The following is a 72089-nucleotide window of genomic DNA, read 5'->3' as shown; positions in this document are numbered from 1 at the left end:
CATACAAATGCAACTACATCTCCCACATCTCCGCCTACATTTCTGAGCTTACGATGACGTCTAAAGTAATAATTCATTGCTTCAACGCTTTAGATAACAGAAATCATGGGAAAAACATGCCATGTCCACTTTCAGGAAAGCTGAGGCTCTAGATCTATAATCTGCTAAGATACCGCAAGGTGTTTGGACTCGTCAATTTAAGCAATTCAAAGTAGAACCAGCCAGACGAGAGGGAAAGTAAAAAAAAAAGAAGCTTCATCTTATAGTTACCTGGGGCAGCAGCCTGTCTTGTGCCCACACAGGTAATTACAATTATGTAAATGCACCTCATAGCCAGGCATTGGAACAAAAGCAGGGCCTAGTATGCAAACTGAAAGCCTCATGATGCTTTATCTGTCCATTTAGATACATGCAGGAGCAGACTTTATCGCGGTAATGCTTCCCTGTGAGGTAGGCAAATCATCCTTTCAATGATATAAATAACATGGACAGCCCCAGTGAACGCATGTTCTCAATGAATCTTTGAATCTTTTCACCCTTGTTCCAGCGTCAAGAATATGAGAATGTTTTAGCAGGAAGTTGAAAGGTTGGGTGGGAGATTAGGAAGAAAAACTAAACACTAGCAAGAGCAGATGAGTTTTAGGCAAAAACCTTATGAGGCCAAGATAATGATGATGAGAGCTTGGTGCGGTTCATATTTATTAGTGGGAAAAACAAGCTGCAATCAGGTGCAATGCTAATGGTAATTGTTAAAAAATTACATTAAAAGTGTTTTTTTTTTTAAGTGCAGTCATTACAGCAGAGTGTAAGATAATCAAAAGCTATAATAATCCTATTCTAGTGCAGGAAATAAAACTGTAGTTTCACGCAGACATTTTGAGCGTTATGTTCTGGACAACGTGCTCATTTCTACATACCGTATTTTCGCGACCATAAGGCGCAACTTTTTTTTTTTTTTTAATGTGCCGGGCGCCTTAAGAAACGGTGCGCCGTGTCTATTACCTGAATTACGGTAATGTAAGGCCGGCCACCATGTGAATGGCAAAAAGAGAAGGGGGCGGGTGAAGCCCCCGTGAGTTGCGACGTGAATGAGACTCCACTGAGCTGATTAATGCGAAACAGATGATGAAAACGTTTAAGGATTTGCTTGATGTGTAAAGTGAAATAAAATACAATCAAACTAAGTTTTGCTTCCGCTCTATTTAAATAAGCACACTTGTTCTGCAGCGCGCGTGTGTTTTGCATGTCGGGAACCGAGGAAGCACCTGCCGTGGGTTTGCGGGTCCGATCGCCGCATCCCCGGGGCAGATCCGGCTGAAATTCCGGTGCTCTTTCCCCGGGAGCCCCTACAACAGTGCAGGCGGGCTCCTCCGGTCCCGGCTGGTCGGAACCGTCCACGTTCCCCGGTTAAAGCAGCGGCTGGAGCAGCGCGGTGATGGGCGCTGCTGCAGCCGACTTCCTGGTTCCCCAAGCGGGGTCCGATGACCTGGTTCCCGGCCGCTTTGCGAGCAGAGATTTCAGGGGTCTGTCCCAGGTCGGATCAACTTCACCCTGCGAGATTTTCAGGCAAATCTGTCGGTTTGATCTCCGGTAACCAAGATGCAGAGGATGCGCTCAGGAGCCGCCAGGCTCCCGCCGCGGGTTTGCCGGGCCAGGGCGCACCATCCCCGGGGCAGATCCGGCCGAAATGCCGCTGGTCTTTCCCCGGGAGCCCCTGCTCCCATACAGGTGGGTGGCTTCGGTGTCGGCCGGTCCGAACAGGTCACATTCCCGGTTAAAGCCGCTGTGACGCGCGCTGCTCCACCCCGCTGGGGAGAGACGGGCTCTGCGCGGTGGAGGATCCGCACAACGGGGTATGAAAAGTTTATTTACTGTTGTGCAGAAAGTGACTGACACCGAGGAAATTCGGACTGGCGCAGCTGAATTAGCGGAGCTCTTTAATGCAGAAACAGAGGTTTTGCTCCCGCTCTATTTTTTAAATAAGCGCTTGTGTGCTTGTGTGTGCGTTCTGCATGTGTGTGCGTTCTGCAGCGGGTGTGTGTGTTTTCCGGCCGGCGTGTTTTGCGGCACGCGTGTGTGCAGCTCTGCTCTGTAGACTGCGCCTTTTGGGTCGGTGCGCCATATGTATGTTTTAAATCTAAAAATGACACACAAAAAGGAGGGTGCGCCTTTCCACACGGTGCGCCGAATGGTCGCGAAAATACGGTATTCTGTTGGTGGAGAGGGTATTGATAGGCAGTTTTATTGTGTGATGTGAAATTAAGCCAGACATAAACACTTTCGGAACGGTCCTGCTGAAGCACAAGACGGACTGTAATCGTGATTACACAACACATCGAGCGTGAATGTTCTTCTAACTCTATATAAGTGTGTATCGTGCATATACTGAAGAGGTTCAGCTGCGGAGCTGTGGCTGTTAACCCAAAGCTGTATCTCATGAGCGGTTGATTGACACTTCTTTGGAATCGTCAAAGCCAATGGAAACAAGTCATTCCACAAATCAATGTCAGTTCAGGCATTATTGAGTCCGAACAAAGAAAAATATCGCTTTTGTACTTCCCTACTGAGCCAAAGAGCAAAAATGATTTTGATTGTGTCACAAAGTTTTGGGGTTGCACGAGTCAAGTGGAATTTCTTTACAAGAATATGATTTATGATGGAAAAAATAAGGTTGTACATTTAAAAAATACTGTTTGACTTAAAATTACTTTTGTTTGTAATCACTTTTTGTTGTAGTCTCAAAAGTTTGGGATTTGTCAGGTTCACTTTACAACGTTACGGCACACATTCCCATCTAGATGACATATCATGGAGCTGGAGATATAGCCTCCTGACTGCCTTGTCTTAATCACTTATAGCTTCTAAGGTATGCCTGCAGACTCCCTGAGTAACCAGCCTGGTGCTAATGAGCCCATCTCCGGCTAATTCAATTTAGAGAGTGGGCTTCGCCTTGGAGCCAAAGCTCCGTCTGCTCGGATTTGCTGCCGCTCTCAGCAGCAGAGTGGTTAATCTATGGATGAGTTCCCAGTTTGTATTCCACCTTTTTGCTACATGCATACAAATGTATGAACTGAATGCACATAAACCCCATCTCCAAATACTTACACCCCTGTGTTTCCATGTACATGAAGGATTTATGTGCTCAGATACTCATCTACAAATCCTCCCCTCAACAGACAGCACACAAATGTCTATGCCTATGCTACATGATGGGAATCCATGCTACATATTATTAATAACCTACTGCGTAATCTAATTATCGCAGCTAAGATGCAAGAAGGGGCAGATCCAAAGAAAGATATGTCTAATAAGATGGTCTTACTAATGTATTCAATATGTCTTCAGTAATATAAAAAGAGTGCTTATCTTTTTCACTGTGAACTCCTGTATAGTTTCTGTATTTTAATTATATTTCTGGTTATTTCTTGGGGAAAAAAAGAAACATAACTGTAACCTCTAAGGTCCATTGAGGTGCCAGTAATTGCATTGAGTTACTCCAGATGATTAATAACTTTATTGTGTAACTAGCTTGAATACGCTTTGTGTAACATCAACCAGAGAATTTCCTAAGAGTGCTTTGAAGCCCGTTCTTCTGGAGTTCTGAACAACGCCATTGTGATGGGAGGTGACTCCACTCAACTCTGGTTCATCCAAAAATTAATGTAAAACTCACAAGCCCAGCAACTGGTTTGAATATACTTGCCTAACCTTAGCTAGCTGTTTTAGCTTACCTTATGTCATGTAGTATTATCAAAACTGAGTCCTTGCTAGCAGACCATTGCTTACTGGCCGATTCAGTCAAGTGTCAGATTAAGTGCCCTGGCCAACCTGGAGGTTTGTTCAACCAGAGTCAACTATACCATCTTATGCCGTAGCAAGCAGATGCCAGTCAGCCAGGGATCCCTGTTAGCCACAGCAGTCTTCAACTGGGGGTGGACATTGTTGTGGAAAAAGCATTAAACACTCTTTAATATGTTATTTCTAACTAGGTGAATATCTGGACTGAAACTGAGTGTGTATCAGTTACCAAGAATAAGACTTGAGAGATGAGCCAGATTGCAGTATATTTAATGAAGCAGATGCAAGTAAAATGGTCAAAACATACATCAGGCATCTCGTTGCAGAATGACAATGAAACAAAGGAACCATTTTGATTTTAAAGTGATGATTCATCCATACGATTCTGGTCGACAGATCATTGTTAGGGTCAATGCAAATCTTTTTGGGTCAGAGTATCTCTGCACTCTTTTCAGGCCAAGGCTAAATTTTCCATCACAGACGTACTGGTAGCTAGGCTTTGTCCACAGATCCTTCCAGGGCAATTCAGAGCTACTCACAGTAGTTTGTCTGTACAATTAACAGCAGAGCAAGAAATGTTCTTCTTTAACAAGAATAATTATGCTATGTAATGAATGTCACAGTGCCTAAATCTCACAGCTTTGCTGACCGCTAGCCATCAGCAAAGACTACAAGCCTGCCGCACAAATGTTTGCATAAATATATGGCTTAATTAAAATGGACCTGTAATACAGCTGTCGTGGATGTGAAGCTACCTATGTAGACCAAAATATTTTGGTTTTAGGCTGTAACTTTGTTTATTTTTGCTCTAAACATTTGAACATGTGGGTTGGAAGAGATTTTGCAGCCAGCCCCTAGTGGTCAGTCACTGAACTGCAGTATCCCCTACTTCGGCAGTAGTGTCAGCTCTCAAAACCTGATGTTGCCCCTTGAATATGTTGTGATCGAACTGATCACCCCGCGTTTGTTGATTGAGCTGGAAAAGTTAAAGAAAGACACAAGACTGGGATATAAAAGGTCCTCTGCAGAGGGAGACCCAGCAGAACAACAGACTCCGCAGCCGTCCTGCTAGATCTGCCTGCTCTGTGTCTGAGAGCAAGTTTTATTGTTTTTCACAAAGGGGGAGGACGACCCAAGTTTATTGCTGGGTGGCCCCCCTTATCTGTGCCTGGTACAGCATTCCTCCTTACACTCACATCAGTTTCAACACACAGACACATTTAGTTAATCAGCACATGCAGTTTACATATTCAGTGTTGTTTTGAATTATTTTATCCAACAAATAACTCACAGATTTGTTATTGCTGACTGCAAGATATTATTCATTGGGAAAATATAAAGATACTTTGGGAATGATTTCCCCCTCTCTTTCTTTTAAGACACAACTCACATAAGAAAAAGGAATTATCACTTTTTTAAGCCGATACACTTTCACTTGAATGACTTATGAAAATGGTCCTTGTCTTCTGTCTTTCTTTGCTGAGCTCCCTCGTGGGTGTAAACAGTGAACAAAGCCAAAGTGAACGCTGCTGAAGTGCAGAGAAAACGTTTATGCACCAAATCCTTTTCAGCTTTCTTGTCTGCCCACAATGCTGTTACATGTGCCTCAACTTTTATGAGGGACATTGGATGACTTTCATTTTCCTCTCGAATGGGAAGCTTTGAGAATATGCCTTTGCTAATCTCTTTAGGATTCTAACTGTTTAACCCAGCAGTCTGTCACGGTGACGAGGGGGTGTCTTCTCTCTCTGTAAAACCCTACGTGACATTAAAGGAATGCATGAGATGCCGAAAAGTCATTATTTATCCATGTGCTCATTTATTATCTCTGAAATTTTCAATTTTTGTGCAGTTGACCTAAAAATCACAAATCATAACCTGTTGATTTGTGATTAAGAGCACAATTGTAGTATTATATGTACATAAACACACACAAACAACATTACTTTGGAGTTAAAAATCTGTGTAAAAGTGTAAAAAGAGGGCCAACACCCAGGAGATCAAGAACTTCAGAATTTCAGTTCCCATGCTCTATATGAGATAATATTTTGTTGGACCACCTTTAACTTCAATTATTGCACATTGCTTTAGGTGGACCTTAAGATATTTATTTCTACCCAGAGCTGCAATACATTTTAGATTTTATATTAATGATGGATAAATTAGACTATTTCATTAAGTCTATCCAACACATCACACATATTTCCAGTTGGGTCTGTACTCTGAAGTGGCCAATTTATGTGTGAAAATGATATCTCTGAATCACACTTCCATAATTTGAACCTGATGAATCCTGGCGTTGTCATCTTAGAGTAGTATCATGCCATCGAATAAAGATAAAATCTCCACTGTCTTGTCAAAAAAGCTAAATAAACTCTTTAAAAGTCATTTGTTGGATTTATCAATGAATAAATTAAAAAGATTAAAGGAAAAAAAAGATGAAATTGTGTCCATATGGAAGTAGGCTACCACACAGTATGGTGATTTATAAAAGCGGTTCAGCAATCAGATCCCAGCCGGCAGGGCAGTTTCTTGCTTTTTAGGGGCCTTGGTGTAGGATTCCAGTTGGGGGTCCTATTTTGTGAAACTACAGTGATGGTGGAGTACGAACCCCTAAAGATGTTCTGTGCTGATGCATTAATATGTTATATTTTAAGGAAATGTGATACATTTGAAATTAAAAAATTCAAATTCAAGTTGAGCTAGCCAAATGACCCTAGCAAGCTAACATGGATTTTGATGAGCCAACAGATTGTCATAAATTTGCCATTTGAAAGAAAAAAATTGAAAAAATATTGACATTTTGACAGAAAATTGATAAACTTTGCAAGAGGAAAAAATTCAATTGTAATTCTATAGACTTATCAATTTGAAAAATGATCTTTGTGACTTTGTGAGTTAAAACTGTGAGTACACACAAACAGTTTTACAAAAGAAAAACGGGAAAGAAATTCCCTTTATAAACGGGAAAGTTCCAATTGTAGCTTTGTAGATGTGCAATTTTGCATATATTCCGCACAATTTCTGTTTTTATAATCTCACAAAATTTGCAACAAAACACTTTTAGATCACGTACAGTGAATTTCTGAGGCATAATTTACGGTAAGCTCTTCACAATAAAGCAGTTAAATGTGTTTCCTTTCACTTCTCCTCAAATACTGTGTATTTGAGCTAATCCTGCAGTTTAAGGGCCCCCTACTGTCCACAGAGAGGCTTGAGCCAGCTCTGGTGGCTGTGGTGTTCCTGTGTGGCGTGTGCATGTTCTCTCCGTGTCTGATTTTCTCCAGCCAAGTACCCCAGCTTTCTCCCACGGTCCAAAAACATCCACGTTTGGCGGATTTAGTAGTTCTAAATTGACGATTTATCTCAATCTGTTCCTACGATGGACAAGTGACCTGGCCCAGGACAGCTGGAACAGATCCCACCCCACAACATCCACTTATATTTATTGACTTCCCCACCATGAGTGTAGGTCCAGTCCAGAGGTTTATGAGGGATGTCATGTGACTTGATGTGAGATAACGTTAACAATGGTCACAAGTGACGATGGAGGTTGTTGTCGTGATGGATTTGATGCTACAACATATGACAGGAGCACAACCACCCCCCGCCCCCTCCCACCCAGCTACCATATGTCCCCCAAATGCTCCTGTAGTAGACGGCCGAGGGAAGGGCGTGCTAATGTCTAAGAGCTGCAGGCTTTGAATTAAAAGAGAGACATAAAAGAGAGAGAGTTCCACTTGTGATGAAAACCGCAGCCCAGGGCACACATCGCTCACAAGTCTAGCAGAGAATGAAAATGCGGCGCTCTGATTTGGGCCTAATAAAGTTGTCACATCCCATCAGGACTTGCATCAACCACATAAAGCACAGGGCTCCAGTCCAGGCTAGTGAGGGGTGATCAAGGGCAGCCACTGGTGGACAACACCTTAGAGTGATGGATGATGGGACAGAGCGCTGGAACAATGAACAGCCAGGGCTCTTTCTACTCAATTTATTAGGGGTTGTAAGCATCTGAGAATTATAGTGATGATCCCGGTCTCCTGGTAGCAGTCATGAAAGTGAATTTCTAGAGCAGAGCAGTGACTGCAGTGCCTTCACACTTCAGTGCCTCCAAACCCACCCTCACAGTGGCTGTTAGGGAGCTATGAATGGGATTCATGTCAGCGTGCCTCTATTTAGAGACAGGTCCCGTCCTCTGCTCTGCTTATTTCCTCAAGCCCACGCTCCCATTAAGGAAGGTAGCGTCCGTGGCCTGACCTCCAGAGGGCGGCAGCGCGTGGAGCTGAAGGAAGCAGCACATGGGTGCCCATGAAGGCCAAGCACCATGTTCCCCTTTGATTCACTTGAAATTGACTTGAATATAGTAGACAGAAAACGAAATATATATTGTGATGGTAGGGCTGTTCGATTTTGCCCAAAAATAAAATCTCGATTTTTTTTCTCTCAAAATCCGATTTTCGATTATGATTACGATTATTTTGTGAATTGACAAAAGGCAAAGAAATGATTTCAAATATGCTGTTTTTTTATTGAACATTTGCCCCATTGGGCTTTAAGTGCAAACTTTGCTCTTATTAGACCAAAAATGAATGAATAAAGTGCAAAACTCTGTAAAATAAGTTGAAAAAAGTTTTAAAAAATATAATAAAATATAAAGTTTTATCTCTGAAAAATAAAATCAGCAAATCAGCACTTGCAAACATACAGTAAGTTATATTTCCAATTAAATAAAACAAGACATTTTCTAATTAAACTAAACTGGGTCTTTGCATGCTAAATAATAATGCAACCCATGAAGGAGGTAGAGGTGTGTAATGTCAGTCATTACATTTGCTATTCACATTTGCAAGTTTTTTGCAAGGAACACGAGCCGATCTACCGCATCTGGCTTGAGGGATGCCCGGTGGCATGTTACAACGCCTCCTCCTACACTAAAGAGCCTCTCCGATGGGGCACTTGTCGCAGGTATTGAGAGGTATTTCCATCAATCATTAATATGGTATCAATCATTAATATGTGTGCAGAGAAGGTAAAAAAAAATTAAATAAATAAATAAATAAATAAATAAATAAATAAATAAATAAATAAAAGAAAGGGAAAAATCGATTTTACGATTTTCACGTTTTAACATCGTTCTAATTACATAATCGCGATTACGATTTAAAATCGATTAATCGAACAGCCCTATGTGATGGACAAAAAAATATAACCCAGTTAAGTGCCTTAGGTCTTCTTTAACAGTATTCAGTCACTTCTTTTCTACTTTCAAGGAGTTGTCTTTCATTTTGCATAGATGAAATCAGCCATCCGGCGTGGCAGTCCACCGCCTCTTGCAGTAATATTCTTTCTTCTCTCATTACAAAGATGGAATTTCTCTTGAGATTGCAAGTTAATTGGACTGTTTGACAAAGAAATATTTACTATAGCTGTTGGCAACTGCCTGCAATTAGTAGTTTGTTTGTTTTTTTTCTCCAAACCAATCCAAAGGAGTTGAGCTTCAAGTCCTCACATCAGAAGTTTTCACATTGTGAAGTTGAAAAACCAGATGAGGTTCCTCCTTTCCATCACAACGCACAGCCAGTTCAGAAACCTAATTTTCCCCCCTGTGTAATATCTGATAACAACAGGCCGGGTGTGATGGAGAGGTTGGCGGTATAAATCTATCATCAGTGGCATGTTGCTCGGAGTTGGGGAAATGACTTTCATCCCTAACTCGGTGATGGTGCTTTTGCATTAAATCTATGATGCAACACAGATGTTAGTGTAATAAGATCACAGCAGGAATAAACTATGTTGAAGCAGTGCTAAAAGAACGTTTGTACTAGAATAGAGCTGAATAATTGTTGGGATATATTTACATCATACTTTTCATGTGTGACCCAAATTTCAAAACAACTGGAACACTTTAGAAGTATGGAAACATGTGCAAAATTATATTTGCAATAGAGCATAGAAGTAATATAAACTGCTGAAAGTGGCCTTTTCTACCATTTCATGAACTATATTAACTCAGCAATAGGTGATTGAAATGCATCTGAGCATCTGAGAGAGGCAGAGAGTCACCAATCTCTGTCGACAAAAAAATATGAAAAGATTTAAGAATATTTGTAAAAAATGAAACTAAAAAAGATTTTCTGAGAATCTGAAGAAATCTCTGTGTACACAGGACGAGGTCTTAAAATTAATATGAGATGCCCATATAATGTTCAGGCCCTCAGCTGACACAAACAGACATGACGGGAACACTTGGAGGAATCTCTATGCAGGGTTAAATCTCTGTCCTGCACAAGAAGAAGCCATAAGTGAACGTGATCCAGAAACACGGCTGTCCTTTCTGGGTCAAAGCTCATTTGAAATGGATTGATGTAATGTGTTAACTCTCGTGTGGAGAACAGCAATTTGAAATATTTTTTTCCGGACATTGCCACTGAAGAGGAAAGGGACCACCTGACTTGGGCCCTGTCCCAATACTATCACTACCCCTAGTTTTCATCCCTACCCCTAAATTTTGCGCGTTCCCGTGAGGGTAGTGGTGTCTGAGTGGTGAATCTATCCCTACGGATCGAGTGTTTTCGGATGCTCACTAGTTTGATCTAGGGACAAAAAAATTTCCCAGAATGCTTTTCGTCGTCATTTGCGGACTGAATCACAAAAAACAACATGGCGGATATTTCTTATTTTTTAGTGAATAAAATCAATATTTTTAGTTAGTTTCTGCATAAAAATGCGTTTTGATTATATTTCTAGCAAGAAATATATATTTTACTTTCATAATATTCACTCAGTGAATGTATATAATCACTCGCTTGCCCATTGTTGCAAAGTCTTTTTCAAACCTCGCCAGAATAAAGGCTGATTTATGGTTCCGCATTACACCAACGCAGAGCCTATGGCGTAGGTTACGTAACCTACGCCGTAGGCTCTGCGTCGATTTAACGTGGACCCATAAATCAGCTCCGGAGTCGGCAGGCAGAAATCTCGAAATTTTCTGAGCAAATTTCTTAACAGGCGTAGCTACAACTGTTAGATTTAATCTATTAAACCAACATTTATCTTCCTAAATGATTTATTTCAGCCAGCGGTAATTCTCCACAGAGCTGCAGGTTTCTCCCCTGGGACGACGGCGCAGGTTGACCCGGCGATCACGTCTGTACGTGAGCTGCTGCTGCTGCTCCGAGCCGGCGGCTCTTATCATCTCCGAAAACTTCGGGTCAAATTTCTTAACAGGCGTTATTTGGATAAACTGAGCCCAGGTTGGGGATCTTAACGGTTACTTTTATGCTTGAAAAAATATTAAAACTTAATAAAGTGGCATTTTAACAGCTTTTGGCTCAGCTTCCTGATGGTGGTGCTGAAAGTAGGGGTAGTGGGAGTATTGGGACAGGCCCCTGGGAAGATTTCCAGTGCCCTAAAATCTGTCCCTTCTTTTTTAGGGGTAGTGATAGAAAGTAGGGCTAGTGAAAGAAAGTAGGGGGAGTATTGGGATTGGACCTTGTTATCAGCAACCAGTTCCAAAGCCGACATCTGTGATGAGAGCGAATAATCTTTCAGCAAGACAGTGCTGAACTACATCCTCATCCTCTATCCAATTCAAAAACATGGCTCTGTGATTGAAGAGTCCACCGGGCCTCCTGCAGTCCAGACCTTTCACAAACCGAAAACATTCACTCCATCATGAAACAAAAGGTAAATAAATAAATGAAACAAAAATTGAGCCAGGACTGCAGAGTCGCTCAAATCCTGTCCTGGCAAGAACGGTCCAGCGTGATGAGTTAGGTGCATCCAGCTGGCATCCAAGCTAGAAGCTTTCTACTAGTGGTGGAGAGCTCCGTCTGACTCAAACCTGATCACAGCTTTGTAAAGTTAGTGCAGCAAGGAATTTTATCTTTGAAATGAGAATTATTATGTTCTCTTCAGGCTTTAATCACAGCTCAGAATTAAGTTCAGCAAAGGGGCTGAGCAGCTAACGTCCCCGACTGTGAATCAAAGAGCATTCCCTTTATCATGGTTTAATCACTACCACTGTTAAACTTAGTACCACCAGCTGAGAGCTTTACTCCAAAATGTGCCACCATTTTTTCATGTGAGTCATCGACAGCCCAAAACAACCTGATCTCACAAAAATCAGTGAAATTATAATTCCGTGTGAGTGCCACATATATTGTACTATGCGAAGTCAATGGGATCCGTTGTCGTGATATATACACGGATTATTACATTATTATTATGTATATATTATTCTTTATTAAGTTATGAGTTTTTGACGCGCAAGTTACTGTTTGTTACTGTCACTTTGTAAAAGCATGTTTTTAACGCTGTTTTAACAGTGTTTTAATGGTGTTTTGATGATTTTGACGGCAAGTATTTAACCGTGTTTTCTAGTATTTAACATAAATTTGAGTATTTAACCATGTTGTTTGCTGTCGCCATGACGATGGAGATGACGTAAGTGATGTGAAATTATTATTTTCAGCAAAAACCACAAGCGCTTCCTACTTCTAACCAATCATAAGTGATGCATTAACCTAACCACACCTTAACCAGAGCGTCGTCCAGCCACAAAATATAATTTTGAATTGCTTTTGAACCAGGAAGTGGAGTCAGGCAATATTTAAATTAATTGTTTTAACCATTCTCCCAATCCGTCAAACACAGGGAATTCCCTGGGCATCCCCTCTATGTCATAGAGTGACATAAAATCTTTGCTACGTTTTACCATCGTCACGACTGAGTTGTGTAAAGGGGCTGCATTTGTACCACTGAATGAGGACAATCTTTGTGAAATCTTAAGTCTGTGCCTTTTAAACTTGGTGTTGTAGTCTTCTCCCACCAATCTGGACCTGAGGTGTGCCTGGTCTTAGTGATGAGCTGGACTCACTCCCCTCGCACGTTCCACAATGTCCCATTTACTTGAGCTTCTTCATTCTGCCAATACTGAGCTAATATAATTCTGTTCAGGACTCTAAATGCCTCATTAACATTCCTCGCCGGTGTCTGCTAGTGCCTGATGTCTTCTCTCGCAGTGACTTTCTTGTAACGTTCTGTTCTGAATACTCCAGCTCACACAAATACAGGCCCTTCTTATGTTTTGTATCAAAGGAACCTGCCAGCTACTTTAAATGTTTAGGTCCCCGGTGGCATATAGGTTTGTCAATAAAACAAAAACTTCTACCCATGTCGTTTCTCAAATCCTGACAATCTCCGCGAGGCAGAAAGTGTGTGTGCTCCTGATGTGTCTGCAGGATTGGGTTGAGATTGAAGCCACAGCAGGCCCCACTAACCGCATTATATGTGCCTGTGACATAAACAAGGCCGAGAGAGATGGATCCAACCTATTTAGCAAGTATGTACTACCCCACACTAATTGACTTCTTCAGAATTACTGTAATGGTGTCAAATGAGCGAAGATACAATTTTGCCTTACAAGCAGAGCTTCTTTTTTTAACTCTTCATCAACCATTGTAACTAAAACTGTTTAAATCATCTAAGTGTTTAGGAAGGACTCATTAATTATTAAATGAGAAACTCGATTAGTAAATGGTAGCTTTGGCATTTCACCATAAACGCTATAACAGACGCCAGAGATTAAGGAGGTTCCCACTAGGGTTGCCACCCGTCCTGTAAAATACGGAATTGTCCTTTATTTGAGAAAAAAATGTTGCGTCCCGTATTGAACTAATACGGGACGCGATTTGTACCGTATTTTCATTAACTTTTACACCATATTCTAGTTGAATTATTGAAATAAATTAACCTTTACACCATATTCTAGTTGAATTATTGAAATAAATTAACCTTTACACCATATTCTAGTTGAATTATTGAAATAAATTAACTTTTACACCATATTCTAGTTGAATTATTGAAATAAATTAACCTTTACACCATATTCTAGTTGAATTATTGAAATAAATTAACTTTTACACCATAGTCTAGTTGAATTATTGAAATAAGTTAACTTTTACACCATATTCTAGTTGGATTATTGAAATAAATTAACTTTTACACCATATTCTTCACCTGTAGGCTATATTATACATTTGGGCTGATGTGGACGTATGTAGCATAGGAGGCTATTTCAGCTGCTAGTATGGTTGGCTGTCTGTACAGTCATGCAAGTTCAATGCTATTAAAGCACTTTAAACTTGAAATCAAAGCATTTTGTTTTTTTATATAAATATTTTATATAAAAATAAACACATTTTTATTCAGTTTAGAAGTTTGGGGGCTTTTTTCTTTTGGCTCCTGCGCTGCTGAAATCAGGGCGTCCCTTATTTCTATTTCTGAAAGGTGGCAACCCTAGTTCCCACAGAAATGGATTTAGGTATCACAAGTGCACAGAAGCACACGGAAACCAAGTTTCAACCTGTTCTGGACAAAATACAAGAGAAAATGTGAAAATAATGATATATTTAATCAAATAGTTATCCAAAAGCTTTAAAATGCTGAAGTTTTCATGTTAAGGGTTCAATTCTAGATGTTGTTTTGAGTCTATTAATAGCAGGGTTTGTTAAATCATGCATACATAATAAAGAAATTACCATTTTGGCTTTAAAGCAGCCATTATATCTTGCTGAAAGGAAAAAGGCTGCTTGTAATCTCATGAAACGGTTAAATGTGAATGATGCAGTATTTCATTGACTCGGTGCAGAGGTGACGTGCATTTATTATGTCATTTCTGTTATTTTCAGAAAATTGTCAGCGAGGGCTGATTGTTCTAGCCGTTATTTTGAAGCCCATCTGCGCCGTCAGTTGACTTTTATCCTCAAGGCTGTTTTGAAGAGCTCGAGAGGAGAAAGAGGCCTTTCAGGACTTTTTAACAGAAACAGTTGGTTAGCGTTGTTTCTGCTGCCTGGGTTCTGCTAATAGCCTGAAAAATGGAGGTGCCATGCTGCCATATTAGATCGATTCGCTTTAAAAACTTCTGTCAGGTGGTAAAATTCTCTCAGGCCTGGGTTTATTTAAAAAGCTGTTTTTCTGTTCGGGTTTGTCACAATGAGGATACGTACTTTTTATTACTGCAAAATAATTCCTTTGTGTTTGAGTTGCAACTGATTGGAAATGATTTAAGCTCCATTTGAATTTAGGGATACTTATGTTGCTGAACAAGCCGCATAACAAAGAGAAAACATCTCAGCAGTAATCAACCTTGCTGTTACATCTCTTTGGGTGTAAAATCAACAAGATTCACTAGCCACATTTTATTACTGCCACAAGAAAGAGTTTTAAAACCTGCTGGTTTTCAGCTGCTCGGTCTGTATGTTGGAGAGAGATGAAAGTTGTCTTGGGTAAAAAGATGCTGTAAAGGAGCATTATACGAGGAGCAGGACGACATGAGAGAGCTGCTGAAACATTAGTTGCATCTTTATTCTCCTCATAAGGACTTTTCTACGATCTATGTCCTTTATTGTCCTAGTTGTGCTCAGGACCAATTGGCTTTTCAAAGGAGCTGGTGAATAAAAACAAGGCTTTGGCCGCCGCCTGTGTTTCACAAGGAGAGGATGGAGAGAAGATATATGGTTGGTGTCACTGACAGACAGCGTGAGATGTACTGCAGGAGGCGTTGGTAACGATGGCTATGCCCTTGATCTTTATATGTCAAGGTTAAGTGATAGTTGTGGCTTTTTCACGACTTGCTGAGCAATGACTGTTTTTTGTTTGTTTGTTTTAGTGGTATGTGATCATAAATATGGATGTAAGCTGTACTGAAGGCTCTAGTCCACAAGTAGGGCTGGGCGATATGGACCAAAAGTCATATCTCGATATTTTCTAGCTGAATGGCGATACTCGATATATATCGATATTTTTTCTGTGCCATAATTGGGGTTTCCCCCAAAGCATTATAGCATAGCATCTCTGTTAGCTTGATTTTTTTCTGAGGCAAACCCTTAAAAAAACAGTCAGTTTTAATACAAAACCTCGTGCCAAATGTCACACAGGTACCTTTATTAACAGCGGTCTGCACAATATCAAAATGTATAAAACAAATGAAATAAAAATAAACTGCCTGCATATATAGAATAAAAATGCTTCTTGAATAAAATAAAACAAATATCCCTTTCCTGTGTATTTAAATTAAAATACACTGTGCAATTAATACAATGTAGACAGTAACAGGCAGACTTTTCCACTGAGGTTGACAATTGTGCAAATAACAAAACATTTGTGCAAATCTCAAATAAAACATTTAAGTCAATTTGTCACAAAATAAGCTATATCAAAATCATAACAAAAAAATATATATTTTTTTTTAATAATCAATATAAACGATATTGTCTCATACCATATCGTGTTTGAAAATATATCGATATATATTAAAATCTCGATATATCGCCCAGCCCTATCCACAAGCACCATGAAAATCATGATCCAGTACACATACCCGGCTGGACCGTCACGACTGATCAGCTGACCACCGATCTGCAACCACTTTCGTGGAACCCCTTCTTCATTCCACCTCCACTTCTCATAAGGTCCATGAAATCCTCTTCTTGTCCATTAGACATCCTGCCCACATCCATGTTAAAGGATACTTTTAATTCAGTAGGCCCATGTATATTATCAATCATTAACTCCTCACTGTCATCCGGCTGTGTTCCACCCAACTTTAAACAGGCAATAATTCAACCACTTCTTAAAAAAACAAACCTGGACCCATCAACACTGTCAAATTACAGACCAATTTCTAAACTGTCTTTCATCTCCAAACTCCTAGAAAAAACAGTGGCCAGTCAACTCACCAACATATTGGAACAACACAGCATCTGTGATGAATTTCAATCAGGTTTCCGCCAAAAACATTCCACAGAAACTGCCCTTCTAAGGGTCACCAATGACATCATGATGTCCTCTGATAGCGGTGACTCCTCCATCCTGGTGCTATTGGACCTTAGCGCGGCCTTTGATACCGTGGACCATCACATCTTGGTCGACAGGCTAAATAAATGGGTGGGAATCACTGGGAGTGCCCTAGATTGGTTTCATTCCTATTTAACTGATAGAAGCTTCTCGGTGGCTGTTGGCCCCTACTCCTCCGAATCCACAACCCTAACATGTGGCGTTCCTCAAGGATCCGTGCTAGGTCCACTCCTGTTTGCCTTATACATGCTTCCTCTCAAAACCATTATCAACACTTATGAGGGAATCTCCTATCACTGTTACGCCGATGACATTCAATTATACTGCTCTTTCAAACCGGATAACATGGACATTATGATCACCAAACTCCATGATTGCATCTCTGCCATTAAGAACTGGATGGCTGCCAACTTTCTGCAACTAAATCCAGATAAAACTGAGGTTTTAATTATTGCCCAAAGTAAGATTGCTGCAGACATTGCAGATCGTCTAGGATCATTAAAACAGAATATTTGTTCCAACCCCAGAAACCTTGGTGTTATTCTGGATCAGTCCTTGCTTTTAGATAAACATATTCATTCCCTATCTCGCACTTGCTTTTATCACCTCCGTAATATCACCAAACTAAGATCAGTTGTATCGCACCAGGAGTTAGAAACCATTATCCACGCATTTGTATCATCACGACTTGACTACTGTAATTCCCTTTTCACCTGTCTGTCCAAAACCTCATTGGATCGCCTCCAATTGGTTCAGAACACAGCTGCTAGAATACTCACCAGGTCTAGGAGATCATGTCATATTACACCCGTCCTCGCCTCTCTACACTGGCTCCCAGTTCAATACAGAATACGTTTTAAAATATTAGTTATTACTCATCGAGCCCTCCATGGCCAGGCCCCAAATTATCTATCTGACCTGCTAACGCCATATGTTCCCATAAGGTCACTGAGATCCTCTTCCCAGGCTCTGTTGGTTGTCCCTCGGACAAAGTTAATAACCAAAGGTGATCGAGCATTTGCATGTTTTGCCCCCAGGGTATGGAACGAGCTCCCCTTCCACTTAAGAACAGTTGATTCTGTGGACATTTTTAAACGACTGCTAAAAACTCATCTTTTTAGAAAGGCTTTTCCACAGCTGGAATGATTAATTGTTGTGTGTTGATTGTTAACTCCATATTGTCTATTCTATTTGTCGTCTTATTTTATTAGAAATATTGGTTCCTGAATTGTTTTATTGATCATAATTGACTTGTTTTATTTTGTTCTTGTTAAAGCACTTTGTGACTGTCAATGTCTGTGAAAGGTGCTCTATAAATAAACTTTACTTACTTACTTACTTACACTCCCCAACTGTGCATTCACAGTGACCCCCAGAAGGCACAGAACTCTCTCCCCAGTATGTACCATGAAACATTGTAGTGCACAACAATTCAAAGGAGGTCCTTTTCTTCTACTTCGAAGTTCACAGTCAGAAACAAGCCCCAAATGACTCGAGCCACTGGCTGCTTTATTGTGCTGCACTCATTTAAAACCAGCGCTGAATAATCCAAGCTTCTGATGTTGGAGGCTCTTCTAATTGGCTAAGCGTGGCAGCAGAGTTTGCAGACTAGCTAGTCTAGCCAGTCCATAGGATAACATTTTGAATACAGCCAGATCAGCTGGCCTCTGGCTGCCCCACCACTGAAATCAGAAACTATCTGATAGCTTTTACAGCCCCTTTTGACAGCGACCCCTGATGCCACTGCTTCACTTTTACACCTTTGCTACTTCCTCTGGCGGTAATAAAAGAAGAAGTAACAGGCGCAATGCAGCGAAACAGCATAAAATATTGTTCTGCAGCTGTTACACCTCTATTATGCCATAACAGCTTAAAAAATATGTAATGCCATTTCACCTCCATGCCATTCACAGCACACATCAGCGTGGGATAAGGTGCTACAGTGACACAAGTGGCTGTGTGATTGGGACTCTGTTAGATTTACACGTATTCATCTTATAATAATGTCACTATTTAAAGGGGACCTATTATGGCATCTAATACCTATTTTAAACAGGCCTTGAATGTCTTAAAAACAAGCTTTTGATTGTTTTTGCTAAATAAATTAGAAATTCAGCCTCTAATCCAATCCCATTCTCTAACCTCATTATCTATGCGCGATTATGAGTGGGCGGGGCTATGATAATGAGGCTCTGTCTGAATGACGTGTAGCAGGGGAGGGCACAAAGCATCGCTCTGGGCAGAGGAGCAGCCGGCTGCGTACACTATTAAACCGTGTCCTAACTGCATGCGATGCGAGCGAGCGAGCGTCAGCAACAAAATCAATTCCATTGCTTTATTTTCTATTGGACTGTCCTAACTGGCCGCGGGCCAGTTAGGACGCTGCGACGCAACGCGGCGGGCCATTTTGAGCTGAACATTTGTCGGACGCCCTGCTTCTATTTTCTTCCTGTCGCTCGCGTTGAAAGCCGGTTGAAAGCGCTGTAGGAAACAGTCATGGATGAGGAACGGCTGATCCAGTTAGTTGAAATGAGAAGTTATCTCTATGATAATGCCTCATTTCACTACAAAACCCTCAATAAAGTGGCAGCTGGTTGGAGGGAGATGGACAGAGAGCGTCTGATGTCACGCAGTGCAACGCGATAGTCGGACATGCAGTTAGGACACGGTGTTTAGTTGTGGGCGTGGTTTGCATTTTGGTTACGTAACGAAAGGGAGCAGAATCTGAACGGCTCGTAGAAGCACATCACACTGGACGGCTCATCCGGGCGGCTGTACAGACACTGCAGAATTTGGTTGCTTTCCTTCTTCTCTGAGTTGGCAGGCTGAGGGGAGACCACTTTATATATGTTAAAGCAAGAAAAAAAAACTGTTTTTCATAACAGGTCCCCTTTAAATTCAAAGTTTTTGTTTTGTGAACCTCAACAAAATGCAGTCATTATTTCAAACTGTCATTTTCTAAACAGTATACTGCATGCTGCACTTACAGTGTAGTGTAGTGTAGTGTGCAGCACTGGTATTAGTAGTGTTGTATGTGGTTTTGAAAACAGACTTCGATTTAAACAAAGATCATGCAAAAATAAGGTGTTTACCTAAAAGTAACACATCAGAACTTGTACTTTTTTTAAATCAACTAGAAAGCACTTTCTGAAAACAATCAAATATTCCTCCAAATAAAACAGTTCTTTTTTTACATGAAAAATTCATTTGTACTGCTTTGAATTATAGGTGGTTGATTTTTGAGAGAGCATCTAAATAAGTCTCAGTAAAACATAGTGGTGAGGTGACCACTGTGTTTGAGACTGGCTTGGCATATAGGCAGTTCAACAATTTTAAAGTGCAGTCCCACTTACATTATCAGTATCAATTGTGGTGCATACTGTACATCATCATATCATAACACTAGGACATAATTGAGCATCACTGAATGAATCAGTACAAAGGAGAAAAGCAAAGAAAGAAAAACTAGTTCTGGCCACATTTTTTAATTTCTGCATTATATAACTTTCAATGACAATAACTTTCTGTTCATTGTGCAACAGCTATTACACGTCGTCCACTTTTTGTGAACATGACCTCGTCCTTGTACATGTGCAGCTGTACTGCAACCAAATACACCACTTCCGTCCATAACAGACCAGGAACTGTACTATTGCAGACCAAATTAGCACATAGTTGAACAGCCATCATGTGAAGCATCATGAGAAACACTGGTGCACAGGAAAAAGGTCTCTTGCATGTCTGGGAAAGTACCATGAATACAGAATGACACATACAGGTGTTTGAGCAGCAAATGCTGTCATGCCTTTCTCTTTTATCTCTGTACTATCTTTTCATTTTCATTTTAATAACAATCAAAAACTACATAGTAGATGTCTAGGTTTGGACGCAAATGGATGTGCGGTAAACTGTAAACAAAAATTAAATAAAATGTAGCACTATGACAGAAGAAGTCTCCATGAAAGGAGAAGTGTGTAACAAGAACTGATGCATATTCATGCAGCTATCAGTATCAGACCACATAATCAGACCACAACTGTGGTTTGATTATAACTGTACTTAGTTACCGGTTTGTGTCTTCCTTCTGTTAGCGCTTTTGCACTGAAACTTCTTTTTTTATGTGTTGAACCTTATTTACTAAAGAACTATGTGATGTGCTTAAAAGTTTTGGTTTGATTCACACACAAATGGTGGCATACTTTGGACTTGATGGTCAATAATGGCACTTTTCCACTAGTCTCGGCTCAGCCCGGCTCGGCTCGGCGCGGCTCGACACGGCTCCACACGTGTGTTTTTCCACAGCCAGGGGAGAAGTGGGGGGGTTGTGGTGAAGCTGCTGTGACGTACTCGATTGCGTAGCACCTTTGTTTGTGTCGGCGCAGATGAGAAATCAGCTGGAGCCGGGAGCGGCTGAGAAAAAAACAGCCCGTCTACATCCCTTTTTTAATTTTTTCTCGACAGCCACCAGGTTTCTGAACATCTGCACCTCAGAGTTGGATCACCAAACAGACGTTTGTGCTGTATAATAAAATCGCTGCGAGTCGCCTCGCGCTGACTCCCGCTGACTCACGCTTCCTGATTCAAACGTTTGACGGCCCCGCCCCCCGACCAATCAGAGGCGTGGAGGGTGGTGACGTCAGAAATAGTCCCGGCTCAGCCCGCTATAGAACCTCGCTGAAATGGTTACAGAAAAAGGTATCGGCTTGGAGCGGCTCTACCCGTCTCAGCCCTAATGCAAAAGCGCAAAACGGGTAGAACTGAGCTAAGGTGATACTAGTGCAAAAGGGGCATAAGGGTCTCAGCATTTGCAAGGTATTTGTGACTGATGTTTCCCTGTCTGACCACTTTTCTGTTTAAGTGTAAAAAATGGAAAACTCAACTGAAACCTTTAACCAAGTCTACTCTTCCACCGCCAAGCTGTGCCGTAACTCAGTAAATTAACTACTACTAGATAACTTCCACTCTAAAGTTTCAGATATCATTGACTTCATTGACCACTGAGGTGAAGGTTGTTTCTGGTAAGAAGAAATCTTCGTGGAGAAATGCCCCGCAAGTAAGGAGTGAAAAAACCCGAACAGCTTTTTTTTTTTTGTTGCAAAGCCGAATGGAGGTGGCAAAAGACTGGACTCCAGGTTTGCTGTGATATCTATAAAGAGAGACTTCACAGATATAATCTCCAACTGAGGAATGCCACAGAATCCTTCTATTCTGAAATCATCAACAAAAACATCAATAACAGTCATGCCTTGTTTGCTTCTGTGGACCGGTTAACAAACCGTGTCAGTATCATCTGAATTCCACTCTACTAAGGCCTGCAAGGAATTTGCCAAATTCTTTACTGAGAAAATCTAGATGATTATAAAAGCAGTTCGTGCATCAATATCAAGTCCAGGAACAGTGCTGTGTCCAATCAAAACCAATTTGGATAAAATGACACAATTTTACCCAATCAACTACACAAGTCTGGAGGATATTATGAATCAGCTAAACTCATCCTCCTGTTGTCTCGATATTTTACCCACAGATTTCTTCAAGTGGGTTTTAACCGTCATGGCATCTGATCGGATTCAAATAGTAAACTCATTGCTTTTGTCCGGTGTTCTCCCCCAGACTTTGAAGACAGCAGTCATCAAACCATTGTTGAAAAAGAATAGTCTGCACATGTTGCTAAGGCAACATTACAGACCCATCTCAAATCTCCCGTTCATCATTAGGGTTAGGGTTAGTGGAAAAAACTGTTTTTCAACAGTTAATACCTTCTCAACTGTGACCAGACACTTTTACGTCTTCAGTCTGGTTTTTGTGCTCACCACAGCACTGAGACTGCCCTTGTCAAGGTGTTCAATGACATCCTGCCCTTGATCTGACACAAATACAGACTGTAGAGGAACCACAGTGCTTGTATTAATGGACCTCAGCGTAGCATTAGACACCACTGACTATGGTATATTACTAGAGCGACTGGAGATTTGAGTCGGATATCTTTTTCTGAAACAGTACGTTTTGAGTCTTACTTTAATGACAGAGACTACTTTGTTTCTATAGGTAACTTTACGTCAGAAGCTACAAAAATGACATGTGGAGTTCCCCAAAGTTCCATCCTAGTACCCATCCTATTTAACATCTACATACTTCCGCCAACTCAGATAATAATAAACAAGATAAGTTTCTATAACTACGCAGATGACACACAACTTTACATTATAAATTACCTCTGTAGCTATTTCAGCGACTGAAAGAGCTGGTAACCACGGCTAACCTTGATTGATTGGCTGTGTTCCTCTCAGCTTCCCAGGCAACATGGCTGCGAACTGGGCGAGGAAAAAGAGGCATCAAAACCATAGACTCTATAAAATAATGGATGAGGCATTGGATCACGTGGCCCACGGGTTTCTGAAGACTGGTTTTGAGGCCTATTTTTCTTATTTACAGGACCTAGCCATGTTACCCGAGAAGCCGAAGGGAACCCGCCCACCGTATGTCCATCAGAGTTAGCTTTGTTCCCAATTCCTTCAGCTGAATCCCCCCAAAATATCTGCACAGGGGCCGTCAGACATTTACAACAGAATAAATTGTTTAATATGTTGACTCAACAAGGAAATGAACAAAGACAGTTGTGTTTAGGTGATGCTGGGTTAATAACTGCTGGTTGTTTTGTTAAGTGCGGTACCATGACGCTTACGAATGAGGAAGTGGTACCAGCTAGCCATTGACTGAGCACACGGTCTATTAGTTAAGCTTCATACAAATTCTCCTGGTATGGAACAAAAAGATTAACGCACCCTCAGAGATGTCGTGGGTGTGAAATCAAACCAAATGGACCAAAATAGTTTTTCGGACTGGGCTGTAAATATTTTTATTCCTGCCCTAAAGTTGGACATTTTAACATGGGAGTATGAAAATTGACTCGCTTTTGTAGCCAGTATTTATCAGGCAGTCAAGGAACTGCAACGAATCTTAGTTCTGCATGAGCCTCAATCAGGAAGTTAGATGGTTGACAATTGATCAAAACCGCTCTTCAGGAACATACCATGTGATTAATGCTTGTCCATTCTTTTCTATAGGCTATGTTCAAAAATCACTTTTTGGAAAACTGGGAATTCCGGCAAGATTGCGGCATGAGCAGTCCTACCTGTGGTCTTCTCTTTAGTAATTAGTCTAAATTAGCTCTCTTAAGGACAATGTGAAATGAAAAGCTATATTTCTATTCTGTAAAGGACAAAATTCCAACTGGGTTTTTTTCTGCAAGAAACCCACTCCTGTGCCTCAGACACCAACTTTTGGACAAATCAATGGGGAGATAAAATAATATTAAGCTATGGATTTGTTGCCATATGCTTCAACAGATGTCCGAGTGATTTCATGAAAGACAGGCAAATGCGGTAATTGGTTGGCAGTTGTTTGGAATTCTGTCGTATGTTTCATTTGTGAGATTAATCCAAGTTTAACATTGTGAAACTGCCAGAATCAGAATTAGAAAACTGCCTGTTATTCTCATGACATGCATTGGTAGTTCAGTGGTAGAATTCTCGCCTGCCACGCAGGAGGTTAAAACTGCTGACTTCTCAGTCTGTCAATGAACCATTGTCAGATGGACACATCTGTCCCAGATTTCCTGGGTTCAGGAGGAGGCCCAAATTGACCTTTGCCCTGAAACCGATCACATGCTCTGAATAGATGGCCAGTTGGCCACTTCCTGAGAGATACTCAGGGGTTTTTGGACTGTCCTGGGACAACTGTTCTATTGTATTTTTAAAGTTAGCCTGCACACATCTGTTCAGAGTTCCTGTTTTAGCCCCAGAGGGCATATAACCTCAGCGACCTATGGTTTATAAAAACTTTAAGCTTCTGTTTACCTCTTTAACTGAAAATGTCACATGTGTGACATTTTGACCCCGATGTCTGTTCCTCTGTATGTTTCCCGTTTTCTTCCAGATGTCCATTTCATGTCTATTTACTGTTGTCTTCCAAATATGGTCAAGTTTCCTGTCAGCTTACTGAATAAAAGCGCCAGCTCTGCAGACAGCCAGTTGGGAGAAGTTTGACGAGCTCTAAGAGAAGGGCCGTGTTGCCCATAGCTCCTCAGATTCCTCTCCAACCTTCTGCAGAAGGCCATTGAAAATCATTCCATAAGTCTCCGGTGTCTTTTTCTAAGTTAATTAATGTATGTTGATGACTTTTTAACCTAACACATTACTCTGATGAAAGTTTACGGTTACTATAACATTAACCACAATAAGCATTTGTTTTAGGAGATTTCTGATGTTACAGTGTCAGTTAGTGTCATGTTCTGAAGTAGAAATGTATGAACTAGTTAGTTACCAGAGCTTTCCAGGAAAAGCTTTTAGACAGGATGGCTTAACTTAACATTAAGGAACTGTTATTCTGTGCCATTTGAACATGTTTTTTTGAATAAGACTGTAATGCCTACTATGAAACTAGGATTAATTACCGGTACCCTCATTCCCAAACCTGATGAGGACAATAATAGTTTAGAACATCTTAAACCCATGACATTACTAAATGTTGATTATAAACTTTTCGCCCAGATGATTGCTAATACACTAAAAAACTTTTACACAGATGGTTAGTGAAACTCAGCCTGCTTTTCTGAAAGGTCACTCCATCCACACAGATTAGTATTAGATTTATTGGATTATAGTGACAGATGTTTTTTTCCCTCAACAGTCTGCATATATTAATGCTTGGTACGATGATTTGGTAAACCCTTTATCGATGAGATATATGTGTGTGTGTGTGTGTGTGTGTGGTGTGGTGTGGTGTGTGTGTGTGTGTGTGTGTGTGTGTGTGTGTGTGTGTGTGTGTGTGTGTGTGTGGTGTGTGAGATGCCTGAAGGTCTATAAGTATTCTTTATGTCTTTGTTACATACAAACACACTTGTATAAACACCCATTCCAAATATAAACATACAAGCATGCACTCATATACTCATACAGGGCCGCTGCAAGGGGTGTGCGAACCGTGCGACCGCACGGGGCCTCGCGCCCAAAGGGCCTCGCGCTATGGCCGTTTTTTTTGTTTTTTTTCCCCTTATAAATATCAACAGTCACGCTCCATTACAGACCTAAATGTGTAATAGTCTGTGCATATCAATACATATATGTGCAATGATGTGCTTGCTGATTGATGTCTCTGCGCAGCTGCGCGTGTCTGTTCAATACAACTGCGTCAGACCAACGTCTCTGGTCAGACCAAGCGCATTGACAAAAGGGGCTCTGATCTAGACGGGTGGAGTTGGAACAAACTGTCACACAATGTCGAGAGAACGAGACAGATTGAGGAAATTTCCATCAGGGAATGAAAAAAGAAAAAAACTAAAGAAAATGGAAGAGTTTAATGCCTCTCTGAAAGACTCGTTTGATAAATTTGTTACAAAAATCACTGATCCGACCGGGTCTCAAGCAGCCGTGGGGCCCCGCGTCGAGGCAAGCTGAGATGATGATGAGGCAGGCTGTAGCGGAGCCAGAGGGGGGTGAGGGGGTGGTCGTCACGGGGCCCACAAGCTCATAGGGCCCGTTTTGTGTGATACGTTCATATATAATCGTAAATTGTAGGCTATAATAACGATAAAATGTGCATTGTGCGGCCAGTGTAGGCTAATTCTTACTTTACAACTGTCCTGAACGCATCAGGGCTGTGAGCCAACGCTGATTGGCTGTAAAGCCTGATTTATGGTTCTGCGTTAAATGGATGCAGAGCATACGGTGTAGTCTGCGGCGAAGTTACGCGGCGACGCGCACCGTACGTGCACATCGCCGCGTACACTACGCCGCAGGCGCTGCGTTGGTGTAACGCGGAACCATAAATCAGCCTTAACAGTTACAGCCAATTTGCCGACTTGGCAAGTTTGCTGCCATGAAGGAGATGAGCGTTAAACTTTAAAAAAGGACTAAGCATGTACAAAGTTTTGAATGTTACCCCCTTTTCCACGTTACCTGGTTATGGAAGAGTCAACTACCATTGGTGAGTCAGTGTAACCTTCTTAAATAATTTCTTTATCAGAATGTTGTGTTAGCCTTGACCACTTGCCTATTTGAATATGCTTTGTTGTTGTCAACTAGACCGCCGAGTCTATTCTCTGTTATAGAGCTCAGAAATGATGTTATAGACCGCTGTGTCTATATCTATCTAAATAGATTGTGTAATTTTAGACCAGTTATGTTATTTTTGTATTTAAGCTGTATCAAAGATGGAACTGAGTCAGTCCGTGACTATCTGAGTTTTCAGCGCCGTGTGATTGACAGCTGTCAGGCCTGTGTGGGTTCTTCTGAACAAGTTTGTGACTTTACTCTGCTTTCTGCAGCATAGACCTATAGGCTTGCTTGGCTCAATAAAAGTGAGAATAAATGTTGTTTGATGGGTAGGATGAGGTGTTGTTGAAAGTTAAAATGGCTATCATAAGGGCCCATCGAGAATGCTCCGCCCCCTCTGTACTGAGACCCGCGCTCCGCCACTGGAGGCAGGGGAAGGTATCCAGTATTTTGCTAATTGGAGAGTTAAAATTGCGCATATAGACACCCGTCTGACCCGAAAAACCCAAAAATGTTCGCCCCCCCAGCCATTTCGCACAGGGCCTTGCAAATCTCCCAGACACATTGAACGATCCAAAATGCAAAAACTTTAATTTTAAAACTTTTTCAAATCCGAACTATTTATAGCAGTGTTTCTCAATCCTGGTCCTCGTGGGCCCCAGTCCTGCATGTTTTAGATGCTACCCTGCTTCAGCACACCGTGATAAAAGTACCTGTGTCATCAACAGGGCTGTGCAGACCTTGGTGACAAGCTAATGAGGACCTTTAATTAGAATCAGGTGTGTTGGTGCAGGGAAACATCTAAAACATGCAGGACAGGGGCCCATGAGGACCAGGATTGAGAAGCACTGATTTATAGTATGTGTGTGGCCTCATCATAACTGACCATCCGCCGCAAACCTTTCAATCACCTTGCTCTTATCAATTGCCATCTTTCACACATCTTGCAGCGTGGGCCCCCGCAGCAGTGGGCCCCTCTACTATAGGACGAATCATGTATGATGTATGACGTTTGCAGAAAAAAACACGTGAAAATCAGTTTTGTATTCTGCGAGTTATGACTGATTAAATGCGCTGACACTTAACTGCGCCAGCCAGACAGATGACACTGAGTGGAGCGGGTGCCCGCACCAAGATGGCGGCTGCACGGCTCGTCAGCGCCAATAGGCAGCAGCGGTCGATGAAGCGTCTAAGTGTATATGTCTCTTCAGTGGCATGTTGCTCGGAGTTGGGGAAATGACTTTCATTCCTAACTCGGTGATGGTGCTTTTGCATTAAATCGTTGATGCAACACAGATGTCATTGTAATAAGATCACAGCAGGAATAAACTATGTTGAAGCAGTGCTAAAAGAATGTGTAAGAGAACTGAATATATTGGAATATATTTACATCATACTTTTCATGTGTGACCCCAATTTCAAAACAACTAGAACACTTAAGGAGTATGGAAACATGTGCAAACTCTATAAACCCATATTCTATTTGCAATAGAGCAAAGAAGCCTTTATATTCAGAGTCCTATGGAAGTGTCTAAATCGATACTACAAAAATTGGCAATTAACGAGCGTAACTTGAATGATAATAAGTGTAATAACAAAGTGATTAATACTGCCTGGAAATCAATAGTATTTTATGATTATAACCGAGGATTTAAACCTCAAGAGAATGAGAAAATAACTGTGTCTATGTGGATAAAAGCTCATTCTAAATATATCAGATGGCCCATTTCCCCAAAGATTAAGGAAACTCACTTTAAAATATTGTATAAAGTGTACCCGGTTGCAGAATTCCTTAAAAAAAGATTAAAGTTCGAAGTTGATCAATCTGCTTTCTGTAATGTAGCAGATGAAACTTTAGAACATATGTTTTTCCTGTGTCCTGTGTCCAGAAATGTCTGGTTAGAATTAAGAAACTGGTTACTACTTAGAATAGAGGACATACCAGTCTTTGATATCTCTCATATTTTTTTCTATATAGATAACTTGAAGTCGAATGTATCTGACATAATAAATATAGTTATTCTCATGGGTAAATATCATATTCATTGCAGTAAGTGGAGGAATAGCAAACCCTCCTTTGATTGGTTTTTAAATGATTTTAAATTATTCTTCTTATCCCTAAGAAAAATAGACTCCTACAAAATGGCTTAAAAGATTTGTGATGATATATCTTGTTTTCTGCTTTTTTGATGCATGCCTCAGTCCTTGCTCCTCTTTTTGACACTTTTGTTTGCCTGATTTTAAATACTGTGATACTTTTATAGTTTGCACTTTATAAAAACCCCTGTTTGTCTTTCATTTCAATATATAGTTAATTGTTTTTTTCTATATAGCTTTGACAGCATCTCATATTATGTCTACTAAGTATACTAAGTATCCTTACGAGAATATGTTTAATTACTGTTCTATATTGTTTTATTGTGTTCAAGAAAGAAGACAAAAAAAAAAAAAAGTCCTATGGAAGTGTCGCCACTCTGTTTTATCCACTGTCAATTTTGTGACAGATATTGAGTGGACAAAAGTTTGGTCGTTACCACAAAGATTCTTTCTAACAAATAAAGTCAAAGAGATCTATTTTAAATTGATACACAAATTCTACCCTGCAAAACAATATTTATCAAAATTTAAGAATGATATAGATATTAATTGTTCTTTTTGCCAAAGGCATCCTGAAACATATTCTCACTTATTCTGGTCATGTGAATTTGCTTATAAATTCTGGAGGGACTTCCACAAGGATATTGCTGATTCTGTCTTTTCTGACTTTCATCTTTATTATAAGAAAGTTATTTTTGGTTTTCAAAATTTTAATCACAGAGATAGGGACGCTTTCTTTTTTATAAATCTGTCTTTATTTTTACTGTTTCACATACAGTACATAAGTTCAAATTCATCCACAGAAAGCCTGAACTCTTTATACTCAAAAAAGAACTTTGTCAAAAAACACAAAGGCACAAAAGACCATCGGCATCTGTAAATCGCTGAATTTGTTAACATGAAACCTACTCTCGCACATTATGCTGTTTTTATTTTTATTTATCTTTTTAATTAACATTCAACTGTCTTGTCCTTTATATATATTCTTTTGTTTATATCTTTTCAATTTGGTATATGATTTGGTATTTATCCACTGCTCTGGAGTTTTTTTTTTGTTGTTTTTACCAACCTCTTTATTGATTTTATAAAAAAAAAACAAGGCACATTATACATTCCAGAAGAACATTTGCATCAAAGAACAATGAGCGACCAATGAGTAAAACAAAACAAAGAAGATACAGAGCGAAAAAGAAAGAAAAGGAATAAACAATGAAATAAAATAAAAAAATAAAAAACGCAAGTGATCAGTCAGGAATTAGGGTACAAAGATACTTATGAAGATGCTGGGCTTTTTGAATCATGCAAGATTTTAAATATTTTTTGTACTGAATTATTTTGTTTAGATATGCAATAAAGATTGGATTAATTTTCAAAAAGCGACATGTATGAATACAAAATTTTGCCAATATAACTAAATTATTGATTCCAGAGTCTATTTTTTTGTTCTCCACTTGTAAATCAAATGTAATGCTTTCAAATGTAAGAATAGTAATGGTTTGATCATTATAGGTTATCCAGTATTGGAAAGCATCCCAAAAGGTCCTAGTTAGGCTACAAGAGAAAAAAAGATGCTCTAAGGTTTCGATGCCTGCGTTACAAAAAGTACCGGTACAAATATTCAAATCTAAATTAAACCTTTTATGTAAAATTATTACATGGATAGACCTCATTCATTATTTTTAAATGAACTTCTTTAGGTGGAAGTGGAAAGGAGAGGTAACTGGTTCTCATCTTAAGTAAAAAACTAATAGTATAATGTTGAAACATATGTTTCCTCTTCAAAGGTGAAGAGAAACACACCAAAGTAAAATTAGTTCTCAAGAATTTATTATTGCATTTTGTATCTAAAAAGATACAACCATCCATAACTAGAGAAAGGCATTTGTGGACTAACCACAGAATAAGTCATCATGCCTTTAAGTTGGAGAATCATTGCTTGTGGAACTGCCTTAATTACTGTGTTATATTGTCTATTTGTACAAACAAGGTTGTATTTTGCAATGAAAGTATCATATGTTAAAAAATCACCTCCAGTATCCAACAGACAGTATTGGAGTTGTAAAAAAAAAACAAAAAAAACAGGGGGGGATGGTGGATTTTATCATAGGGGGACAGATAATTTGTGTTGAATACAAATAATATAATATATTACAAATAATAGCACTGACCAAAACACCTGCAGAAATACTGCAGGAATGACATAGCAGCAGTTAAATGCAGCCTTCTGTAAGCTTTAAATATCCTTACATCAAATACATCTGTACCTCACAGGATAAGTAAAATGGATCACTGCAAAAACTCAAAATCTTAACAAGAATATTTGTCTTATTTCTAGTTAAAATGTCTCATTTTAGTAAAAAAAGTCATCACTGGAAAAAACAACAATTTTCACCTGTTTCAAGTAGATTTTCACTTAAAATAAGTAGAAAAATATGCCAGTGGAACAAGATTTTTGTTGCTTGTAATGAGAATATAATGTCCCACTGGCAGATTTTTCTACTTATGTCAAGTGAAAATTTACTTGAAACAGGTGAAAATTGTCAAATAAGTAATTTTTCTGGTGTTATTTTTCTGGTGATGACTCTAAATGTTGAAATAGCAGTAATAGAAAGGGGGGATTGCAGTTTTACAGGGGGGATGATTTCATTTTATTTCAGGAAGGATGCTATCCCCCCTCATCCCCCCTCAACTCGAGTACTGCCAACAGATGCATAATGGACCATAATGCATAATTCTCCATCCATTCTTTGTAAAAGAAGGGTTTTCTCTTGATTAATATACACCTATTATTCCATACTGGGACTGTGTGTGGAGTAAAGTTATGTTTACAGGACTGTCTCAGAAAATTTGAATATTGTGATAAAGTTATTATTTTCTGTAATGCAATTAAAAAAAAAATGTCATACATTCTGGATTCATTACAAATCAACTGACATATTGCAAGCCTTTTATTATTTTAATATTGCTGATTATGGTTTACAGTTTAAGATTAAGATTCCCATAATATTCTAATTTTTTGAGATAGGATATTTGAGTTTTCTTAATCTGTAAACCATGATCAGCAATATTAAAATAATAAAAGACTTGCAATATTTCAGTTGATTTGTAATGAATCCAGAATTATGACATTTTTGCATTACAGAAAATAAAGGACTTTATCACAACATTCTAATTTTCTGAGACAGTCCTGTATAAACCAGTTTCCAATAACGTCCACTTGTCCGCTCCTCTGGTATGAGTACGTGAACGCAGCATGAGCTCCGTTCACTTCCGGGTTGCGGCGTCGGAAACAGTTCTCACAGAAAGGCGGATCCCCGTTTGTCTCTCACAACTTCAGCCGAATCTATTTTTATTTGTCACACCTTCGACGGGGTCGCCACATATACAGCTAAAATCGCCACTTACTTTGCGCACTGAAACCACCCCGGTTGCTTTGTTGTTTTCTTTTTTTTTAAACCTAGGACAGGATAAAAAAGCATAGAGAAGATCAGCAGCCCAGCGACGGCAGCTCGGTGTTAGCAGAGCCAAACACAGGAAGATAATGGGTGATAAAGAACTCATGTGGGCTCTGAAGACCGGGGACCTGGACGAGGTCAAAAGCAAGCTGGAGACGGTGAGAAGTGTGTTGTTATTCACCCTCCTGGTGCATGTGCTGGGAGAAATAAAACATGGTTTTATATGGGCTACCCTGCTAAAGCCTGATGTATGGTCTGCGTTAAATCGACGGCGTAGCATACGCCGTACGGTGCACGTCGCCGCGTACCCTACGGCGTAGGCTCTGCGTTGGTGTAACGCGGAACCAAAAATCAGCCTTACGTAGCTACGGCTAGCTGGGGTTGGGTAATTGAAAATTGGGAAATGCTGAAATTGGCAAATATATGAGGCTTTCCCTCCTGTAAGAACACTTAACTGGACTAAGATGGGTTTTTATGAATGTTTCAAATCAGAATCAGGTTTATTGTTTGAACATTCCAGACAGAGAATTTGATGGACAAATGGACAAATGACAGTTCTTATTGACATATATGCAATGAAAGGAAGTGAAAGGTGCAGCAGTATGAGGTAGACATGGTTATTGAAAGGTCAATTGTTACAGCATATGATTGTGGTTATTATTGTTGTTATTATTGCACAGTTATTGATTGATTACTCTGAGACTCTATGAGTGATGAGAGTTCATCAGAGCAACAGCTTGGGGGAAGAAACTGAAACTGTACGCCAAAACTGAGGTTTTGGTGTACAGTGCTCTGTAGCTATATATATATATATATATATATATATATATATTAATATTACACAAAACTACATTTTGGGAAGTATCGTCTAAAATTAAGCAGCAAGTAATTGTGACAAGTGTAGAAATGTGATGCTTTTGTTACAATTAATCTGACTTATATGTGAATTTCTCTAAGTTAACTTCACCTTGACAATCTTCCACAGAGGATAAAGCAGGTATAGAAAATGGATGGATCAGAATCAAGTTTATTGGCCAAGTCAGGTCAAACAAGACAGGGAATTTGACTCCAGTGTTTCGCTCACTGTACAGTAAATAGATGGATGACAGCTCTTATTAACATATATACAATTTAAAAGAAAAAAAAGTGAAAGGTGCAGCAGTATGAGGTAGACATGGTTATTGAAAGGTGCATTGTTACAGCATATGATTGTGGTTATTATTATTGATCAGTGATTGATTACTCTGACAATCTGAGTGATGACACTTCATCAGACCAACATGGGTTTTAAAGTGTGGGGATAAAAAATGTTGGTCATGGGAACCTAAATGACCATTCAAGACAATACTGAACCATTCATAAAAACTGTATTTGCTTAAACCGTGCATTTGTTGACAACTTTTCCAAGTTTAAGTCTATGCCTGGACGGTTTTGGTCAAAGATGCCCTCTGAAGTGAATGCACCTTTCATGTCTACCTCATACTGCTGCACCTTTCACTACAGAAAAAGTGAATGGTGCAGCAGTATGAGGTAGACATGGTTATTGAAACGTTCATTGTTGATTACTCTGAGACTCGATGAGTTCATATGAGAACTCATGTAAATTTTTTCCTACAGGCTCATTACTCACTCATTACTCGGCACTTTAGAACCAACTTGTTGTACATTTTTTCCTTTATTATTATTTGCTATTTTGTATTGCACCAATCACCACAACAAATTCCTTGTGTGTGTTAAACTACTTGACAATAAAATTCTTTCTGATTCTGATCAGAGCAACAGCTTGGGGGAAGAAACTGTTAACTGGACCAGAATGGGTTTTGATGCACGTTTCAAATCTATCTGTTAGGGGTTAGATCTTATTGCAATGGCATCTTTACAGGCCTTAAAAAGAAATAAATCAGGCAGCTGCAGCTGAACTGAAAACAACAACAAAAAAACAATTCTAGCAGAAGCATGGCAGCACCTGTGTCCAACTGGACTCTCAGCAGTCTGACCAGCACTGATCCAGCTGGACCCTCCTATGTGATTTTGTGCTTGTTCTCTCAGATGTAAGTCGCTTTGGATAAAAGCGTCTGGTAAATGACAGTAGTAGTAGTAGTAGTAGTAGTAGTAGTAGTAGTAGTAGTAGTAGTAGTACATTACACTGCTCTGATCTGGGTCTGTGACATCACAGTTCCCTCCAAATCTCTCTGAATGACAGATATTCAGATTAGGTGGCCCCAACAGAAGTATAAGGAAAGCAAATTTAAAAGTTTTTGAGTTGGTAGTCAATCCAGGCACCCGAACAGAACCCAGACCCCTGAGATTCATCTGGATCTGGTTTGCTGTGGTTCCCAAGAACCAGAACCAAGCAAGGTGAGGCAGCGTTCAGTTATTCTGCTCCTCACCGGTGGAACAAACTTCCTGTAGACCTGAGGTCTGCTCCAACTGTAGATCCTTTAAATCAGGATAAAAACATTACTGTTTACTGAAGCGTAATCTTAAATTAAATACTTACCTGCTGTACTCTACTGCCCTTATTTTTTAACAACTTGTGCTTTTTATTATTTTACCTATTTTCTTATCATTTTATTTCATTGTATTTGTTATTTACTGTTTAATTGTGTCTTGCTACCTTTAATGTTGATCTAAAGCACTTTGAATTACCTGGTGTTGAATTGTGCTATACAAATAAACTTGCCTTGCATAGTTTAGCATAGTATGTTCACAAAAACAAACAACAGAACAGATGTCAAACATAGATGTGTTTGAGTTTATGGGGTTAATCTGTGGAATGTTTTGGAAATGGAAATTAAAGAGTGCAGCACATACCAAATATTTAAAAAAAGATTGAAGAACAAGATGCTCATTAACTATGATCATGTTGTATGAGTGTTTATGTAAGTGTCTGAACTTAAATAGATAATAGGTCTATGCAGTATACTGAATGTTTTCAATATACTAAAAGTATATGAAATGTTTTTCTTTTAATTAATTTACTGCTCTGTATCGCTGTATGCAGGAGCTGACAGAAATTGATTATGAAAGGGTAGGCGTAATAAGCTAAGCTTCAGCCTACACCTTTTCGGTCTTGTTTTGTTTATATATTTTGGTCTAATGCAATATTAGCATTAACTTCATGTTCATTTGTTGTTTTCTTCTATTTCTTTTGTATTAGAATTCTTATTTTGGAAATTACTGAAATAAACAAACATAGTAAGCAACATGCCATACTACTGTTGCAGAGAGACCAGAGAGAGATATTTACTTTCCCTCAGTTACTACAGTCTAGTTTTAAATTGTACTGCAAATAAGGTGGATTTTACCTGTGGGTAGTGTTCAGCTGCCCCTGCTTAGGCGACCAGTACCACTCTGTGATTCATACAACCTGTTGGCATGCTAACCAACAATGGCACTGAACATTTTTGTTATCTTTTTAATTTTTTTAAAGATCAAACATTGTGATGATATCCAACAGCTATGAAACCCAGCTACTTATAAGCCAAATGAAAATTCAAAGGCCTCATGACTTCATTTTAAATAAATGTGAGCTTATGGCATTTCATGATCATCCTTTAACATCTATTCATGGTGTAACTCTGAAAAATTAGTTCAAATATCTAGGCATCACTCTTTCAACAATGGCCAAATTGGAAAATATATATATTTTTTAAACTAAAAAAGCAGAAAACTATTTTGAACACATGGTTAAAAAGGGACTCTTCTATATTTGGTATAATAATCTCAAAAAGGGAAAGTCTATCGAGACTTATTTATCCAACCTATTCCTTATATTTTTGTTTTAATTCCTCCAAAAACAATCATGGAATTGATTATTTAGGAATACTTGAAAGAAGAATTAAATGGGCTCACTGTTAACATGTTGAGACCGAAGACTTTAAAATAACTGGACAAACCCTCCGTAACGTCACCCACAGGTTTTTCTGAAGAGGTTTTGACGCCTCATGACCCAATGGGGGGTGAACAGGCCTGGAAGCCCTTGGGTTTCCTGAGATGCTTATGTCAATCAAAGTTGAAGCCTACCCGCTTCTTCAGCCAAGCCACAGCAGAGAAGGAACTGTGGAGCTTCTGGCAAACGTTTGCAGCAGAATATCCTGTGTCAAATGTCATTTCTGTGGTAAGATCAGAAATAACCGCTGTATTTAGTCAACGCTGGGCTAGTATGACTTTGCTAAGTTCCACATTGGCCTCAATACAAAAGTTAGATTGTTGGTAATCGGTGGAGATGTGCTTACCTAACAACTGGCAGGCCAATCTGAACCAAACACAGATTGAGGGGCCAACCTTGGTGGGCGGGATGTTACATGTAGCTTCCAACTTCTAAACTGTATAATTGATTTAGGTGCTAGTCACTAAAGTTAAATACTGTTCCCTTGTTTCTGCCAAAAAAGACATATTTTGCTGATAGCTAAAGAGTATCTGATTCTGATGAGGTTTTTTTTTTTCTAATTAGGTTTTAAAAATGGCAGATGTGTTGCTCGTGATAATGTCTTCATAGTTTTACATGCATATTTGATTCCCTTGCAGTTTTGCTCCTTAAAAACTAACTAAACCACCATTATATGTTATATTTCCATTTTATGTAAAATGACATGAGTTTTATGTGGGTGTATGGTGTCATCGTAAACGAGTTGGTGCGCTACTGATACCAGTATTGGAAATACTTGTGGATACTGTCAAAATAGGGGTATCGTATTGATGACTACCTATGTCTAGGCACCATCCAATACCATACCATTTTTTTTCAAAGCAGACTTAAATTTTTTCTTTATTGCTCTAAAAGCCAGAACAGGAAGTTATTTTGTACAGGCTTTGAAAGTCCTGGTTTCCCTGAAACAATAGCATGAGTTGTTAGACTGAGCTAGCATTACCAATATGTTGGCAATATCACTTTATTTTAGGTTGGAAAATCCTACCTATGACTAACAGGGGCTGATCATCTTGGATAAAGATTCCTACAGGTTTGTCCATCATTGTTCTGGTTTCAGTCTTGAAAGTGCAGCTCTGCATAAGGAGTGTCACAGTTTTCATGTAAATTTTGGATTTCCCTGCCGAGTTGAACATCTGGAGCTGTGGTACAGTTTCTGTGGTCACAAATGCAACTCTAAATGCCTTATAGTTTATAGATATTTAAAATGTTTATCTTTTATCTGATGTTAGTTTAAATTTTTTTTTTATTATTTAAAAAAAAAAAAAAGAAAAATATCACTGGTTTCGGAACAGTATTCGGTGTCTGCCGATACCCAAAGCCCAGGTATCAGAATTGGAAAGAAGGAATTGGTATCGGATATTCTCTATTATAAATTACCAAAAATTCAACTTAATTTACCTCCATCTCCAAAGTGCAATTTCAAGTAAAGCCTAAAATACCTGATAACTAGTAAGAGTGGATAGCTTGGTGGTGGTTAACTACAGCACCAGTTGTCAGTGAGAAAAAATAATTTAAGATGCCTATTTTATTTTTACCTGCCCAGTCGGACAACTGAGTGAGACTTCCTGCAGGCCCAAACACAAGCGAGCAGCTGTTTGTGGTGGTGGTGGTCAGTATTTTTACTGGGCCATGTGATATCCCTGTTCACCTGCTGCATCTGTTTTTACACTTTATTAGTAGTATTTAAAGCTGGCTTAACACAGAACTCTGGGTGGTATTTGTGTGTAAACTGCCCTGAGCATAGTTTGTGTTGTGAATTGGCCCTTTTGTAACTGAAGGGAAATGTCTGGAAAGAGGTCTGGATTCTGTTCACGCTTGTCCTTTTTAATGGTCATAGTAGACAATAAGACCTTGTACGTATTTTAAATACTTCAGAGTGGCAGCAGGGTGGAGCTACAGCAGGCAGGACATGATGATAAATATTGCCGTTTTGTTGACAGAAAGCTGCTGATTATGTTTAAGGTTGTATCCTACATTCTTCTCTGTGGTTTGACAGTGATACTGCTAATAATATCTGTATTGGGGATGTACATTTTAAAGAGTGCCTTTTAATTGATTATCAAGCAATAATGAATCTCCACCCAAAACCACTGAATGAACTTTGCTAGCTACCTTGTTCTTACATACGCAATACAAATACAGGTTATATTAGTCCATTTTGGAACATCCATATATCTACGTGGTCGGGGCGAGTTATGCATGCAGTCTGTATACGGTAACAGGCCGTCCTGAAGTCCATTTCTTCCTTTGGAAAAGTGCGTTAACATCTGATGTAGATGCAAAACTCATTCTCCAAGTATTATCTTGCTCATTATTATGCACTTTGTTTGGCATTAGAGCCTTGGGGCTACCTTAAAACTTGAGGCTTAAAATGTAAGGCTCTTCTTGAATAAGATATCTACAAATAAAAAAGGAAGAAAACTGCTGTAAACTGTAACAGTCTGTTAGTATGATGTGAATGACATATTTCACCGTTATAATGGTAATTGAAAATCAGGATTATTGAAAATGAAGATCCTCTAACTTTTGAACCATGTTGTCAACATTTTTAAGTTTAGTTTGATATTTCCGTGGTGAAATTACATTTTGGACTCAGCAAAAGTCCTGAGACAATTTGATAATTTTTATGAACAACATAGCAAATGCTGGTAGAGCTGCTGAAATAATCAGTTAAAAGTCTGTGGGCAGAAACACCACCGTGAGCTGAATATTACTCAAATGAAATCAATGTTAGTATATATTAAACACGGACAGGAGAAACTAACGACTAGAATGATCCAAAGTGCAGAAATCATTATAAACACAAGTATGAATGGCAAAATATTTTTTTCCTCAATTAGTTTTTGTAATTACTGAGTACCAAACTTGAAATCACAGCTAAAATTAGATGAATTGCACAGCCCTGTTGCAACTTAAATGATGTGAGGCTTTTCAGGTTCCTCCTGCTTTACATGAACACCATTACGTCTCACCATATAAGCACCCACAATCCTCATGTCTGTGCCAATATTTTAGTTTTTTTCCTAGTCAAATATCAATCCAAACTGTGATTGAGAGCCATCCGCTCAAAGCACAGATCATCCGTTTGTCCTAATACCAATGTCGGAAAACACAGCGCTGAACAAATATGGGGTTTGCAGGGTTACAAACTAACACAAGTGATGAAAATCGTGACTATAATTGCTGAATTTCAGCCTTCTCTATCATCATGGAAGATTTTCTCATCCAAAATTACTTTATTTCTGATCAACCAACCATTTCTCTTTTCATTACAAGTTTTAGTAATTAGTTGCAGTGATTTATCCACTGTTCTATCATCAAAATGAGGATGAATAACTTTACATTTTAGCAGCTCTTTGAGTTGTAGTCATTGAAGTTAACATTTCAACACTATTAGAAGATCAGGTTCAATAGGATTCACTGCTAATATACTCGGAGTAATTACTTGTAAAATGAGAGGTGGTTTTCATTTCATTGAACTTGAGCTTCAGTGGAGTTTATGAACGAGTTTATAAAGATGAGTGGGAGGACGTGTGGATTATGATGCTGCGTTTCCTTTTAAGCAGTAATCATTTATTTAAACCCACAAAAGTGAAAGGGGGAAAATACATTTTCTCCCATTGTTTCATGGAAATGTTTTTGCTTTGAAATAAGGTTTATTATCCCATTAATAACATGAATGCATCAAGGTAGTCAGAGCCCTGAGTCGGCACTCTCAATATCAAGGCCTCTAAACTGTCATGGAATGGAAGATTAATGAATGACATGAACTCCGTACAGCGTGTTTTCCTGCCGTTACAAATCAAATATCTGCCCTGAAAAAGTCCTTTGATAAAGTTGAGGAACTAAAGTTCGATTTCACTGTGTCAGAACAGATAAGACATTTGTATCACACATTTGTCAAAGAGACACCAGGAGCTGGAAAGGACACCATATCCTGCTATTATAATTAGAATTCCTGAGCTTATGTAATGTCAGTATTATTCCAACAATACACAGCATTCCTCCCTGCTATTATTAGCCCAATGCCTCCTTTTTATTATTGGCATCTGAACAAGTTAGCTCTTCATTTCCAGCGTGATGGTTTTTAATATGAAAATCTTGCATAACAAGATCTCCATCTACCTTCCTGCGCCTCCGAGTCTTGTCTCGGGGAGAGACCAAGCTTCTCAGGTTAATGCATTTAGCCTTACTTGCCATTATCTTTGTGTAGATGGTAAATTAATTATGGGCTGTTTTGAAAGAAGCCAGAGCTGACACCGGCAGCTGTGATTGATTTGCCTTACTCCAGGTACAGTCCCTGGGGGACTTCCTGCTACTCTGCTGTGTGTTGCACGTTGTCCGCCAGCCGCTCGGGCGACCACTGATGCGGAGCAGCACCACAGCAGGAAAATGAAGAAGAGGATTGCTGCATGCATATTTAATAAAACAGTTAGGATGTGTCAACAGGGAGAGTTCCTACTGAAGTACAATGTGGCCTTAGATCAAACCTGAATGCGTAGTTTGCTTATGTAGTTTTCATATTTCAACCTGATAACGTGCTTTGTTCCCTTTTCAGGCTGAGGACGTGAATCGCACCCTGGATGGTGGGAGGAAGCCTCTTCATTACGCTGCAGACTTTGGTCAGGCAGATGTGGTGGAGTACCTCATTTCTAAGGGAGCAGATATCAATGTAAGCGATGCACGTTATTCCACCGCCCACCTTTTTGCATTGATTTGCCTACTGTGATCACAGTAGCCTGGGCCTGCTTTGACCACGTAACTGTGTCTGCTTCTCTTTCTGCTGTCAGTCCGTTACACACTTATGGTATATAATTATTCATCTATTTTTCTTTTCCAACAATCATCTTTTTAACATTTGGCTTATCATTTAGCTTTTTTTTATGTTTTTGCTTCTTTGGATCATTTTTCCACCACTCTTTATTTACTGTACCTTGGAAGTTGATAGCTGAAAGCTCTATGATGGCTCTTAAAAGATGCACGCCCCTCTATCTAAGCATGTAAAAAATGTCTAATTTTTATTCAAAAAATCTCATTACACTTAAAACAAGAGTCATCCCCAGAAAAATAGCTTATTTGACAATTTTCACCTGTTTCAAGTAAACTTTCACTTGAAATAAGTAGAAAAATCTGCCAGTGCGACAAGATTTATCTTCTCATTACAAGCAAAAAAATCTTGTTCAACTGGCAGATTTTTCTACTTATTTTAAGTGAAAATCTACTTGAAACAGGTGAAAATTGTTGTTTTTTCCAGTGATGACTCTTGTTTTAAGTGTAATGAGATTTTTTTTTGACTAAAAATGAAACATTTTAACTAGAAATAAGTCAAATATTCTTGTTAAGATTTTGAGTTTTTGCCATCCTTTGAATTGATCACCATTACAACATCCATTAGAACCATTTTCATCATCACAGATTTAAGTTTGTACGGTGTTTGTTTTAGCCTCAAATTATTCCTGATAATGAACTCCCTTGCTGAAACATGGGACAATCACCCAACACCTAGGATGGTTCGCTCTAAACACAGCCGAAAAATGCACATTTACTCCAGAAATAAAATGAGAAAATCTGCCTGTTTACATTTCCAGCCTTTATCATTTATCACAGCAGTGGTTGTGTTGATAAATCTGGCATTAAAAGACAAACAAATCTTTCACACTGTTGGGTTTTTTTGTAACTGGAGGTGAAATTAGTGTTGGAATCAGATGCCGTGGGTCTCTCTCGTGTTTTAAAATCTGAATATGTTAGTTTTGGGCTGCTGTCTTGACCAGGATTCACTCGAAGAAGTGAAGGTGCATCTCAGTGGGGCATTTCTGGCACAATAGAGGACAAATATATATATATATATATATATATATATATATATATATATATATGTATATGTATATGAAAAATAGAATTATAGTGACACGATAAGGAAGAATTAAAACACTGCTGTTCTTTTTATTTCTTTACGTGACGTGTGTGAGCTACTGATGAAGAGAGAACTAAGCTGGCCTCATATGATTCTCTTACAGGCTCCAGACAAACATGGACTCACTCCACTGATTTCTGCCTGTTTCGAGGGTCACCTCTCATGTGTCAAGATCCTGCTAGAAAAGGTTGGTCCCCTAATTAGAGCTTTCATCTGCGCGCAGTCCCTCCCCCGGTGTCTTTCACCCATCAGTGCGTGTTGATGTGTCAGACGCTCCATGAGTGCTGATGAGGTAACCTGCCGGACAAAAGGCTCTTTAACGTGGTCCCGCGGAGGCCGTGCTGGAATGTTCACCCAGCATCACATACGACTGCTGCTGTTCACTTGTCTGTCTTTTGTTCAGAGGTACAAGGCCCTTTGTTCCATGTGTCCGACCTCTTCAGGTGTTCAGCTCCAAAACATTCTTAAATTATACCTCATTTTAGGGCTGGGCGATATATCGAGATTTTAATATATATCGATATATATTTTCAAACGCGATATGGTACGAGACAATATCGTTTATATCGATTTAAAAAAAAAAAAAAATTTGATTTTGATATAGCTTATTTTGTGACAAATTGACTTGAATGTTTTATTTGAGATTTGCACAAATGTTTTGTTATTTGCACAACTGTCAACCTCAGTGGAAAAGTCTGCCTGTTACTGTCTACATTGTATTAATTGTACAGTGTATTTTAATTGAATTGTTATGCGGGAAAGGGATATTTGTTTTATTTTATTCAAGAAGGATTTTTATTCTATATATGCAGGCAGTTTATTTTTATTTCATTGTTTTATACATTTTGATATTGTGCAGACCTCTGTTAATAAAGGTACCTGTGTGACATTTGGCACGAGGCTTTGTATTAAAACTGACTGTTTCTTTAAGGGTTTGCCTCAGAAAAAAATGCTAACAGAGATGCTATGCTATAATGCTTTGGGGGAAACCCCAATTATGGCACAGAAAAAATATCGAGATATATATCGAGTATCGCCATTCAGCTAGAAAATATAGAGATATGACTTTTGGTCCATATCGCCCAGCCCTACCTCATTTATATAGTTTCCATCCCGTGGTTGTTTAATTCCCCCCACCACTGGCATTGACTTTTTAACTGCTACATAACAAGAGTACTCCAATAAATATTCAATCCAACTTCAATTATTGTCAAGAAAAGCAGCTTCATGTATTTTCTAACATAATTGTTCAGTGGAGGGGCTTTTTTGGTAGAAAATCTGTAATTACAGAATGGCTGCTGCTGTTCAATTTTTGCCAATTTGAAACAAACCGGATTTTGGTGGAATCAGTGGCCCAAACTGATGCCACAAAAGCAGCTCGTCTTTCGTTACCTACCTTCATTTCTGGGTCAAGGATTGCTCTACCATGAAACACTCTATTTTGGTTGATTTGAAGCAGTCTGGTATAACTTTAAGTGTCCTATGACATGTCACACATTGCTTATTAGAGAGAAGTAGGAAACAAATTTACACTGATGTCAAAATTGGTTGTTTTTAACTCTGGCTTGAACCTCAGGTCTTTTCTGTGCAAGAATGAACTGACGTGGCCTCATTGCCCCTGAGCATCCAGGTTTTAAAAACACACATGTAATGGCGGTTCAAAGTCGATGTGCCACTAATGTGTCTCCTAGCTGGTATTGATCACTTGGGCTCTACTCTATAAACTTTCAGTTAGCATCAATCTTGTGATATTCCTGGTCAGCAGTCCGAGCTCATCCTTTTGCCAGTGATCACACATTTTCCATGCTGATCAACGGTTCTCATTTTGCTCTTTGTTTTTGCTCCTTTTCTACTCCTTCAGCATTTAATCTCAGTTGCATCCAGGTTCTGGGCATCAGGTGGGCTTTGGAAAGCTCAACCAGCTGCCCCCATGTGTAAACAAATGCCTTATTGGCATCGGTAGTCGTCATAACAGATGTCACAAGCCAGAATTACCAGCAGATAAGTCTTCAGCAGCCCAGCAACCCGTTCTGTGGAAAATGTTACAAATACACAAAATAGGAGCAGTCTGACACTTATTTACTGATAGAATTGTTACGGTTGGGGGACTAAAATAGCTTAAGCCCCGTTTCTACTGAGTGGTTCAGTACGGTCCGGTACGGTATTTTGTGTTTCCATTCTAAAATGATCCCATTACAGTAATCCCTCGCTATAACGCGGTTCACTTTTCACGTCTCGCTGCTTCACGGATTTGCATTGTGCATCGTGTTCTGCATTCTGATTGGCTAAACAGTCTCCCCGCTTCTTCACTTCTTGTGTCAATAACGTTAGTTGCTTAGCAACAATGCTGAGAATGGCCAATGAGCTTCAGCGAGCAGCTCAAGAACGGGACCCTTTGATCAAATGTTCATTACAGTTTTCAAATATAATCGATGGTGGCATATCAGTTCATAAGAATCTTTTTGCCCAGAAGAGAAAAGAGCGAGAACAGCTACCCATAACTATGTCCTTCTCTTGAAAAAACACCCTTGCACCGCAGGCTTTAGAAGAAAAAGACACTACAGAGCGAGTCGGGATGCAGCGGCAGTCAGAAGAGCAGTGAAATACGCGCCAGTCACAATTTGTCCTACTGTACTTTATGTATTTTTTTTCATAAACGTTTTTCATTTTCTCCCGTTCAAATCCAATTAATCGGGTCGTGGTGGGGCGGTGCTGATCCCTCCGCAATTTGAAGCCTTGTATAATACTTGTAAAAAAAAATAAGGTTGCTACTTCGCGGATTTCACTTATCACGGGTTCTTTTTCGAACGTAACCCCTGCGAGAAACAAGGGATTACTGTACGCCTGTATCATTTTTGGGCCCCTGTTGTTTGTAGGCCCATAGAAAAATGGCACGGTACAGTAAGGGCAGGACTCCTGGCGTCACATGGTACAATCCGTTGATTGGCGGACAGAAAACGTCACTACTCATGACAAAAGCAAGCGCGCAACCAGCGTTAGCATTTGTAAACACTCTTTGCCACCAACAACCTCCTTTTCCTGCAATGATTGTACAGAGGAAGCACCAAAACCGTAACAAAAACCAGCTGCTGGATGAGCTCCATTGTTGCTGTTGGTAGCGTCTCTGTGGTAACTTCGCTTCTGTTGTCGTTGCACTATTATGGCGCTAGGCATTAGCTCTACACCCCGCATGCGCCGTGGCGGTCCGACTTGCAGTGGAAACACTCACCTGAATTTCCTGGACCATTCTAATCAGTATTGAACTGCACCGGACCAAACCGCTCAGTGGAAACAGGGCTTTTATGGCGCTTTTCCACTAGTACTCTACTCATCACAACTCGGCCTGGTTTATTTTCCATAACAATCCAGCACCTGGAGCAGAAGTAGGAGGTTGGAGAGAAGCTGCTGTGACGTATTTGATTGTGTGATCTAAACGAAGAAAACATTAACACTAAAGATGTAGAACCTGGGGGAGATGATATCTGTTACTTGTGATCGATACCAAGTTAAAAAATGAGAGTGAAAGAAGCTTCAAGTGGCAAAGCTTTTTTTTTTTTTTGTTTGTTTGTCTCTGCGCTGCTGAAAAGTCTGCTGGGAGCTGCGAGCAGCTATGAAGTGACAGAGCTCCTGGTGGATCTTGTCGTTCCTTATTGCCCGTCTAGATCCCTTTTTGATTCTCTCCTCAGCCACCAGGTTTAGGAACATCTGCACTTCAGAGTTGGATCATGAAACAGACTTTTGCGCTGCCATTGCCTGTCTCTTTCGCTGATTTCCGCCTCCTGACTCGGATGTCTGATTCCCAAACCACCGACCAATCGGTGGCGTGTAGTGTGATGACGTCAGATGCAGCCCAACTCAGCCGCTTAGAACCTCAGCAGAGGAGTTACAGGAAAAAGTATCTACTCTGTACCGTTAGACCTCTAAGCACAAAACCGAGGCGAGTCACGTCGGGCTGAGTAGGTACTAGTGGAAAAGCGCCAGTAGTTCCCTCGTGCTTCATGGGAGATGACGCTTGCTCTTTACCTTTTAGAGTCGAGGATCCTTGTTCTTGTGTTTTCTTAACCCAAAAGGTGAAGTTAGTGTTAGATCCCTGCAGAACTAGCAGCTACATTGAATGGGAACAGAGATGTTTGCAGCACACAGTGAAACACACATCCCTTTCTTATACGAACTCTGTGAATAATCTTGTTGTTTTGAATTTCTCTTTTCTACATGTTCTTGGATACACATGGAGGCTTATCTATGATTTGTTTAGAAAAGTTGTCATTTAAAGTTAATAAAGTAACAGCCAAGAACATTCTCACACAAATGTTGTGTCTGCGACAGTGATCTAAGGGTCATATCTGTCCGTCAATGAAGCAGTGATTAGTTGATCAAATAAAGATCATAAAAATAATTAACATTTGGATGAGGCCATGACACTATGGTGATAACTCCGTCCAACTGACCCTAATCTACATGTTGTGTGTTGTAAAAGAGCAGTCATTTACAATTTCTACATCTCCATTTGCATCTCACTGACATTGTTTGGCCGACATTTGATGATCTATACCCTGGAGACCCTTTGATTTTATTCCCTCGGGGCACAATGAAAACTTAATGGACACCCAAGCGGCTCAGCAGCAGTACGTTACTGACCCAGGACTGCTTTGTATTCTCCCATAAACCAGGATGGGGACGTCTCTGTTTGACTGCAGACACCCTGGGAGTCTATTATTATTCATGGGGCTGTGTCTCGCTTGGCCACCAGCTTCTCTTTGACTGGATAATGTTTGGACAGTGAGGTGTTCATGAGGGGTCATTATTCAAGTTGAGGAAAGCTCATTACTGTAAGTGGTGTCGGGGGTGTCTCCGTGGCCAGTGGAGATGTCATGGTGCATCCTGAGAAGAAGGAGGAGGAGGAGTAATGTGTCATGAGTTCAAGATGGTATTCTTTGTTTTTTCATCTCAGATGTGGTGGTTTACTATAGTATGTATCAGACAGCGTGCGTTGTATTGATGCTGAAAGGGTTAAAGTCCAGTTGCATTGCTGCTACCAACCTACTAAATGAGGTCTGAGTCAGTTTCTTGGTAGTATTTTGAGCCAGCTGCTAATGACTTCCCCTGAGCTGGAGAAGAAAGAGGTGGGATATAGAGCTTCTTCCTGTCCTCCTTTACACTCACTCAACTCACTGGAGTAAAGAGTATACAATGATCTGTCAACGGGTACCTGATATATGAATCGGCTTTGGAAAGGTTTACTGACCAAACAGCTTTTAACTATATTTACTTTGGTTCTGCTGCATTTTCAAGTTGGGTGAATAAACAGTCCATATAGGGGGGAGACTGAAACATCATCAGAGAGAATTTATTCTGTTTCTCTGCAGAAAACATTCCTGTTTCTGACCAGATAATTATAACTGTGTATTTGTGGGTGAAATAAGGGAAATGTAATGATTTTTAGCAGGAAATATTAAGAGCTGGATAGTAGCAACATAATCTTTTTTTTTTTTTTTTTTTTTTTTTTTTTACTTTGCTCATGTGGCTTGTTGTTAAATCTTTGTTGTGAACCTGAAAACCTTAAGTTTAAATTTTTTGCAAGATAATTTACCAGTGTAGGTTGTGGCATTTAGGAAATCCATACACATCTGACTTATTTTGATTTTTTTGTATGTTAATATTTTAACTTGCATGTTATAAAGCTTCTGGTGCAGCGACAGCTTTTCATTCCATCCACTGTTGCTTTGATATCGGAGCTGCTCTGTAAATAAGCAAAGTGTGGATGATCAATATTGCCCCACTATCGCTGATGGACAATGACATCGCTAATCAGTCCAACTCAGAACGAGCGGCTCGTTACGTAACGCCCCTGCAGTTTAAACACCAGGTTTTAACTTGGTTGGATACATGTTTGTTGAAAATTGCAAAAAGAAACATCTGGGATATTTGTGTACACATTCTCTCAGTAGTGTGATCATTACAGTGTCCTGGGATAGATTCAGGGGACACCTAATGAACTAACGTCACTGACAATGACTCATTTGATTTTGCACATGAATGACTACAATAAAGCTCCTTGTGAATAGTTTATTTTTCAGCCATTTCTTTGTGTTAGCCCTACTTATTTCCAATTGCTGCCTTTGATGGCTAAGAGAATGCATTTTCACATGATGCATTTGAGTACACATTTTAATTAATACCAGGTGTGAACTCATGCACTGGCCACTTGTGATTGGACCCATCAGGATGCATGTTAATGCCAGGTTGTAATACAGCCACCATTGTGTGCAACCTGAAGCAAAAGATATGTCATTTTTGAAATAAAGTTTTGGGGCGAAGGTAGGCAAGTTTCTTTTCCTTTTGTGTCAAGACATGTCATTACTGTCCTTTGTTTCTTTCAACTGTTCTTTGTTGTTTAGTTTTTTTAATACAGGATCACCACCCACCCGACCACACTAGGTGATGAAACCCATAATCAGGGACCAGAGAGAATGCAGACATTATCTCTCATATGATCTACCAAAAGATTCCTAAATTGATTAATACATAGACTAGACTTTTGTTTCCTTTTCGTTGGAATGGTTTTCTTTGCTATACATAAGGCAGTGAGAACCAAGTGAGCCCAGTTAGATTCCATGTGGATGTCTCCCAGGTGACCTAGTATACATAGTGTGGGGCACACTCAATTCTGTAATTGAGCCATGTGGATAAATCCTCACATATCTCCATCCAGAACTTCCGTACCGGTGCACAAAACCATTAAGCATATATATAATTATCAGGGGTGTTATCTGTGCACTGTGAGCAGATATTAGAGGGTGCAAACCCCACCTGGAACATCCTTTGTCCTGTACGTGTTCTGTAAAGAACCTTGTATTGTATACGTTGCAAGTTTAGATTGTTGGTCATATTTGTTGTTGTTGTTGATTGTTCAGCAACCATTTCCGTCATGCCTTCTACAGTTTTGCTTCTATACTAAGGTATATGCATCCATTTCCCTCAATGAATCTTCTTGTTTTTCACATAAACAACAAAAACACCATTAAGGAGCTACAGTCATCACATTTAGTGTTAAATGACAGGACTCTTGCATACCATTGACAGGTGCATACTTCCAAGAAATGTGAGGCAGGTTTTGAATTGGGGATTTTTTTCTCTTACTTTCATCTTCTTACCAATTAGAGATGTAGATCTGACAAGTTACTCAGCCCTGGTAAATCTTTCTCAGGACACGCTCTGTTGCTCCAGCAGAGTGTGGAGCATCATGGAATTTGCACCCAGACAACCACACTGCAACGCACTGCTGGGTACTTGAACTGGGTCACATTGTTGTCGATGCCCCGCTTCTCCACGCCACAATAAATTCTCTCAGCCTTGGTTCTGTAAGCCCAATGTTAAGAGGCTGAAGTTGGCAGCTTGAACAAAAGGACATCTCTCTAATGCGCCTCCCCTTCCCCAATCCACTGTCGCCCATTCTATTCGTTTTTTTTCTACAAGTGAATTCAAAACAGAGCCTGACTCATCCTCCTTTTATTGCGTTTGTTTTTTTTGGGGGGGGGGGTTGTTTTTTGTCCAAATGATTGTGTCAGCTCTCATCGCTTTCACATTGATTGGTTATCCATCAGAGCTCAAATGGATTTGTGTCACAGCATCTTTTATTGTGATTTGAATGTGTTGTTTGGATTAAGAAGGGCTGACGGCAAAATCCTTGGCAAATGAATCAGAAATATAAATAAAGGTTTGTTTTTTATTTCTTTGTAGAATAGCAGGATTCCTGCTTTTTGCTTTTTGCTAAACATTTGAAAATGATATCGGGCACACAGACGATGTTTAACAGTGCCAGCATTGTGCAGGTTTACCTATACTGAGCTGGGACTACCTGCCTGACCCGTAGAAATTGAAAACGCTGTTAGTTGACTGCTAGCACACATCATTACTGCTAGAAGTCAGATGTAAGTACAGTTGGGTCAGGAGCTATAGTTTGTAGAGATGAAGTTCAGTCCTTTTTCACATGAACTCTGCAAGGGGTACAACTTGGCCTTTTAGTACTTGGAAAAAGTTCAGCTCAGGGGGATACGTGTTGTTTTCCAGTATTATGCCATTTGGTGTTTCTGCGAGTGGAGAGGCTGCATATTTGATGTTATGACTCCGTATTGACTTTCCTGCTGGAAATAATTGCAGCTCTCAAAACTAAATGTGGCATTTCTTTTTAAATAACAGTAGGAACAAGTATTTACAAAGTAAAGTAGAACAAAGAAAAAAGGGTTTTATTGTTTAAACAATGCCGCCAAATTCTTTAATGCTTAGTTTTTGTCTGTGTTTTTGTTCTACTTAAGTAAATGCATGGATAATCAAGTATGCATGGATAATCATTTTTAAACTGTTTTGTCTAATCAAATACAGAACAAAAGAAAATTGGGCCAAAGAAAATTGGTATCATAAATCAGACTTCCTACAAAAATGGGCGTCCGTCATGGAGAACACACACTGGTCAACGGCCGCTTAAAGCTTCTTTTTGTGGACTGCAGTACAGTGGGGAGAACAAGTATTTGATACACTGCCGATTTTGCAGGTTTTCCCACTTGAAAAGCATGTAAAAACCTGTAATTTTTATCATAGGTACTCTTCAACTGTGAGTGACAGAATCTAAAAAAGAAATCCAGAAAATCACATTGTATGATTTTTAAGTAATTAATTTGCATTTTATTGCATGACATAAGTATTTGATACATCAGAAAAACAGAACTTAATATTTGGTACAGAAACCTTTGTTTGCAATTACAGAGATCAGACGTTTCCTGTAGTTCTTGACCAGGTTTGCACACACTGCAGCAGGGATTTTGGCCCACTCCTCCATACAGATCTTCTCCAGATCCCTTCAGGTTTCGGGGCTGTCGCTGGGCAATACGGACTTTCAGCTCCCTCCAAAGATTTTCTATTGGGTTCAGGTCTGGAGACTGGCTAGGCCACTCCAGGACCTTGAAATGCTTCTTACGGAGCCACTCCTTAGTTGCCCTGGCTGTGTGTTTCGGCCAACAGTTGTTGCCTTCTCACCAAGCTGCTTGCCTATTGTCCTGTAGCCCATCCCAGCCTTGTGCAGGTCTACAATTTTATCCCTGATGTCCTTACACAGCTCTCTGGTCTTGGCCATTGTGGAGAGTTTGGAGTTTGTTTGATTGAGTGTGTGGACAGGTGTCTTTTATACAGGTAATGAGTTCAAACAGGTGCAGTTAATACAGGTAATGAGTGGAGAACAGGAGGGCTTCTTAAAGAAGAACTAAAAGGTCTGTGAGAGCCGGAAGTCTTACTGGTTGACAGGTGATCAAATACTTATGTCATGCAATAAAATGCAAATTAATTACTTAAAAATCATACAATGTGATTTTCTGGATTTTCTTTTTAGATTCCATCACTCACAGTTGAAGAGTACCTATGATAAAAATTACAGACTTCTACATTCTTTGCAAGTGGGAAAACCTGCAAAATCGGCAGTGTATCAAATACTTGTTCTCCCCACTGTATCAGTTGTACTTGACGTTTGTGCGCTTTTGTCCTCTGGCATTACTTACACTCATTGCTGCAAAATGCATTCTGGGATACATCATCACCTGAAGTCCCAGATCCCTGAATGTATCCTCCATAAAATGGGCAGGGCCAAGAACATGTCCAGTGATTTTTGTCCATTCTTATCTGGACATGGAATTCAGATTGGGACAGTACTTTGGTCAAAAACGACGACTTTCCACGTAAACAACAGCTACAACAACGTGCTTCAACGTAGGCCTGTGTTGATTCTAAATAGATTCTCATATTAATTCCTAAAAATCAATGTGTATGTCTAAAGATAGATTTTTTTTTTTCATCATTACATTACAACTTTTGGTATTTTTTTGTTTATGCTCAAAAAAGGAATGTTTTGTTGGACACAATGTTTTTGCCTTTAAATATCTTTGAAGGTATGAAAACATTAAAGTTTTCAGTTATAATTGCATATATTGTCTGTATTTCATTACTTTATATACTGTTTTGGGGTTACATGGAAAAAATTAAAACGGAATGCGTTAAAAAATAAAACCGATTTCATACGTTTACTGCCCTGGATCTGTTTGATAATTCTGACCCACACGATGTTTCCTAAAGCAGTTATATCAGCATTCTGGGAGCTGATTGGTCCTTACAGCGTCATTAGCTGTCAATACTTGCTGTTGAATCTCAATATAATACTAGTATTCATATGTTGCATAACTACACAGTCATATAATTCATGCAACAGCTCAAAAAGCTGTTTTAATGACACTAACCCAAATCAATATCAGAATCGAATCGGATCAAATCTTGATAATCGATTCTGAATCTTAAGAATCGGAATCGATTCTTGACATGTGAATCGATCCCAGCCCTGCTTCTACGCTGTATTTCTGGTCCAAAAACCATTCAAGGCGCTTTCACAGTCAGCTTTCACTCACTGCCATAGACACGGTCTTCATTACCAGGAACAGCACTGTAAGATGTAAGATTTATAAGAACCTGTGTGGGCCCAAAACCAACCCCTGCTGTGGTTAGATACTCAGAAGTGGCAAAAACCTGCTGCTTTGTGGAGATGTGGACTTGGTTCTGACTGGAATGAAGTGTTTGGATGCAAAGAGGCATGGTTATTTTATTCAGTAAGGGTTCCTGCTCTTCGCTGCAACCCCTGACCAGATGTGAGGAGGAGCTGACATACCATGAAATGTATCTTAATATTCATGTCGTTTCTCCTCCGCAGGGAGCTGACAAAGACCGGAAAGGACCGGAAGGCATCAGTGCCTTCGAAGCTGCCGAGAGCGATGCTATAAAAGCGTTGCTCAAGTGAAACTTCCCAGCGTGACGGGTGGCTGGACAGGTTGGTGATGGGACATAAAGACGGTTGCCGTGGTTCTCTGACAGGAGATGTAGCTGCTTAATGAAAGCCTGTGTTCTGTCTCCCGTAGGGATCAAATTCTGGGGGAGTGCTGTTGAACCTGGATCTTCAAACACTGTTCAGACTAGAAATTGGACTCTAATATTAATAAAGTTTAGCCCTTAAATACACATCTTATTTCCACTTGTCTTTTTAAACTGTAAAGGAATCAAACGGTAAAGGCTCAATAGTATGTTCATATTTTTACGACTTCAGTACAAGTATTGTAAGGCCAGGGCTTCTTCTCTCGAACAGTAACTGCACTGTGCTCTTCTCGATGGTTTGATATGAAAGGTTGTAAAGTTTCATGATATAAACCTTCTCTGATGTGTGGCCTCTTTTCTGATTTTCTTTTTGATAGACCAGGCTGTTTCCTCGAATGCCATCGTAAAACTTTGAAAATGCTGAGTGAGATAAAGGAATCAGATTTTTTTTTTTTTTTTTTTTTTCCTGGCCCTGTGTCACTTGCATATCAAATGGTGTTTTTGACAAATTTTACATTAATAATGCATTTAAGGTGTTCTGTATGCTTTGATCAATCACCATGCTGGCTAACTAGAAAGACTTGAATGTTGCAATTTTAAAATCTGTTAACTGAATCCCTTATGAAGCATTGCTAACAGCACATAATAGGATTAGGAGTTTTAGAAACTTGTTAATTTCCTCACCCCGGGAGTGAGCGTTGAGCAAAAATCCGCTTTTGTTTTTGTCTTTTTTTTTTTTTTTTCTTTTTGTTCGCAGCGTCTTTCTATGGTTTGCGCCTGATGGGCTAAAGGAGCTATGACTGATGTGTAAACGAGGGTCGGAGTTGAAACTTGATGTTCTCCTGGCTTTGGATTCGGTTAGACGCCCTTCCTGTTCTGCTGCATGTCAAAACTGCCTCTGCTTTTATGGTATGAAACGGTCACTGTCCTCGGTTGCTCTCAAAAGACTTACTACTATGTAATGGACAAAACATGCTCTCGCTGACTTTGTTGTGACAAAAGTCTGTAAAAACAAATAAAAACATCAATTAAAATGTAATTTTGTCATCCGAGTCATTGTCCTTGAACGGCAGAGGAAAGAGCCGCTGCTCCACATTCCTGTACTTTCCCTCTGGTTGCACGGCGCTCTGCAGTCACCGAGATTACAAGGCATTAGTTGGGTTTTTAATGCTGATTTCACATGAAATGGGATTTGGTTCTGAGTCCCGTTGAGGCGTTGGCTTCAGCAGCATGTTTTTTCCAGGAAGGATGTTCTCCAGACTTCAGATCTTATGACGGTTTCAGCGAATGACGCGCCCCGCATCGCCTGAACAAAGACGATCAAAGTACATAAGAAGTGACAAATTGCTATTGGATTAATTCTGATTTAATTTCCAAAATTAGAATAGTTTTTTTTTTTTTTTTAAATAGTTCCGCAGGTGTTTTTCTTACCTGTGACACTGAACTGCAAGATGAGGTGAAATCCTCGTTTTGAGGTTTTTGTTATCGCGCCTGCTGTGGGTTAGTCAAGTCTGTTGAGGCTCAACGGGTGAAGTGAATAAATGGTATGAAAATGTGAATAAATGATGCAAATATATGGATAAATAAGAAATATCGATATGCATTTCTGAATTTACTCGAGTATGCAAAGGCATAAAGTCAACATTTAGTGGTTAAATTAATAAAGCATCGTTTCTGAAGGATGTTGCTTCAGCTGTTTGATTTTCTAGAAACCACAAGTCAACTAACAGCTGAATACTTTGATTTAACTTAACATCAGACTTTATTTGATAATCCAGAACCAAGAAAAACTGTAAAAGTTTTGACTGTTTTTAAGATTGGAGCTTCACGACCTTTCTGACGTATAAGTTGAGCTTAATTAATGAAGTAAAGTGTAAAAAAAACTGGTATAATTTCAAAGGCTTAATGATGCAGAGAACAGTCATCTTGCTTAAAGCCAGTAATATTTACCACATTATGGGAAACAAGGCGATGCCGTCTTATTAGACTGCTAATCATACTGTATATCACGCTGCTTTTGGGACTTTGTGGAGGTCAATATTAAAACTGGTCATATTATCCTTTTCTGCGTAGTCTGACTAATCTGGAGTGTTATGAATTTCCATCTCAGACGTGGCTGGAGGCTCCAGAAACAAGATAAACATTTGCTGCCGTGTTCATGAGCACCAAATATTCAGTTTTCACGCTGCTGAGAATGTTTCCTGTTGGAGAGTTTTTTTTTGTTTGTTTTCTTTTTCTTCTCCCTTTTCTAGCGTCCACTCCCTGTGACATCACAGAGGGTAGAATTTTCCCGGATGGAATTTCCTTGTATGGTCACAATCTTCAGGCGGCACGTTTCCAACAGAGCTTCAGCAGTCATTTCAAAAGCACAAGTTTACAGATTTGCAGCAGCAACTGCGTTTTCCATCCGTGGGGATCTGCTTTCATTACTTGAAAATATTCAGCTTTTTTTTTTATTCCACAATGACTGAGAAAAATGTGCTTTTGGAAAAAATCAGTTAACATCTAATCAGAGGCTGAGGTTGGGTTTTTTTTTTTTCTGGGCCAGCAGTGGAGCAGACATGTGTTCCAAACACTATATTGAGGATGGTTTGATGAACGAGGTGCAGCGGGCCCATAGCTTTGCAGAAAGACTAAAGTGTGATGTCTGGTTATGTGAAGTAATTGCATAACTAGCTTACACACAGTACGTATGTCAATATCACTCTGTAATTACACCACCAAACACTAGATGGCAGTGTGGGCACTTTTCTGCATCACTGAGCTTCCTCTACTTTACCTCTTTGATGAGGTTCAGTTGCCAAAGAAACAAAAAAATGTGTCTTATGTGAGTTGGAGCTGATAAGTGTCGCGCAACAGTGATTTTTACTTTCTGTCTGGTTTGAAAATGACGCAAAGGTAGTAGGGGAAAACATCAGCCATGTTTGTTTCTGGAGATGTGAACGTCGCCGCTACGGAGGACATGCACCTCTGATTCATTGTAGAAGCATAAAACACGCATACAGGTTTAATACGATTTAAGAAATATTGAATTTGACCCACAATGTCAGTAAAATGATCTATTTTGTGCTGGCAACTGGCAAGTGCGCACATTTTGGCACAACAGTTGACACATTTACCATACTTGTCCTACCCTTTTTTTGCTCCGTCTTAACCTTCAAAAAGTAAAAGAAGAATCGACTTGAACATCTCACACCATAAAGTGAACAGTTTCACTGATTATCACACCAAGTTCTTCCTGTTTTTGTTCATGAACCGTTTGAGCTTCCTAGAATTCTCATTTTTCAGGAAGAGGGATATTATCCCAGGCTTCTGGATTTCTCCTGGGCGACTCCATGAAATCTTAGATCGTAGATCTTCACACGGCGATCGAGGGTCCTACCAAAGACAAAAAAAAAACAAAAAACATCTCAGCTTTCTCCCGTTTGTAGATTTTTGACAAACCACACCCACCAGTGATTTTCCTGCCGCTGGTACATCCGGACCTGTAATATGAAGTGGACAGATGAGGGTTTGGGATCTCGGATCACAGAAATGAAACATCTTCATACAACCGTCCTACATGATCTCAGCATGGACGGTCATAGTCCTTCACTTCATGGAATTTCTCTCTTTGTCATCGGTCTGGCAGGCTTCCACAACCATCCACAAACACTTCCATCAGGACAGGATGCACACAGCCAATCACAGCTGGGTGGGGGGGCTTTATGCAATGACTTAAATTCAATTAAAAAATACTTTTTCAATCCCTGAGGGGAAATCTTTATCAGTTTGTTCAGTTACGTCAACTCACTGATTCTGAGGCCTCCCCCTCAACAGATGACTGCAGATGTGACTGAATACTCCACAACAGGCTTGTAGAAAATATTCAACATCTTGTTGCAAAAAATGAAGGACCACAGCTTCTTTAAGGAGTAAAGTCTGCTCTGTCCTTTCTTATAAGCAGCATCAGTGTTGTATTGCCAGTCCAGATGAGCACTGAGATTTTTATACTCCTCCACCACCTCCATTCCTTCTTCCATGATGGAAAACCTATTCGACTCCTCGGCTCTCCTTAAATCCACAATCATCTCCTTTGTCTTGTTCACACCGAGATCGGATGATTGTTCCCACACTATGGCACAAAACAGCCGACCAGTGGCATGGGGTGGGAACAATCATCTCATCTTAAACTCATACAGGCAACGACTATTCAAAACTATCAATATGGCTGTAGAATTGCTAATCCAGTTTTTATGGAAAACCGACAGCAGCCATTCACCTGTTCCTACTCCCTTGCACACCATTTTGGAGGTATTGTTGGTGCTAATCTGGTTTCGTTTCTCCGATTAGTGGCTTGCCTGTCCGATGGCATCCAGAGTTAGTTTCTTCTGCATCTGATGATACTTTTGTCTAGAAATCAGCGCTGAATCAGGATGAATTCTTTGTAATGAAGAGGAAAAACACTGATGGCTGACCAAACTACCTCCGCGCACCAAACATCTTCGTTAGTACTTGTAGATTTTACGAATGAAAGAGAAGCTAGTCACATTAAAGGTGAAATCAAGGTACAAAATAACAACTTAAGTTCATACACGTATCTCTGGAAACCTTCAGATCCTGAGCAGAACTGAAAATGAGTGCGGGTTTGTGTGCTGCCTGTCAACGTGACGCAAGTCAGTAATGAAGGATCTGCTGAATGTGTCTGTGGGGAAAGAGCAAATAGCAGAAATCAATGGGAGCATGTAACTGAGCTTGGGAATGCGGTGAGGAGTTTCATCAGTTCCTGTAAAATGAGCACATCCAGAAGGAGGCTGCAGACCCGGACACGGTGAGACCGATCTCAGTTTCCAGTGGAAGCTGAAGTGTTCATGAAACAGACACCGAGTTTATACCCCGACAAACAGAGAGCGAAGACAGATCTGCTGCTATAGTGTGGGCAAGCATCAGTGAAAAATGACTTGGCCACATTTGACAGCTTTAAATCCCCGCTCCCCAACCCCTACCATCTTATTTCTCTGCGCTGAAATTGCTTTCAAAGAGATAATCTGGGGAAAATGGAGATCCGCGTCTGCTTGACAGTGTCATCTTTGTATAATAAAAAAATCTAAATTTTTCTTGGCTTCTGTCTTTCTAAACCCACAAAATAACCTTGAGGGCTGCAGAAAAGAGCGTGTGATTGAGGCTGAAGATAAATGAGAAATAAATAACTGGGAACACATTTTCATTTATTCCTTGAATGCTTTTGCCACGAGCCGCATTGGATCTGCCGATGATTCCCAGGCTTCCAGGATGGCGCTAATCCTGTTTGGGATCATTAGTTTAGCATCTCATTCTGCATTTGGGAGCGTGGCTTTGTACTTTGGAGATCAGTGGCTTCATTCCCCCACATATATTTCTAAAAATCCACAAGATCGTTCCAAAAGCAGTAAAAACACAAGCTTGGCATTTCTTCATATAGAAGATAACACATTTGTCGAAATGGCCTCCCGTCTGCTCACATCAACTTAGCAATGAGACTTATTGATATCAGAATGTCTTTAGAGTAATTACCAGATGTGATAATTAGCATGCACACCCACAATGATGCATACACACACACACACACACACACACACACGCATAGATTGTTAGCTGAGGGAGCTCAAATTGGTGCTTAATGAAGTGGCAAATCCAAATCATTTACATAATTAACACGGACCCCAACTGAGTATGACACGGCCTCTTTTTAGAATCTATTGCTTGTCCCTTTGCCTTATGTGTTTGCTGAACTTTTGACAAATTTTCATCAAACTTTTGACTTGTTTATTTTTAGCTCTGGTTCAGCCACAACCGGTCACATGACTACGTCATCATACCTATTTTTTTTGTTTTAGTTTTTTTTTTTTTTTTTTTAATAAACTTCATTTAACATTTCAAAGTACAAAATTCCTTTGAGGAAACATTTACTTGCATCTGAAACATAACAAGCTCACAACACACAAGCAAATATGTATATCTATACATTTGTTTTCTAAGATAATCTTCTAAGATTAAATAAAATAAAAAAATAAAATATTGAAAAATAAAATAATCACAGGGGTTGACATTTCAACAAAAGTGTTTAAGCGTAGCAAGATTGTAACTTAAAGAGTAAGAGACTTTAACATGGTTTCACATAAATCACGTATAGACTGATTTTCTTTTGATAGTACTTTTATGGATGTTATATAATTTTTTATTTAGTTTTTAAAACAGACTTTGTAGGGTTTGCTGTTTTTCCATTTATTTTTATGTATATGATATTTTCCCAAAATGAGAATCATCATACCTGGTCGTTCAGGATATTCATCTCATTACTGGATCTAAAAATGCTGAACCAACTTGAGGAACCTCAAACCATAATACTGCCCCCAGAGGCTTGGACAATAGAAAAGATGAAGGTCATCTGATAGTTGTTGGAAGATGGACACTCTGTGCTTGTGAGCTCTGGAGGAGCTCAGAGCATGGAAACAGTTGGTTATCCCGTAAGCCGTTATACGCTGGTCAAAGATCTGCTAACGGCTGTAAATATCTGGCTTTTAGATGCAAATGTAACAGGCTTCCAGTAGCACAGCAAATGTCTCCGCCGTAGCTGCTATGTATTAGCTCCAACTGTTAATGACATGGAAAAGCACGCTGCACCTCGGTGCACATCATCGACTCTACTGTCAACATCACAAGAAGACGTAAAATATGAAAGAAAAATGATTATATTCTCTTAGCGCTTAATTCACCGCTCAGATGTCAAATTCCAGAAAATGATAACTGCTATGTAGCGGGTGATGACAGCTAGTTTTGAGTCATCACTCAAAAGGAAACACCACTCATGATGCGAAAATTGATAGTTTATGTGATTTTACCTGATGAGAAACATTAAAAAAAATCATCCCACAAGTCTGGCTATAGACACCAAAGCTGTTTATTAGTAACAGGCTGTAAATATGTTCACTTCGGCTTCAAAGCTGGACATTTTAGCATCGGGGTTGATGAAGATTGACCCGCTTTTGTAGCCCCCTCCTAGTGGCCATTGGATGAACTGCAAAAATGTTTTACTTTTGCTTTCACATCTCTAAAAAACTGATTTCCTCTTGGTGCGCACACTAATTCCTGGTTTTCAGGTCACTCTTTCCTGTCGGAAACTCATATTTGGGGATCATAGAGGCTTTTGAACTAAAATGTACAAGTTGTCAAAGAAAGATAACAAGATTGAGCAATTTTCTGATGTACAAGACAGATGTGCTGATCGTGTAAAAACTGAAAAAATAAAACGCTCACATATTTATCATGACAAAGTTTATAATAAGCGCAAACTATAATCTAACATAGCCTGAAGGGTACACTGACAACTTTCTATCATGGTGTTGTAGTTCTCCCAGTTCTCCCGTGCCGGCTTCGCTGTTGGCTGCAGTACCTCCGACGGCCGTCGTGGTGAAGGGTGGCGCTAGAGAGTCTCATTTCTTAAAAGGAGCCTCATGCTCCTTTAATGTAACTCCAGTTCTGTAGTTCAGCATGACCCTGACAGCTCTGAGGGAAAGCACGCTGCAAGAGTTGAAGTGACATGATTTATGTACATTTGACTGATAAAAAGACCCTGAATGATGCATCAGTCGAGGACAGAACCACAAATATCTTTTTCTGTTTTTGTGGTACCCAAGTGCACGGCACTGCTGGACATGCTTGTGAATTCAACAAAGATGCTTTATCATTGATTACTGATTTAACATTGATGATTATTTGAGAAGATTGGTATGTTCTCAAATATTAAGTTGTAATTGCTAGAATCCCGTAAATGTGTGGACAGGGCTCCAAAACTATATGCATGAACTCTCTTCATGATTGAAATGGACAGGAAAGGAACTTGTGTTCAAATTAAGAATAATCCTGCATTTTGAATTTCCACTGCCAGTCAGCTGCAAAATAGAAAAGTGTGGCTTGCCTCCACATCAACATAACCTTTTCCACATTCCTGTCACTCAGGAAAAAGTTAGAGAAAGACGGAGAGTATAATGAGCTGGAGATTTACATTTTTATCAGTTCATCCAAAGTCCAATTCGTCCAATTGATGTAGGGCAGCAGCAAACATTTAAAAGCAGGCGGCTGAGCTCCGACATGCTCAGATACACATGCAGAAGAAAAAACCCTGTTTCAGGCTGTTTACTTACCAGACTTTCTTTGTTTGTACTCTGAGCCAGCGTGCGATGAGGCTGATCCAAAACCCAACAGATGCCTCTGTGCAAATGTTCTTGGCCAAAAATCCAGTCGCAGTCAAACTGATGTAACCACATTGCTGCTAGGAACATTTTAATTGGAAATGAAAGCCGATTAATTATTACTGTACTGACGACCAAGCACGTCAAATGGCTGCCGGGCGTGGGGCTGTCGATCGCTAGAGAATTTGTCAGAAAACGTACTCCTGTTTTGCACTTTGGCATTCTGCTTCAGTGAATTCAAAGAATAAAAAAAAGAAATAATCTATCTTTGAAAAACAAGCACAACTTCACTTCTGAACTTTTCTGTGATGGAGACTGTGCCTCCCACTTACACCGACATCGCATAATAAAGAGTGATGTGTTTCTAATTGGTTATTTTTGTGTAGGCAGCCTGAGACGACGAGACTTATAGGGATATGATTACAAATCAAGGATGTTATGTATTCATGTTGCCTCTTTACTCGGCTCATTAACCCTGTTTGTAAATTCATCCAACCTCCTTCACAGTTGCAGGGAATCCTGATTCCAGCGAACATTCTGCAGCCTTTTTCAGGTATTATGGGGCCATATCATTCTTTTCTGTTTTTATGATGACATATCTCAAATACACCAGGAAGCGGAAAGAACAAGGTCCTATGTTGTGGCATCCCTGTGTTTAAAATATACAGTTTTCATGGTACTGATAAAATTCCCTTTTGGAGAGTTTTTTTTTCTAACAGTGGCTCTCTATGATGTCATAGAGGGCGGAGTTTTCTTGAATATTCTCCAGGAAATGCATGTTTACCAGAACAAGAGTTCCAGTGATCATTTCAACAAGATCCAATATGTCTCTGGATTTACAGGAAAACTAAAGCTGAAAGTCTGTTTTGTTTCAATGATGGAAGTTCGGGAATCTGAACTGTAGTAAACTGAGTACTTTATAAAGCCACTTTTTTGTTGTTTTATATCATCTTTTCATCTGCCACAATAATGTCATGAATTCAAAGGAAAACATCTCAAGTTGAGGGCTTTTTTCAGCAATTTTTAGGTGCGATTAAAAAAGATATTAATTAGATTATTAATTACAGAGCTTAATTAATTAATCGCAAAAAAAATGCAATCGCTTGACAGCACTAAGAAAAAAGAACAGAAGTCAAATCTGCTCATTTTCAAGAAGAAGCTGTCCTTATGATCTTGGTCTCTTGCTGTGCTAAAACAATTACACGGTTTTGAAGGAAGTTGTGCAAATTTAATCAAGAGGTAACAGAGATCAGACTTAGTTGAGTGAAAATGAGTATAATATGGTCACTTTTAACAACTTTGTTACACCATCTGTTGCTTCATGAGGTCAGTGGAGCATTGGAGTAACACTGTGAGTAAAATTAATTGGCTGAAAATTAGTATAAAGTGGCCACTTCCAGGTGGATATTTTATTCAGGGTAGCGGTGTCAAGCTGCTCTTGTGCTGTACTTTGTACTTTCGGCTGGAAAGAGTTAGATTAGTGGCAACCGACAAAGACACAATGATCTAAACAGGCATCTCAGGAAATCAAGCAGAGCCACAAGTTATGACAGACTTAACATGTACTCACACAAATGCTAGATTGCCATTTCTGCCGCCATGAAAGGATATTGAATGGAGGTTGTCTGTTGTTCATGTGCGTGAGTGAACAAACCAGCCTCGGTTTATCATCAAATGTGAAATTTACCCATAAGTCTGTTTGTCTTTCCTCCAGGACATGACATTTTGTCACATTACAGTTTCATTAAAGAAATACTCCGGAGCTAAATCAAGTCTAGGTCTTTTACTAGAGTGTAAACCCCAAGTCTAGGTCTTTTACTAGAGTGTAAACCTTTGTTAGGGAGCAAAACAACTAGAGTCAAATACAGTTCTGAGTTAGCACAGAATATATGTTATCAATGTGATAAACATTCACTTTAGCCTAGGGCTGGGCGATTATACAATCTCGATTTGTGATCGCGATCAAATTAAGTTCGATCACGGTGATCAGCTGTGGGTATACTTTCTCGATCACGTGCAAAACATGCTGCAGCAAAGTGCACGACAACCAATCACAACCCGCTTTCCTTTCTCCATTAATTGATCGTGCGCATGACATGCCGCGGAAGTCGGTAAGGATCCAGACGGGAGACGTACGTAGCTCTGTGTTTTACGTTTATTCACCATTCCATGCATAATTCTGGTCCGTTCCTTAATAGCAGGGCTTTCCACAAGCCACATATAGCCGACTACTCGATTAGGTCCAGCCGGCTACTTTTTTTTTTTTTTTTTTTTTTTTTTACCTTGTCTGCACACATATTATTGATTGATACCATGACGGTAGAAACCAAAAGTGTATATATGTGCATTATTACTATATGTAATATATACATATATATACGCACACATATGCGTACACATACATAAATATACACATACAAACCCAGTGTTTTTTTTTTTTTTTTTTTTTTTTTTTGGGGGGGGTGGGTGACGACATCCACTGCCAATCCAGGAAGCAGGAACACACGGAGACACACGTCAAGCACTGGAAATCTGCAACAAAAAACCACAAACAAAGCACGAAACCGGCACGGAGCCAACCAAAACACGAACAGCAATCGACCTAAATCTTGAGATCTGATCGCAGTCTGAGCTAAGCTATCGCTACCGCTACCTAAACCCAAAAACTAGAGAGCCAGCATGCAGGTGAACAAGCCAGTGTGTATGTCTATGTGTGTGTGTGTGTATGTATATGATCATGCGTGTGTGTGTGTGTGTGTGTGTGTGTGTGCATGTGACTAAATGACTATATGTGTGTGTGTGTGTGTGTGTGTGTGTGTGTGTGTGTGTGTGTGTGTGTGTGTGTGTGTGTAATAAACCAAACAAAGCTCCACCTGAAATGTATCTATAGTGGGGGAGGGGGGGGAGCGACCCCGCCACCCGCGAGACCAGAGGCCGACAAGGAAGAGCCCGGAACCCAGGCCACCGGCAAACCCCACAGAGGGGAGAAGTAGGAGGGAGGCAACCCACCGCCCGCGAGGCCCCCCCCCCACCCGGCGGCGGCCGAGGGGGCCCGCGGGCGGGGCCCCCACGGCGCGGAAAGAAGCAGCCAGGGATCCCGCGGCGGCGGACCGCGACCCAGGCAATCCCCGGCCACCCGGTCCGGGCCGGACACGCGGCCAGGAGGCCCTCACCCTTCAGGCCAACGACCCCCACCCGGCAGGGGGCCAGCCTGCCCGGAGAGACAGAGCCGCCCCGGCCGCCGACGCGGGCAGGCGCACCCGTCCCCCACGAAAGTGGCCCTCCAAGACCAGAGGGGCGCCCCGCCGTAGAGGCAGCGGGGGGGACCGGAGACGGGCCCGGAGAGAGGGAACCCCCCAACAAGGCGACACCCGCGCAGGCCCGACAACGGAGGGCCCCAGACCCAGGCATCCCATTCATTCATCCATTCACCTATCCGATACCTATACTAATAATAATATAATATACTATACATAATAATAATAATAATACTAATAATAATAATAATAATAATAATAACCATCTTTGTATAATATAATATTGATAAATTATTAAGTTTTTGATGTCCTGCCAATGGAGGCTCAAATCCTCCATGGCAGGACCCTTCCATACCGCATTCTCACCGACACAGACATACAATCACGCACCGTTTCCCCCTCCCCGGGGGGGTCCAGCACCGCCAGAAGGCACCCCAGGCTGCACGGCGGGCCCCGCCAGGCCCGGGTAACCCGACCCACCCGTCCGAGGCCCAGGCCGGTGAGGGAACGCGGGTGATGTGGGACCCCCTCCCGCCCCTTGTGTTGAGCCGGCTACTTTAATGACCATTATTTTTTTACCCTATAAATATTATTTTTCGATTTTAATAAAATTAAATGTTTTTCTCATAGACTGACAATAATGTAAAACTGAACCGCACTCATTAAAGTTGTGATTCGCTCTGCTTGTACACAAATTACTCTGATCACCGCCGACTTCATAGAGAAACTCTGCGGCCCCGACATGCGGTGTGTGTGTGCGCGTGCATGTGTGTGCGTGTGTGTGTGCGCGTGAAGTGAATGTGTCGGAGGCAACAAGCAGAGCTCAGCATGATGATTCTTTTGTCACCATAAAAACGGTACATCCTTATTACTCAGGCTATCCACTACAGAATTTAATCAGTTTAATCAGTTCATATTAAAAAGGAAGCCTAACCGCGTTGCGACACGCGCCGTACGGTGCGTACGGCCGCGTACCCTACGCCGTAGGCTCTGCGTTGGTGTAACGCGGGACCATAAATCAGCCTTAAGTCCCTTTAGGCTAATACTGTGAGAAATAACCTCTCATAATAGCGGTACTACAGTTAATAAATGTAATAAATGCTCCTACTGCTGTTTCTGCTGGCTACTGAGTCCCGTAAGTGGCGAGTGAGTTTTAACTCCTTAATTACTAACCAGCGTCAGAGTCACGCACAGTACACAAACTGTGATGTTAGAGAGCCACCTTTTGGTCAATTTAAGCAACCGCATCGCTAGCTGCGTGACAGTGGCTCAACTCATTAGTTTAATGTTTTTGTTGTTAATAATGTCATTGCAATTTTATCTATGCAATTGTGGAAAAAAAAGGCAAAATAAATGAAAAACTGTGAACAACCGCATTTTTTGGTTGGTTTGCATTTTAAATGATCATGAAATTTTTTTTTGTCTGCTAAAACTACTTTAAACTTTTTTAAACTGCTTAAAACTACCTGTTTGTTGTGCCATTTTCTATATGGCTCTTGTTAAAACATGCTATTTGCTTTATTTGTTAATAGAAAAAAAACTAATCTCTGGTTTCTTTCTATTTTACTCCAGAAGGGAGGAGGGATCCTCTGATTTAAAAAATCGTGATTAAAAATCGAGATCATTCAATATGGGAAAAAAAATCGTGATCACTTTTTTTGCCATATCGCCCAGCCCTACTTTAGCCCAAAGGACAAGTAGCAGCGTCAGAAAAAAAAAGCTACTTTCATCCTCTGGCAAGATTCAAAAATGTAATTTCATTAAGTAATGGTGTGGATATGTTCCTTAGAGATTAACCCAGGTAAATTTAACTTTACTACTTTCAGTTTACACAAAAAGAGGAGGAGATCTCAAGATATTGACGCCCATCCAGCTGGCTGTACTTGAAACATGGAACAAAGAATGTTACCCTCACGTATGTGTTGGAAGCGTCTTCATGTCCCGTGCATCGATGACCATTAAGTTGGAATGGAGGGTGGTCAAGCGCTGTCAAGTAAAGTTGCTTTGGCCAAAACTTGGGAAATGCTCAGCTTCCGAGACTTCAATGCCGGCATCAATCAGTCGAGTTGTGGCTACACAGGAAGTGCTAGCCAGTGGGACATTTTTAAAGAATGCAGCTCATTTATGGAGCTAAGATGGAGATGTTTGTTTGGTTGGTTATGCTATGATTTCGGCATGTCAGGAACACCACCCATCCAGCATTAATGCAGCGCTGTGTGAGCACAAGCATTAACAGGGATGTGGAGGGATGGTTCGTTCGATGACCGCTAGCCTAATGGCCGATAGCTCTGGGAGGAAGCGTCCGAGCTGCAGTAATTACACCCTTGGGTATCTGTGGACCACAATTGCCACAAAAACCTTGCTGTTATGTAATATATCCGTAGAACATGTCCATTGATCAGTTTGTGGCCTGCGCTTTTAGAGCCACAGATTCAATATTTAGCCATCACCATGCAGGTCTTTGCACTTGGACGTGTCGTGAAAGAGCAACAAAATGACGGTCACTCAAAGGAATCTCGCCTTCCAAATTCATAAGGTTTATAACATAACTGAATTGTAATGGATTAAAAAAAAAAAAGACAAATTTGCAATAGGAACCCGTCAGTAGGCATGTTTATTTCTTCAGTAACGTTGGACATTTTAGCAGAAGGGGTCTGTTGGAACAGACTTGAATCTGACGTGGTTGTTCAAGGAGTGGTTTTATTTATTCATTTTTTTAAACAGTCTTGTTTCAATTTCCTCATTTCCTCAGTTTAGGCTAATCTACTCCAAAAATACACGACCACCCAATTACCGAACGGGCGGCAGCTGGTGAGCTGGCGCCGGTTTAGGCTTCTCTGCTTTCTCGCGCCCAGAAACGCATCAATGCAAACTTGAGAAAGTGGCCAGTAGTTTTACAGCTGTTGTGAACTTTCCTGGCCAACTTGCTGTATTGTACTTTTTCACAACGATTTAAGGACTTCTCTCAGCCATTTCTCTTCCTCACAATGGATGAGGACAGCCTACCCTCTGCAGAGTGTAGATGGAGGGGGAACAGCTCTGTCGCCCTTGGTTCAGTGAAATCTTATAAACATCTCTCTTTTTTTTCTTCTTTCTATTGATTAATTTATTTTCTCAAGGCAGTGTTTGTCTAGCTGTGGCACAGTGATAGAGGGAAGTGAGTGACTAATAGAGCAGGGAGCACTTGGGGCCGAGACAGAGTCTATAACGGCAGGGCGAAAAGTCCCCACTTCTGTTGCCCCCTTTGACGAATACCTGCTGCCATGCTGCCGCGTAATATGAGCATCTCTCCTCTTTCCAGCTGATGACGGTACGTCTCCGTCCTGGGGGCCATCGATGTCACCCTGCCCGCCGTTATCCTCAGTGTGTAATGGAACAGACATGTACAGTCCTCCCTTCTTTTTTAATGGGACTTTCTGATGTATGTGGCATCGCAGTGTGAAAAGGACAGAGAAATTGCTATACAACAAAGACGAAACTTGCTCACAGGGACAGAGATAGGGAGAGTTAGGGATGCGCAGGGGCATGGCAGAGAGGACTTTGAGCAGCGTCATCATCGGGGACCACCGTGGCCTCAGTGGCAGAGGGCTGCCTCATTAAAAGCAGCGCAGTAAGCACATTAACCTTCGTCTGTTGTTAGGGTCGCCACCGACCCGTTCTAAGGTTTTAAATTCATAAAACTACCACAAAAATGCGTTTATTGCATCAAGGCTTTTTGACTTTGTCAGGAACCTTTATTTCAACAAAATAAAATCCAACATTTTTTTTCACTAAATTATAAAATGCTCTGGTTGAAATTGTTACCTTTTACTTTTTTTCCATTTCCTTGAAGTAAATGGGTCGAAATGTACCCATAACACCATAGATGTTACTATAGTTAATAATATTAAAATGAAAAAATAAATGAAACAAATTTATTTAAGATATGTGTTCTAATACCTCTCCGTAATAGCCAGGTAACACAACAACCTTTTATTTATTGATATGATTCTCTTGAGGCTCATTTTACCAGTTTTTAAAATTGAAATCAAGGGCTATACTGACAAAAAAAAAGGCGCAGAGTCCCATACCAAAAATATTAAAACCAATAATTTCATGGATAAGGAAGCCTAACAATGTAACCAAGAGATGAGAAACAAACTGGATGATGGATAATTGTTTTTAGTTTATTTTAGAGATAATTTAATACACGGGTCAAAACCGACCCGTTAACATCGGAGATGGTAACAGAAAGCTAACACCAGACAATGGTTAACGTCCTTCAGACGCACTTCTTAAAACAGCATCTCAGCAGCAGACTCGTGCACCAGGAAACTGAACAAATGTAACAAAGGTCTGATTTGGTATTCTTGGGAACCATGAGGGTGTGCACGGCAGCTTGAAGAGTTCATACATCAAGGCTTTTACAACTTTACACCGCGTCCGGGGAGCAACAGGAAGCAGCTTAATCAGGGTAAATGCAGTGAATCCTCTCAGCAGCTTCAGACAGGCCGTATGTCCCAACATCGATCAAGTAATTAAAAAGCCAGCAGAGTGCTGTTTATCACGGTTATTTTATTAGTATAGACAAAGGTCTCGGATCCTGTTAAGATGGCCAGCAGCCATCTGACGAGAAAAGCAGTCGACACTCTGATATCATGTTATGGGACATCCATTTACCCGTTTATCTGATCGCAGCGTCCTTCTGTGACTCCGCTTCATGACAGATTCAGCTTCTGCACTTCACTGATTTGTGGTTTTGTAACATTGCGGTCTGAAAGTTATCACGCCGCAGGAAAATTGTAAACAAGTGTGTCCTCAGAGGTGAGGAAGCTCATGTGCCCCTTTTACTGAGTTTATCTTCTCAAAATAATGTTTAGAGGGATGTGCCAGTTGGCAGCGTTTCCTAAAGGGTAGAAAGTTTCAAGTTTCAATCCCAAATGAGGTGTTTCCTGTGTTTGCTCCATGTATTTTGGCTTCTACACACATTCCATAAACACGGCTGTTCAGTTGATTGGCGAATGCACTGGTGTGCAAAAGTAAGGTTGGTATTAGGTGAATAAAACTTTAGATCCAAAATGTCCCAAAATGTAAAAGAAAAAAAGAAAAGTGGGATAATTAACAGCCAGCTGTTGCTGATAATCACCCTGGATGAACTGATCATCAGCAGGTGTGCAAACCTCTAGCGAGCAGATATTTTGGTGGTTTGTTGGTCCCGAGCATTCTGGTGTTTGTGAACACAATGCAAAAAAGGAAAGATAGAAGTGATGGTCCTAGAGAAGCAATTATTGCTGCACATCTATACAGAAAGGGTTTCACTTGTACACATGACTGTATCCTGCATCTAGAGGCAATAGAGGCAGTTTTCCAGAGATGTCATCAGGGGTTAATGTCTTTCATTAGTCCATATTGCACAGAGAGATTAGTTGAAAACCGTCTACTGCAGGATCAAATGTGCGTAATAAGACAATTTAGCTGGTGGTGAATCATTATGGAAGTCAGAGATAAGGATTATTAAAGCCGTTTGCTGATCAGAACTCCCTTGCAGCTGCATATGGGGAGCCTGCATGAGTTTGGGAGTCATTTGGCAAATTTGCAACACAGCGAGTCAAATAAGCTGGATATTGCAAATTACAAATGTGAGCTGAACAAAACCTCTCCAAGCCACAGTTCAGCAGAGGCAAGAGCATCAGTTATTTCTTGCAGTTGTATCTGTTAGGAAAGCAGAGCTACTCCGTCATTGTCCTCAGATCAACTCCAGTAGATAAGTTTAAAGAAGTTGAGGATTAAGAAACTTCGAGCTATGACCATTAGACTTCTGAGAAGGTGGTGAAGTTTCAGGCTCAAATCAGGAAGATTCATCGATATTGGTACCCCAGGGATTTTAACTCACAAGCTGTCGGACAGATCGTAGCCAATTATAGGGATTTTTTAAATGATCTCCGAGCCCTAAACACCCCCATGCTCTGTCAGGGTTGGGGCGAGCTGCAGTGGCTAATGACCGCTGGCAGCCCCGGCATTTGTTTAACCCGTCAGTAAGAGCTTCTCGGTGGGACTTGCTTACACCAATATTTATACATCTTCTTCCTTTGTTTTCTTTGGCCTGTCAGTGGAAATAAAGGTAACCACTACGCAGGAGTGTCATGTTTGTTATAAAAGTTTTTTGAATAGTGTAATTACAATGTCAAGCCAAAGGAAGAAGTGAATGATTTACTCTCTCAGTGGTCGTTTTGAAAAGTGACAGAAGTGCAAGCACCTGCACGTTTTATTTTTTAAAGCTCGTTCACAGAGTTTTTCTCCTAACTTTGGGTTATAATCCAACTGAAATTTGTTTAGGAAAATAGATCATAAGCACTTGATTAACCTTTTTAGTTTAATATTTTAGTGCACGCACTATGAATCCTTGATCTGAGATCAAGTTTATTGCCGGCAGCAGATGTTTAGTGAATCAGGGAAAGGTGAGTTCAGCCGAACATGCAAATGTCGTTTTATCGTAGGCAGTTGTTGAAAAGTGATTTTTCAGATCATATCAATGTTTCGTAGTCCATCTGCTTTTACATTGAGCATTGAAATTCAGTTGATCTTTGTAGAACAGGCATCCGCTCCCAGTAGCAAGGTCTCAACACACTCAGGACGGATTCAGATCGGATCACTGACATGGTCCTGGGATGGATTTACACTTTACAACCTGCTTCTGCTTAATACGCTGCAGGTAAATGCTAAGAAAAACATGAAAATAAACAGCACTTTAGTCTTGTCTTATATGTTTGTCGAGGGGACTTGAGCTACAAAACAAAAGGAGAATGACTGAGAATGACTGCAATAAAGCTCTTTGTCATTTGACTTTTTCTTCATGGTTGCTGCAGACCTTTCCTTTTATTTTATTTTTCCTATTCTATTTCCCTCTACACCCTGATTTTATTGTAAGTGTCTTATGCGGAATAACGTTTTTAAAAGAAAAAAAGTTTATGGCAGATCATCTCTGTATTTATTTCCCTTTTTTTTCTTTTTTTTTTTTCTTTTCTGCAAGTTCTACCCACTTATTTCTAGCTGCTGCTCTGCCCACATTTGTAATTGGGCCCTATCCGAGAAATAAATGGACTGAAAAATTGGGCACCATATGGGATTGTCTGTGGGTTCCACCCTGGTCTCATGGAAACTGCTTGCATTTTTCATACTCACATGCATGGATGGTGCACGTACATGGACCCAAAAGAAGTGACTTATCTTGGTTCTACTGAGGCCAACCATATAAGTTAACTCAAGTGGGTACTTCACATTTGGGAAAATGGAATCAATGGACACAGTGGGTATCTCCACTTTTTAAAAGCAGCAATGGATTTCCAATGCACCTTTAATTTACATTAAAGGCAGGAAAGTGAGATCTGATCCGATTTTTTGCAGTGCTCTATTTCTCTTGTCATCGCTGAGGCTTAATGGCGTTATTAGTGAGGGGTGGATACCTTACAAAACATCAAATCACTTTTCAATAGGTGGTATGGAAATTAGAAATGGGTTTGTTTGCTCACCTCACTCACAAATGCAGCCGTGCAGGTACAAAGGAGTGAAAAAGATTGGATCTGACTGGGAGAATTCAATTTATGTCACACCGGCTTCTTTTTAAATCCTG

At 40.1% G+C, this 72089-nt stretch overlaps 1 protein-coding gene across 1 annotated transcript; it reads left to right on the top strand.

Annotated features, from left to right (window-relative positions):
* Positions 1–32090: 32090 nt before the first annotated feature.
* Positions 32091–54052, top strand: mtpn (myotrophin). The gene is made up of 5 exons (XM_061714175.1): positions 32091–32421; positions 40756–40869; positions 42215–42298; positions 52856–52972; positions 53061–54052. Exons 1-4 carry the CDS (start codon positions 32350–32352, stop codon positions 52940–52942), a joined length of 357 nt encoding a protein of 118 aa, XP_061570159.1. The 5' UTR covers positions 32091–32349; the 3' UTR covers positions 52943–52972; positions 53061–54052.
* The last annotated feature ends 18037 nt before the right edge of the window (positions 54053–72089 follow it).

Source organism: Cololabis saira, chromosome 23 (assembly GCF_033807715.1).
Source record: "Cololabis saira isolate AMF1-May2022 chromosome 23, fColSai1.1, whole genome shotgun sequence".
Lineage (NCBI taxonomy): Eukaryota > Metazoa > Chordata > Actinopteri > Beloniformes > Belonidae > Cololabis > Cololabis saira.
Note: the sequence above shows the minus strand (reverse complement) of the source record. Positions and strands in the feature narration are given on the sequence as shown.

What these genes read in the sequence shown, in the direction of transcription:
- mtpn (XM_061714175.1), top strand. Translation starts at nt 32,350, where the DNA reads ATGGGTGATAAAGAACTCATGTGGGCTCTGAAGACCGGGGACCTGGAC. An exon ending in TCAAAAGCAAGCTGGAGACG is followed by an intron (nt 32,422 to 40,755) that starts GTGAGAAGTGTG and finishes TTCCCTTTTCAG; the next exon opens with GCTGAGGACGTGAATCGCAC. An exon ending in TCAAGATCCTGCTAGAAAAG is followed by an intron (nt 42,299 to 52,855) that starts GTTGGTCCCCTA and finishes TCTCCTCCGCAG; the next exon opens with GGAGCTGACAAAGACCGGAA.